At 34.7% G+C, this 72,089-nt stretch overlaps 2 protein-coding genes across 9 annotated transcripts in view; both read right to left on the bottom strand.

The window, feature by feature from the left end:
* The window catches only part of LOC110451651 (transcriptional regulatory protein GAT1-like), a 51,187-nt gene extending 30,991 nt beyond the window's left edge, over positions 1-20,196 (bottom strand). The window contains exons 1-2 of one of the 7 annotated variants that reach the window (XM_021499773.1): positions 19,729-20,196; positions 13,430-14,887 (exon numbers count right to left, since the gene is read on the bottom strand). In XM_021499773.1, coding sequence (XP_021355448.1) covers positions 13,430-14,711 — 1,282 coding nt within the window. In that variant the 5' untranslated portion in view covers positions 14,712-14,887; positions 19,729-20,196. Of the gene's footprint in view, positions 1-13,429; positions 14,888-18,117; positions 18,359-18,385; positions 19,235-19,266; positions 19,347-19,582; positions 19,634-19,728 lie in introns of those variants that run through there. The other 6 variants (XM_021499775.1, XM_021499777.1, XM_021499779.1 and 3 more) reach the window with 6 other exon arrangements.
* Positions 20,197-29,610: 9,414 nt separating this feature from the next.
* LOC110451673 (cadherin-23-like) lies at positions 29,611-54,010 on the bottom strand. 2 transcript variants are annotated; one of them, XM_021499814.1, is made up of 14 exons: positions 53,889-54,010; positions 52,755-52,913; positions 48,348-48,463; positions 46,910-47,090; positions 46,177-46,329; positions 45,312-45,449; positions 44,092-44,214; positions 41,609-41,791; positions 39,164-39,354; positions 37,135-37,492; positions 35,270-35,660; positions 33,431-33,498; positions 31,855-31,930; positions 29,611-30,627 (listed from the first exon to the last, which is right to left on the bottom strand). In XM_021499814.1, exons 1-14 carry the CDS (start codon positions 53,950-53,952, stop codon positions 30,618-30,620), a joined length of 2,211 nt encoding a protein of 736 aa, XP_021355489.1. In that variant the 5' UTR covers positions 53,953-54,010; the 3' UTR covers positions 29,611-30,617. The 2 variants fall into 2 exon arrangements, with proteins under 2 accessions (XP_021355489.1, XP_021355490.1); XM_021499815.1 differs by having other exon boundaries at positions 48,348-48,460.
* Between the last annotated feature and the right edge of the window lie 18,079 nt (positions 54,011-72,089).

Here is a 72,089-nt window from a genome sequence, read left to right as displayed (position 1 = left end):
AAAGTGACAAAGTAACATCTGAACCGGTTTGGGAATTGGTCACGGAAAAACACCTAAAAACTCTCTCTGTTTTTTTTTTTAATTTTGAGACACGTTCAATAGGCATAAACCTTCATGTATATAAAACATGCAAGGCAAACAAAAATACATGTTAAATTATTAAGGTTGAAATAACTACAAGGTTTATAAAATAAAAGTTATAAGTAAATAGTTAAGTTTTATTCGCATTTCACTCCATGTTTTTTTTAATTTATGGTTATTGTGTATACACAATGTTGTCAATAAATTTTATCAGAGACATATACAGCCAGTATATCTGTTTCATGTTTACTATATTGCCGATTGATCGCCTTTGACCTAATTCCGAGTTACGTCTTCGTTGTTTGTTTTCTAATTATCTTGAACCCAGGTATAGTTATGGTTTCTGCCGCAGGTGGTGTTAGTTGGACATTGTATTAACCCCCTCCGTGATAACCGGCGGATGATACCTGTTGTTATCTTACCTGGGGCAGGTGTTTTTACGAGTATGTGCCGTAGGGGTTCACAGGAAACCACGTGCACTGTACACCCATATTTCCCCATAGACATAGGTTTCAGATTAACAATGTCAACATAATGAGAAAAATAGGAAATAAAGTAGGTAATATAAAAAAAATAAGTTTTTTTTTATAGAAAAAAAGAATAATATCCTTTATATAACATTTGCAAAACGAATTGCTGAGGTCGTGTGAAATTTCACCGATTTTAAATTGTGAGGCCTGGGGTGGGAATAATACAACCTATACTACGAGATAAACTATTGTGTGTCATCCAGCCTAAAGTGTACTTTGGATCGCATCTCATAATCATTTATTTATTTATAATTTTATTTATTTTTTATTTTATTTACTTATAAATTTATATATTTATTTATTTATAATTTCATTTATTTATAATTTTATTTATTTATAATTTTATTTATTAATTTTTACTAATGCCGATGATAGACATTGCAGAGACTTTAATTGTTATTAATTATAAAAGTGTGAAAGTAGCATCAGATTACTAGGTCCGACCTTACTTCATAAACGAACTACAAGTAGATTAATCTACATAAGTAATTACTATATTTAGTTATATAAGGCTACCGTCTGACTTTTGAAAGCCGGAAGATTAAGATTATCATCATCATCATCATCATCATCATCATCAACATCATCATATCATCATCATCAGCAGCATCAATCATCATCATCATCATTTTCATTTCACATGTCAAATACTACAAAAAGTATTTAGAAAATTAAAAACATTTTCAATAGTATTTCACATAGTCTTAAATATCGTTTTCACCTATTTATAAATGGCTCTGAATCATCTCACAAAAGTCCATAATAATGTCTAAACAACATCACAATTACTAGTCACAAAAAGTTGCACTGATATCAAAGAACAGAACAGGTTTTTGCTGAAGTAAATACATGACTAAAACAATTGTTTTATCCGTTAAGTTCGACGTAGCACTCCGGAAAGAATTTTGATGATAGCCACTCTAATTGTAAATAAAGGACTTAGTTAAGTCAGTGACGTACCGTTGTCTTAAATCCTTGAATAAGCTGTGACATATCCCCGTATGACCAATTTATATAACGCACTTACATTGAAATTTATATCATAACACTCGTTATCACAACAACTTTATATAGCACTCCGGAAAGGTGACTTAAAGACTTGGTTAAATTAGTGACGTACTATGCTTAAATCCTTGATTTAGTTGTGAAATTTCCTGTAGGACCTATCTATACAATATGTTTATATTGAAACTGATATCACAATACTGGTCATATCACAACGGGTCAATTTAGCCGCTACTAAACGGAAGTAGTATCTCATACCACTGAACGCGTTTTAGTACTAATGTACCGTAAACCGGGCGACATATTTACGACACCCTTCTCACGTCCTTAAAGGGCCATTGGTATCTATTGTCGAGTCTTAATCAGAAATTATATGATGATATCGGTACTCCAGATTGGATCCATTGAAAATCTGGCTCGCACATTCTTTAATGGACGGAAACTTGGGAGAGGATAAAGTGTCATTTCACATTGAAAAATAGCAACATTGTCAATAGCTGAGACAAACGTGAAAAATATCGTTCTAAACATCTTGTTCTTTTAGTAGTTTTTCTGACGAGGAAATTAATTTCTCACAACTACAGGTAACCTTCTTTCGGATATAATCATTTTTGTTGTTTTTACCTCGCCATTTATAGGTAAACCGCAAATTCGTTGTTTTATTTGATTTGTTATTTTTCAACAACAACAAAAAATACGGAATTGATAATATATGGTGGGTATTGTTTGACTATCATCTCGCGATCCGTGAGCAGGAATATCGCGTCTCCATCATTATTAGGTGCCAGACTGGTTTTAACGAACTTCTTTTTTTATTGAGGTACCATAATGGACTTCTATAATGGTCCATGACTGTACACTCGATCTTAAATACTATTTTTTATGAAAATTTTAGATAAATTTTATGTTATCAGTTTCGCATGACCAATAAAAAAAATCCTGCAATTGTGACGTAAGATAAACTTAATACAGCTTTTCACTCAAGTGCATGAATGATTTTTTTCTTTGCGGAGAAAGAAAGCCCTGTTTCCGTAACACCCATGATATTCAGTTACAAACAGAAACGGATTCTGTACTTAAATAAGTATACACTTGTAACTGTAAAGACGATTTTAACAAAAGAAGTCCAATATTTTGAACACATGTACGAAATGATCATATCTACAATGGTGACAGTGCATATGCACTAACCAAGTTACTTGTATTTAAATTCGGTGCCTCTTATCTTAACACGCCAAGCGTTACTTCACAAAGAAAGTGAATTAACTGGGAAGCATTTTCGAATCGTTAGAATCAGAAAGCGTTAAATGTTAAAAAATACACTTTTCCATAGAGTCAAAGTTAAATTTGTAGCTATTCCCGCTGACAAGACGTGTTTAATTCTTCAACAGGAACAAATTATAGAATATATAAACATGGGTTAGTTTAAAAAGATTTATTAGGACTCTGCTATATAAGTTGTTTATTCATGCTAGTTTAGGGCACAGTTAAGGAGATGGAATTATATACCCAAGAGAGATAAATTATGTAATATGTATACAAGACATTGACAAGGAGATGAATAGTATTTTCCCCATCTCTGCGTATGAAAGAAACACGTGTCCCAAATGGAAAATCCATATAGGATACGTGTTTTTCCCCATATGTGACAGAGATATTCCCACTTCCGGTCAGGAAAAAATATTTCTTTCTCCCCCATAAGACGGATATGTCTACACTTTCGGCCAAGGAAAGATGATTCTCTTTCCTCCTACCCTTCACAGGTGTCTCTCGGTTTCGCCGGGGAATATTAGCTTGTCAACCCCTAGTGGGAGATAGTTTCATGCCGATTAGCACGTGTTCAATTGTAACGTCATAAAATGTGTCACCGGTACTTGTGACGTCATCAACAGTGAATAATGATATTCATACCCCACATGTGTTTTTGTTTACAAACAAACTACACGTTCACAATGCACTGACGTTACGTCAACAATGTAATGACATCACGTCATCATAAGCAGATCATGCAAGACAACTCCGATTTGCTGGAAGTAATGAAATTAACTTTTGAATTTCATAAAATCATGTATTTGATGTTCGAGAAAAAATCATCATACCCCACCTCAGGAGTAAGACAGAAAAATCTCAACTCTCGGAGTAAGCTTATGAAAGACTGGTCCTCGGCAAAGCCTCGGACAAGACATTTAAGAATCTAACCATTTTTCTGTCTTATCTCCAAGGGGGTAAAGATAACTGTATATCCCCATTTCGACAGAGATATCCAAACTTCCGGTAAAGGTAAGATCGGGGAATTCCCCTTTCCTAACAATTGCATCACGTCACGTCAACAATGCATTGGCGTTACATTACAATGCAATGACGTCACGTCAACAATAGCAAATCACGGCAGATCACTCAAACCAGCTGAAATTTATGAATTAAACATATGCGTTTCATGAAATTACCATTTGTATTTGACGTGGGAGAAAAAATAACCATTCCTAACTTTAGGAGTAAGACAGAAAAAAATCAACCTTCGGGTTACGAGTTTTTCTCTGGTATCCCCAAAGTGATAAAATATTATATTAATCCCACTTGGGTGCACTCAGTGACCTTTATTATTATGACGTCATAATCAGATGATGGCGTTTATTATGACGTCACAATTGAAAACACGTCAAAAGGCGTTTGACCTACTGTGGCAATATTGCCATTAGCAGGTAACGCCACCTCAAAAACGTAGAAAAGGTTGTACAGGCTTGCCCTGAAAGTCTTGCATGTATCTCTAAATTTGATGCATACCTAAGATATACCATTTTTTTGCTCCTTCCACATATGGCCTTAGTTTCAATTTTTTTTTCTAGAAATTTGCTTTTTTTAGTGATACGTTTGCATTGCCTTTGTCTATTTTTTTGGTCTAAACGTCGGTTAAAAGGTGGATGAAAAAGAGTCAATCAATATTTAGGTATGTTCTACCCTCGGGTGCTTAATTTGGTGTAAGAACCTCGACAAAACCCCAAACCAAAATTCTACGCCCTCGAATAGGTCTCCCGCTCAATATTTATCCCTTGGGTTTGAATTACCTTATCCAACTCACATCAAGGATGGATTCTGTTAATCTGAGATACCTACATATGATAAACCGTATTAGTCTATTTGAACGGAAGAACCGTATAAACGTGAACACAAAAGTAAACACGTGTCTCTATTTTTATATCGGAGAACAAGCACGTGAGAATTCCGTCGGTTATTTAATTTTGTAGCAGAAAAGTGTATTAATGCGGTTGTTTAAATTATCACTTGAAAAGGTCAGGATATAAACATGCAAAGTAATTGTCCTTACTTTATATTTATGTATACTGTAATTATACTGTGATATGTTATTTCCTGAAACATTATTGTTGAAAATCTGTGCTTGAAAGTGTTCGATCGAGTACTATTATCTTTGCTAGCCACGAGTTACATTAAGATTCGTTAGCCACTTATTACGACCCAGATTATTTATATTCGTCAGCCATGTATTGTAACCCACAGCATTTAGAATCGTAAGCCATGTATTGTAACCCAGTCTCTGGTAGCCAAATAAAACAACCCATTTTCTGCTGCACCAGCAGGCCCAAACTAATAATAACAATAACAATTCGAGGTTCTTATATACCGCTTCATCACAAGCAAAGCGGTTCACAAATTATTATCCGTGGTTATAGGGCCTTTGCAACCAGCCAATACCTTTCTCAACTCCTTGGGAGCATACAACCGATGCTGCCATTTCGGCGCTCACAGCTAGCATACAACAGTTCTTACAGCTGAGTAGACTTGAACAAGCGGAGTAAAGTATCTTTCTCAAAGATACAACACAGTGCCGTGACTCGAACTCGCGACCCTTCGGTCACGAGCCCGGCGTCCTACCACTAGACTACCGTGCCTCCCATTAGCAAAAATGAATTGCTTTGCTAGTAAATACCTGTTGTAGCAACGTGACGGAGCGCCGTTGACACATGGCCAGTTGCCAGTTTTGTTTTTGTATAAAACCATGCAAGATTGAGTTTAGAATCGTCCTCAAACCGTCGCGTTTGTAGATAACGTTTAACATTGTTTAATTTCCTGATCATATCTTTGCAATGTCAGATATTAGTTTAAATGAAACTTCCTATATACATAGCCAGATCGAGATAACCCCATCAAAGTCAAGTGGTTGCACAGACGTCAAAAATAATTTTCATAAACAGCTCCAAACTACGTATTTATTTCCCTAACATGTGTCTGTTGTTAAATAGAATGAACGAAAAAAGTGAAAAACGGGTATATCGGTACAATGTAACAATCTTGTCAAATAACGGCGCTCGGACCATCATTCAATATGAATACCATAGGTTAATCGTGTTCTGTAGATTAAGACTGAAAGACATCATTTTTGTTGAGCAGTGTTATGGTATAAGTCGAGGTAAACACATGTGAAATTTGTTTTTGGTTACCCTACCTACCCTAAACCGTTTTGCAATTTTCAAGGAAGCACGGTACACGTCAAGATTTCTCTCCTACTTATTGTTATTCTTGTTCTAGTCTGTGTGTTTTATTTGTATGTTTTTACTTTGAAATTAACCACGTTCCTGTTTTGGAATAGTCAATCTTCCTTATTGACATACGTTTATTTATTGTTTGATATAATCAATACATTGTTTGTTTAGCGTAGCAAGTATGTTTTGTTCAGAATTAGCATTTTAATTGTTTTATTAAACTAATATATTCATTGCTTAGCAAATCTAAGCGTGCGCCCTAACTTTGCCAGACAGGGAGTCTAACAAAGTTAGTGTGTTCGTTATTTGGCATATTACGTTACATGTTTATGTTTTTTTATTTCGCTTTATTTATTTTAGTTTCATAAACTGTATTTAGGTTAATTACCAACTTATAATTCTTCCTGAAATAAAGTGAATAATGTGTATTTGAAAAAGAATGCATTATTATTAAATAGATTATGTTTTATGTGTTTTACTTATACCCGTAGTCTATTACACAGTTTTATTGCTTAATGTTTATACTTTTATATACAATGTGTTTTCTTTCTATGTTTATAGTGTAATAAACACTTTCGATTGCTGACTATTTATCTTGACCTGATTTATTATTTATCATTTCCAAAAATAGATATCATCGTTACAGTGTATCGTTTACTACGTCATATTTCAATAAATTTTAATATAAAGCAATAAAGTTAAAAAGTTAAAAAAAAAATGAAAAAAAATGAAAAAAATAATAATAAGTATAATGTATACGCAATTAGTTTAAACTTTATTTTATTGATTTTAAATTACAATAGTACATGGTTATAAATACGGAAAAGGATCCAGAAACCAGTACATAGTACTTATGTAAATCCGTCTCCTTGACAGTTAACACCAAACAATAAACATAGTATAATTTATGATACATATCAGTCAATCAACAAAGTGGTTTAATAACTGATAACAATTTCTAAACATTTTCCTCAGGTTGGTAAGTATGGATTATGAGAAGTTCTTTTTACACAACCAATAAAAAATTCTATGTGACGTTTCGATAACAGCTATTGTACTCCAGCGAAGCCGAAATCGACATCGATTTTATTGACAACTCGTACACATTTTACACATTTGTGAGCATACGCTTTATTGGTCATTTGTCTGATGAAGGTGACAGTGTACATATCGTACTAGTCATCGAAACGTCACATAGAAATTTGTATTGGTTATGTAAAAATAACTTCTCATAAAACTGATAACAATGCTAATGAATATTATATTTGTTCTTTAATGTCTTTTTATTATTGCACTCTTTTTATTCTTCAATATCTACCGTGTATTATCATTGTACACGTATATTTTTAGTTGATTTTATCGCTTATATTATTAACATTTAATGGTGTTATTATTCATTTTATGCTTGTTTTTATCACTTTTATTGCTATCATTTAATGTTATTAATATGTATTTCATGCTTGTTTTTATTAGTTATATTACTTGCATTTTATGGTATTATGAACAATTTCATGTTTAAATTTTATCGCTTATATTACTTGCATTTAATGGTATTATTATATATTTCAAGCTAGTTTTAATCGGTATATATTCCTTACATTTTATGGTATTATTATCAATTTCATGTTTGTTTTTATCATTTCTATTACTTTTATTTAATGGTATTATAATATATTTCATGTTTGTTTTTATTCGTATATATTCCTTACATTTTATGGTATTATTATATATTTTTATTCCTTACATTTTATGATATTATTATCAATTTCATGTTTGTTTTTATCATTTCTATTACTTTTATTTAATGGTATTATAATATATTTCATGTTTGTTTTTATTGGTATATATTCCTTACATTTTATGGTATTATTATATATTTTATGCTTGTTTTTATCGCTTATGTTACCTGCACTTAATGTTATTATTATGTATTTCATATTTGTTTTTATTGGTATGTATTCCTTACATTTTATGGTATTATTATATATTTTATGTTTGTTTTTATCGCTTATGTTACTTGCACTTAATGTTATTATTGTATATTTCATGTTGGTTTTTATTGGTATATATTCCTTACATTTTATGGTATTATTATATATTTTATGCTTGTTTTTATCGCTTATATTACTTGCACTTAATGTTATTATTATGTATTTCATATTTGTTTTTATTGGTATGTATTCCTTACATTTTATGGTATTATTATCAATTTCATGTTTGATTTTATCGCTTAATTACTTGTATTTTATGGTATTATTATGTATTTTATGTTTGTTTTTATCAGTTATATAACTAGCATTTAATTGTATTATCATTTATGGCAAATTTCATTTCATCGCTTATATTACTAAAATTTAATGTTCTTAGATATTGAAACACTGAAATGTATGGTGCTTATGCTTAATTATATTATGTTTATTGTTTAGTGTTGATTGTTAATATATCATATTTATTGTTTCTTTTTGTATCGTTGATATACCATATGTTTTACTTTATATTAAAACAAATTGAGTGTTTAAGGTTATGTATGGTTAAACTTTATGATGAATTTATCATTTGTCGTTTTAAATTATTCATTAACATTGAATGTTTCATGTTAAACATAATCTATTTATTGCTATTTCATATCAACTGTTTAACATTTTAACATTTTATCAGCATTATTTTGTTTATCATTATATGTTGATTATTAATATTTTATTTGGATGTTCAATTAGTTGAACTTGATACTTTTAAAAGTTTTATGTATATTTTGACATTATGTATTTATTTGTAACATTGTACACATTTTTCAAAATTGTATTTTTAAAGTTAACTTTCTATTAATACTGTTTAATATTGTACTGTTTAACATTAAATATATTTACATGCATTGATAAATATTTGATATACAAGTATATATATCTTGTTTAATATTGTATATTTATTGATAACACTATACATTTACTGTTTGACATGGTATATGTATTTACATTAATGTTGACACTTCTTATTTATTATTAAATGTTTGAAAGATATCGTTTGAAAATATATATTTTATCTTTTATTCATAATATTGGGACACCTGATCGACCCACTGGCTTTCTGCAAGTACTCGAGTTTCTTACCACAGTAAAATCCTCTGTGCACTTGCATCCGGGACAAGAAGCGTAATTTAAACATCGTTTCAGAAAACACTTGTTTTCCTTTTGATTCCCCGATTGTACATGAAGTTATTTGGGTCACTTGCCCCGCAACATGGTTGATCCGGGTACAGTTTCCTCTTACATTAGGACACCGTGTGGGCTTCCCTCCGGGCCAACAGGAGTATTCAATATAAAATGATAAATTTTGTTCACTATTGTCGTAAAATGAAATAAAGTTATTTATGAAAACAAAATAATATAAAAACATATTTTATATTTATTGTTAAGCAATCTATATAATTGCTTTACGTTTTAGTTTTATTTCTTGAAATTACTATAATATTTAGCACTTTATGTTATTTCTTACCATTTAATTTTGTTATGTTAAGTAATGTGCATAATTGTTTGACAATGTATATCTATTATTAATTAGTTTATTTTATTGTTCATCTTTCTGATGTTATCGTTTATCGTTTTAAACCATTGTTTTGCGAAAGTGAACTGTTTTTTTCAACATCGTTTGTATAACTAACATTTTTACAAGTTTTATATATATATTATGCATGTAAAGCGTTGTGTTTGTGTGTACCTGGCGTGAAACAATAATTTGTTCCCTATTGAAGTTACAAATCGAAACGATATTTAGCAATAATTTCCGTCTTGATGTCTTTTTTATAATTCTTCCCTGATTATAACATTTTAAACGTTTTTCATTGTATAATTATTGATTTACCTGATAAACATTTTTTATTTAACATTTTTACATAATTGTTCAACATTTTATAATTTTGTTCAATTATTAATTTTTTGTTGATCATTGTATATTTTTTGTTAAACATATTATATTTATGTATTAACACGTTACATTTGTTTTCTCTGTATGTTAATTGTTTTTTTTTATTTAACATTGTTTATTGTTTAATTCTTGATTTTTAATATATAACATATATACATACTACATTCAACATGCCATATTCATTTATTTTCAAACATTTTATATTTTCTTACATTTCATTAATACATTGTTAGATTGTTGGAATTTTTAAGTTTGTTTAAGCATTGACTATATTGTGTTTTCAGTAATATATTAAGCAAAATTATAACAAAAAATGAATTATATTCATACAAGCCAGAAACAAATGTCGGAGCACATATCCTTAATCGGTCACCGTAAAGATGTTGACAAATACAGCATAGCTTTTTAATATCAGCAGAACAAACAAAGGATAAAAAAGGAAAAACAAAGAAAATGCAAAGTATACATGAATGTATAAAATACAATTTTCTTGGTCAATAAAGTGAGTGTGGGAAAACAAAAGCGAACAGTCAATTCGTGCGAACAAAACTCAATTTTAGGCTCATTAAAATATAGTGATGTATATTAGAAAGGCAGTTACCTGATCTACTATTACATGTATTTTACGTTAAAGTTTAACTTGATTCATATTTATTGTGTAATACTCATGCTATTCTTATAACTATTTATGTTATTTTTAGCATTTTATGTGTTTATTGTTCATATTTTTAATATATTTTTTATCGCATAATGTACCGTGTTGTCCAGTGAATATAATAATTTAATATTTTTTTGACGTATAAACCCCTGTAATATGACCTATCATCCACATGATTGGTTATAAATTTTAGATGTTTCAATTGTGACGTCACGCCTAGGACAAGTAAATGACGTCACAGACTGGAGTCAAAATGGCGGCTTTTACATTTCAAGGCTGTATGAAAATTGTATTAATATAATTGTATAAAATGCAATTTATACTAATTTTTATAAATTGTAAAGTTTCTCATAGTTTATATTCATTATTTTATATGCAAATGAGTATATACATCGTATATGTATGAGTTTTAATATGTATCATAATGTGTATGTGAGTGTATACATTGAAATACGTGAATGAGTGAATAAGCAATGACGTGTAGATTATTACATTAATGTCTTATGGTGTACAAACAAACAAAATGTGTGAGGATTAAACATTTAAATGTGTGAGTATTAACATTTTAATGTGTGAGTATAAACATTTTAATGTGTTAGTATAAACATTTTAATGTGTGAGTATAAACAATATAATGTGTGAGTATAAAAATTATAATGTGTGAGTATACACATTATGATATGCGAGTATAAACATTATAATGTGTGAGTATAAACATGATAATGTGTGAGTAAAAAAAATGTGTGAGAGAGTATATACATTTTAATGTGTGAGATTGTATACACATTATGATGTGTGAGAATGTATACACATTATAATGTGTGAGAGAGTATATACATTATAATGTGTGAGAGAGTATATACATTTTAATGTGTGAGAGAGTATATACATTTTAATGTGTGAGAGAGTATATACATTTTAATGTGTGAGAGAGTATATACATTTTAATTTGTGAGAGAGTATATACATTTTAATTTGTGAGATAGTATATACATTATAACGTGTGAGAGAGTATATACATTATAACATGTGAGAGAGTATATACATTTTAATGTGTGAGTATAAACATTTTAATGTGTGAGTATAAACATTTTAATGTGTTAGTATAAATATTTTAATGTGTGAGTATAAACAATGTAATGTGTGAGTATAAAAATTATAATGTGTGAGTATACACATTATGATATATGTGAGTATAAACATTATAATGTGTGAGTATAAACATGATAATGTGTGAGAAGAAAAAAATGTGTGAGAGAGTATATACATTATAATGTGTGAGATTGTATACACATTATGATGTTTGAGAATGTATACACATTATAATGTGTGAGAGAGTATATACATTATAATGTGTGAGAGAGTATATACATTTTAATATGTGAGAGAGTATATACATTTTAATGTGTGAGAGAGTATTTACATTTTAATGTGTGAGATAGTATTTGCATTATAACGTGTGAGAGAGTATATACATTATAACATGTGAGAGAGTATATACATTTTAACGTGTGAGTATATAACTGTTAAGTGCAAGTAAATATATTTGGGGGAAGTTCTCATTGAGTACATACCTAATAATTGTAATGTGTGAGTGAGTGTTTACACTAAAATGTAGGACTGAGTATATGCATTGTAATATATCATCAGTTCGAATCTCTCTATTTTCCTTTTTATCTAATCTGTTGCAATGTATTTGAAATTATTTGATAGCTACTGGGAACACCATTTATCTTAATCTGATATGACAATTCTCAGTATAATTTGATAAAGTAATTGTATTTATTTTTATTTTCAACACGCATGTAACGTGTATTTATAGCACGTGATCACATTACAAACCTTACACGAGTAGAATTTCATCACTTGATTTGTAGCTCGATTAACTACTTTGTACATTTGTTGTTATCTTTAGGATTCATTTGTAAGATTACAGTAGAGATGATGACAACGGAGTTATGTTAGTAAAACAATGAAATGAAACTAATCTGATGGTTCTATGAGTAGGATAACCGACAACCATTGTGATTACGTCACAGTACCAAGTTATCACAAGGTCAAGGTGTCTCTAACGCGTCAATTTTGTCAGTAACCTGCTTCCATAAGAGAAAGCTTAATTCAAGTAAGAAAACATCACTGATATACGTAAGTAGGGAATACGACAATCACCACAAAATAATTAATTTCATATTTTTAATGTTTGGGTTATAGTTCAGGGGTTAAAAAGTATGTTATATTTAGGGATAGCATCTTAGCAAATAGGGTTGATACGCGGAATGTTATATTGAAAGAACATTTTCACAATAACCCTTTATTCGTATACGTTTTACGAAAACAACACGAATTTACCAATGCCAAATTCCAATCAAAGACTTGATAAGGAACACATAAAACCTTAATTTGTCCAGTCTACATCATACTACAGCGCAATGGCACCAGATCAAACCCATCACCATTGCCTTTGGCACAATGGCGCCTAATCAGACCAGGTACTGTTGCCATAAGGCGCAATGGCACCCTTTCAATCACCATTGCCCTTTGGTCAGTTATAATTACACAAAGAAGACTGATGCAATTACAAACCATTACATTGGGGGAATGATATGTTATCTGATTACACTTATTTTCATAGCATTAGGGTACAACCCTATTGTTCTGATCAGTAACAATTACCATAGGATTCAATAGCGGCGGAACTTGAAAGTTGCAAGAAATTGGTGAAAATATTGACTTACCTTGAGTTCTGGCTTCCTCTACCGCCATGTTAAAGGGGGAAATGCCAGTCTGTCCTGCGAGTTCATGACTCAAGTAACTCCCATATGAGGCCTCACTCGGGGGTTGTCCCCGAGCATACTGCAGCCCGGGGGAACCCTCGTTGCGGATGGAGGAGTGGGAAGGGGATCCACTGTCGTTAGTGAGAGGGTAAGAGTACTTTACAGGGGATGTCAGTCCAATGCTAGTATACGTTGCTTCCTGAGAAGGAATTGACCATTGAGAGGAGGGCGTAGACGACTGTGGCGGAGACGCCGACGATGAAAGTCCGTAATCATGTGGCCGACCGGGCGGCAAGTACAGTGAGGATAATGGTGAATGATATGAAGGATGATGAATGTCCGAGTAAGCCGAGTGGTGGGGTAAAGTCACCACACCACCAGATGAACCTAATAACCCTTGATAAATTGTTTGTGGCGTCATCGGCGCGTTGGTCAACGTTGTCAAGTGACCGTTTCCTCCAGTCGTATAGTGAGAATTGCCCAGAGATACGGAAGTAGCCATGGGACGCTCCATTTTGTCAAAGAATTCTTCAACGTCCACCTGGGGGAGCAGCACGTTATTTGTGTTGTCGAAAGTTGAATGCAGGTTCGAGGAACCGGATATATTAACTAGACCAACTGGTGCGTTCGTCAGATTTAATCCCGCGAACGACCCATGTCCTGCTGTCGACAGATTCGTTAAGTGCGTATGTCCTAGATCGTCGTCCTCCCCGACGCGATGTAAACTTCCGTTGTTGGGATATTTCACTATTTGCACGGTTTGTAACGGTGGTGGTGATCTGGAGACTTCCGGTGTCCCTACATCCTCGATATGGCTGATGCTTTCCACCGCCTGAGCTGTCTCGGCCGCGGACTCTGGTGTCTGGGTATGGTAAGAAAGGACCACTGTGTCGCTGTGTTGCTGTTGCGACTCTGTCACACAGTCGTCTACCCGTACACGCGTATCTGTACAAACAGATATTGACTCATCCAAATCGCTGGACCCTGTACCTTGATACTCATACACGGATTCGTCCTGAAGCTCGCACTCACCACCCACTTCTTCCTCGAAAACTTCTTCAACCACCTCGTCAATACTCTCCTCTACCTCCACAGTTTCCTGCGGTATTGGCACGTGTCTTTCCTCATGAATCGCCTTCTCTTCCTCCTCCTCTTCGGCATACACAGGCGGATTGAGTGGGCTTCGTGTGATCCCGGGTGGCGAGGGTCTTGGCCAGCTCTCGCGAGGCCTAATCTGTGCCATGGCTAGTCGCGTTGTTTGTATTTAGCTCACAGTACTGCTGAAGTATAGGGTGTACCCTAGTCTCGCTGATCTTTGGACGTCCGCCGAGCTGACTGGGAAAGGACAGTCTCGTGTCGGTACACACACAGCCTGGACGTTCTCCTACCTGTGTGGCCGTGCCTGGATAGGCTGCAAACCTGGAAAAACAAAATAAGAATGTTGATTAATATAAATATCAATAAATAAGAATAAATGACAGTAACAATTCAGTCGCAACATTCATAATTACGAACATTCAAATGAACACATGAAAATCAAAGTTTCATATGAATTAAGCTAGATCGATCGTATAACTAACAATTTGTAAATAATTCAAGAGAAAAACATGAACAAAAAAGCCATATACAAAACAACCTAAAACAATATTATATAATAAATAATATTATTAAATGAAAATGAAAGGAAACATAGGACATTCCATAAAATTGAAAATAATATTTTTTGTTCAATTACGTATAAATTTATAAAAACAAATTGGAAAACAAAAATAAACAATCTATTTTCTCCGAGATATTATAACAAGAAAACTCAATGTGTTAAAGAAACAAGACATCTTTAATTTTCATTATTTGTTATAGCCTGAAAATAGATTAACTAGCAAAAACAAAAACAAAAACCGTAAGAATATTTAGTGTTTAAAATAAATTTTTGATTCCTGATAAATAAACATAAATAAATGAAAATAAACTTTTGAAAACTTCCCAGCATATAAAAAGACAAGAAATAATTGACTTTGTAATTTATTAAACTCATTCAGAAAAACGATAATTATGATTGAACCAAATTCGGGTTGTTGAAAGTGGTTTAAACTTAACACAACTAATTCTAAGTAAATAAACAGAGCCTTCTTAAAAATTCCGAAATAACTTCAAATAAGTAATTGTTTGGATGTTTGGTCAAAGACATTTTTTGATACGGCTTAGATCCTTAAACCAGCTGACAAAGACCCAGAAAGCCGAATCGATCTTTAGATTTATTCAAATGAAAAAACACAAAAGATCGAAAAAAAATAAAAACATCTGGAGATAAAAAGAAGATCAAAATGAAATAAAAATAGCACAGATAAACTGTAAAAGCCTTACCCCAGCACATTGTTTTTGGGTATAAAATATAAAGAATATTTGGTGGAGTATTTATTAAACTCTAGTAAAAAATAATTACATAAATTAAAAAGCGATATGCTTATTGTATGTAAATTCAAATACAAGACATAGAATGAAAAAATATTTATGCATTGATGATTTTTATTCCAAGAAAATATATTTGAATAACTGATATATTTCTTTGTCTTAAGTGAAGCTTAGTTTCATCGTGTTATGCAGATAAGATGACATTTTTCAGTCATAATCTAAAAACAAAATATATTAGAAATATTTTAAACTTTGAACTTTGAATTTAAAAATCAATAAAGTTAAATAAGTGAATGAAAAAAAGTCTTCTTTGATGTAAAAAAAACTTTCCCAAAATCTTTTAAACGAAAGCAAAAATAAAAAGTAAATCCTGCAAATTTCGTTCTCTAGTTTCGTATAACACAAAGTTTTTACCTAACAAATTAGAAGTAGTAACATTTGACAGACAATATAAAATTTGAATTTCGCACTAGTAAATATAGTCTTAAGAAACGTGATGGATTTCTCAAAATATGATAAATCCATAAGCAGTTGAAATGAAAATCTATCTAGATCAATTTTAAATATTGCATTTTAGGCACTACCACCTCAATTCTGTTTATAAAAGTGATATATATTAAATTATACAAATACGGTTTTAAATTATTTTATTTTGTTATTGATTTGATAAATTCACTTGTTTAATAGTAGTATTTGTAGTTCCTTACTGAATTTAACGACGTGCTTAAACTATAAAAATAAGGAAAGGCAAATAAAGCCAATCTATGTCATATTCATAAAATAATGGAACGCACAGTATTACATATATTTTGTGTTATGCTTGAATCATTTTTACTTCAAGTATCTCATAATGTCAACGATGCAGAATGTCATTAAAAGAAATAACAGTAAAACCAAATACTTTGCGTTAGAACGTGGTTTATCGAAATGATGACGAAGGAGTGAAAAGGAATCGTTAACAAAAACAAAAAACTTATATCTTGGCAGACGTTGACGATACGCGATTTAGCGGATGGAATAATGGGCATTACATCACGTCTGGTACTTTGTTATTTTACACTGAAATGATAAAATAGGATCTTAGATATATTACATATATACAACAAGAGTAGACAAAAAATATTTTATATTTATCAATACTGTACAGTGAAAAACTGACGAAAACATGGCGAATGTGAAGAAGTGATTAGGATGATGCCCATGGCGACGGATTATATTAAATAGTCATACAGACAGAGATAAACTACCATGAATATCTTTGTATATGTGTTTTTCTAGACTATACCTATATTTTGAAGGTGAAAAAAAATCATCTGAATGGAATTAAAAAAGAATTGATTGACTGTTACGATCAAGTTTATATCAGAATAATATTATTTAAGAAAAGAATTTATGATCAAAACGAGAACTGAAGAGTGAAAAAACGAAACGAATATTTTATGAAAACTAATCTTTATACAGATTATATCGCATCAATAAAACTTGTTTATTTGTACAACACAAGAGAACAAAGCATTAATCTGTAAATATAAAACCCAATATCAACACCATGGATATGATTACAGTCTATCTGACACTTTAAGTACCCTTAAATAGACGACATATTTACAAATCAACTTTAACTGTGTATTTGATCGCTTTATTTCTGTACTATATCGTTCACTGAATGATATGAATTAAAATATGTGAAAATGGTTAAGATTTAATGAACAAAAATACGTTTAGCTAGGAAAATAAAAAAAACACAAGACTGAGATATTATTTTCCATTGTTTGAACATCTTCAACCATATTATCTTTGTAGATCATTGAAAAAAACCCAATTACTGTTAACCTTAAATAGTGTAATATCTACTGCTTTACCTAGCTGCGTTATTCCGAGAAATATCTTTCAACATATTGCATTTTATTAGCACACAATACCAAAAAAATCTTCAACAATGAAATGAACTCTTGATTTAAAAATAAGAATATAAAAACATAATACTTTTTAAAGCACCAAACTGGAAAATACTTTATAATAAGTAATAATGTTCTTGTTTAAAACATAGATTCATTAACATACAATTATGATAATTACGACATGGCGTTTCAGTAAAGCTGCCAACAGTTCTTAACATTAACTAAAGAACATACAATGGGGATTGGGATACTACAAGAATTGATTGACATAACGAGATGAAGGAGTTTGAAGACCTTTGTCAGGTGTTGAACCATTTCTATCGGTGTGCCACGTACCTGCTAGTGCAATTCCAACTGATCCTATTAATAGCATACACAATAGACGTTACATATCTCCAAAGCACACACAAAAGCTTGCAAAAACAGAAGCTGAAATAAAGGAGAAGGTAGCCACAGTAAAATTCTGCATGTATGCGTTTCTCTCGACCTAAATGTTCCCAGCAAGTAGCTAGAGTTGACCTCTAAATGTTGGACCTAGTCCTACCGAGGCATACGGTCCCTTATGGCTGTCACCATGCTCGTTTTTACCTGTATGAGTGCTTACCTGAGCCAATGCATAATGCTGAGAGGACGGTAGGTTAGGGGCTACAGTGTCGCAGCTCGCACAATGAACAAAGGTATACCGCGACAAAACACCTCCCAAAACGGTAACCAAACTCTCACAACGGTCTACACTTTGCGTGCTAACACACAAACAATGCCAATGCTTAAGATCAGAGCTCAGTAGTGCAGAGTTTCGGATACATATGCTTCTTTTACGATCAATTGTGATAGTCTTTTAGTTTTAATATAAGTTTTGAAAGTTTGAAGTCGTCTAAATCATTTAACATAGAAATAAGATTTTCAATAACACTTGAAGAATGCAATGCCAAAACTGTCTTTAAAACTTGGGAACAATCAACACGGACAACCGTCTTCACGAGTACTTGTCGGACTGTTTTAACTTTTGTATTTATAATTTAATGAAAACGAAAAGAAAATGATTTCAACTTTTTTCGGGAAAACCAAAACAAATTTCTTTGCGACCAAGTGTAGTTTCAAAGTATCTTTTGCGCTGTATCCTGCCAAGTTAATCCAGTCCAAAGTTTCAAAAGTATGAAGAATTATCACAGAAAATGAAAATTAAGATGTCCTCCAGATAAATTGATGAAGTTTCAAAACAAATCAAATGTGATCGTGTCAAGACCTGGAGAGATTGTGTTCACCAAGTGCCAGAGAGACAACTTAAACCTGGAACGATAAAGTTTTATCGCCGATAGCCTACATGCAGTTTGAGGACCGGAGCAAACCTTCCCGATAGCTCGGTATAGTCGGTGACTGGACGACATATTGACATGTTGGTTGTAAACTGCGATAAATCAGAGAAGGCCACAAGCACTCTGGAGAATGTTCATTACCATGGCTCGAACCCTGATAAAGACTCACCAAATATTATTATCAGTGATAACAACGGAACTGGCAAACGGTCTACCCCACGCCTTACCTTCACCGCACACACAGATAGCAAAGATACGTGGAAAGCTCTTCGAGAAAAAAGACGTACTGGAATAGGGTTATGTACAGATTTATGAATAAATTTACCGTTTAACCTTTGACCTGTCTGGGTTAAACTCATTTGCATAATATGGCCACTGAATATTATGGCGGTATCGTAAGCTTAAGTACCGTATCTCAGTTTTGCCGGACAACTCAAAATTGTCATTATGGCGGCAATAAAATGTAGTAGAGATACAATGTTTACCTGTATTTAGTCGCGTTCGGCCGATAACGGGGTCTTAAAACGTCCCATGACTGATAATGTACGGTTACATATCGCAGACTGATTGTGATCTAGAACTGCAAGTTCAGATAAAGCAGGTTGTACTATATATATGCCCTTATACCTACCTCTTCGCTCTTCCAGGCCTGGGACATTCGAATGGCGGTCTACCTGTAATTTTCAAGCCAGTTTATGTCGTTCTTACCTGTATTTCCTACAGGTGAGAGAAGGTTCGTCGTATTGAACTGCTCTCGGATCTATCGTGTCGGCCTTGTTTTGTTGAACTTAGATCCAAAGGTTTCTGACAGGAAGTTGGGAACCCATTTTACGTCGGAGTATTATTTCTGTGCCATAAGTAGTCATTGTTAAGCGAACTTTGCCTTCTGTTGCGTGGCCACACCATAAGGTCTGGGAACCTAACGTATGGAGCCTACCTGTACGATTGGTCGTTTGTCACCTTCACGTAAAATGTCATTCTGGCTTTTCTAAAGACATGCGTCATTTAAATTGTAAAGAGGCAGACGTCGACTAGCTCCAGAATATGTATGCTTATTTATTTTCCTAGAATTATTACATTGATTACGTTTCCATAAATAAAAAAAATGCAATTCATTGTTTAACCGTAATGTGTATTTAAAATTTCCAGTAATATTAATAAAAACAAGTTATATTTGTGATAATCAAATGCTATAAAATATGTATTATTGTTATTTTTAAGATATCAAATTTATATTAACACATTCCGATTTCCGTTTTTGTACATCAATCAAGTTGCAGTAAATCATAATGAAAACGGAATGAAAAAAATGACCTCATCGTTCAAATATTTCAATTATGCAAAAGTAGGGTATTTAAATATATTGAAGTAATACTTTTATTTGTTTATCAAATAAAACGTCAAGTTGAATACACTTGACCACAAGTACGGGGTGATTCATAAGATTAATCCATCATATCGGTTACAGGAAATTTTAAATGTCCGTGTTTTGGTTTGCCATAGTTTTATATTGAAGATGACAAAGTATAAAAACAAAGACAAACGTATATACCACTGTGTCAACACACAAAGACAAAATATACCACAGCGAAAACTAACAAGGACAAATGTACCACAGTGTCAACTCAAAGGGAAAATATGTACAACGGCCTCAACGCATAGGGACAATCTATGCAAACGCATCAAAACACAGGGGAAAATATACCACAATGTCAACACAGACTGACGAATTTACCACAGCGTCAACACACGAGGACAAAATATACCACAGCGAAAACTAACAAGGACAAATGTACCACAGTGTCAACTCAAAGGGAAAATATTTACAACGGCCTCAACGCATAGGGACAATCTATGCAAACGCATCAAAACACAGGGGAAAATATACCACAATGTCAACACAGACTGACGAATTTACCACAGCGTCAACACACGAGGACAATACGTACAACGGCCTGAACGCACAGGGACAATCGATACTAAAACATCAACACCCATCAACTCACAAGGAAAATATGTACTACAGCGTCAACTATCAAAGACAAAATGTACTACAGCGTCAACTCACAGAAACAAAATATACCATAGCGTCAACACTGCAAGACAAAATGTATTAAAGCGTCAGCACAAAAGGAAAAACACACAACGGCGTCAACTAATACGGACAAAAATACCACAGCGTCGACACACAAACACAAAATATACCACAGCGTCAACACACAAACACAAAATATACCACAGCGTCAACACACAAACACAAAATATACCACAGCGTCAACACACAAAATATACCATCGCGTCAACACACAAACACAAAATATACCATAGCGTCAACACAGTAGGAAAAATATACAACAGCGTCAGCACACGAGGACAATATGTACTACAGCGTCAACAAACAAAGACAATATGTACTACAGAGTCAACACACAGTTACAAAGTATATCACAGCGTCAACACACAAACACAAAATATACCACAGCGTCACCATACAAGGACAACATATACCACAGCGTCAACTCACAAGGACATCATATACCACAGCGTCAACACCCATGGACATCATATACCACAGCGTCAACACACAAGGACATCATGTACCACAGCGTCAACACACAAGGACAACATATACCACAGCGTCAACACACAAGGACATCATATACCACAGCGTCAACACACAAGGACATCATATACCACAGCGTCAACACACAAGGACATCATATACCACAGCGTCAACACACAAGGACAACATATACCACAGCGTCAACACACAAGGACAACATATACCACAGCGTCACCACACAAGGACAACATATACCACAGCGTCACCACACAAGGACAACATATACCACAGCGTCAACACACATGGACATCATATACCACAGCGTCAACACACAAGGACAACATACACCACAGCGTCAACACACAAGAATAATATGTACTTCAGCGCCAACTCACAAGGACAATATATACTACAGTCAGCAAACAATGACAAATTTACCACAATGTCAACACACAAAGACAAAATATACCACAGTGTCAACACCCATGGACGATATATACTACAGTCAATAAACAATGACAAATTTACCAGAGTGTCAACACACAAAGACAAAATATACGACTGTGTCAACACATGGACGATATATACTACAGTCAATAAACAATGACAAATTTCCCAGAGTGTCAACACACAAAGACAAAATATACGACTGTGTGAACACATGGACGATATATACTACAGTCAATAAACAATGACAAATTTCCCAGAGTGTCAACACACAAAGACAAAATATACCACAGTAAACGTATATACCACTGTGTCAACACACAAAGACATCCCACTGTGTCAACACACAAAGACAAAATATGCCACTGTGTCAACACACAAAGACATACCACTGTGTCAACACACAAAGACAAAATATGCCACTGTGTCAACACACAAAGACATACCACTGTGTCAACACACAAAGACAAAATATACCAATGTGTCAACACACATGGACGATATATACGAAAGTCAACAGACAATGACAAATTTACCACAGTGTCAACACACAAAGACAAAATAGACCACTGTGTCAACACACAAAGACGATATATACTACAGTCAACAAACAATGACAGATTTACCACTGTGTCAACACACAAAGACAAAATATACGACTGTGTGAACACATGGACGATATATACTACAGTCAACAGACAATGACAAATTTACCACAGTGTCAACACACAAAGACAAAAGATACCACTGTGTCAACACACAACGACAAAATATACCACAGTGTCAACACCCATGGACGATATATACTACAGTCAATAAACAATGACAAATTTACCAGAGTGTCAACACAAAAAGACAAAATATACCACGGTGTCAACACACAAAGAAGATATATACTACAGTCAACAAACAATGACAAATTTTCCATAGTGTCAACACACAAAGACAAAATATACCAATGTGTCAACACACATGGACGATATATACGAAAGTCAACAGACAATGACAAATTTACCACAGTGTCAACACACAAACCCAAAATATACCACGGTGTCAACACACAAAGACAAAATATGCCACTGTGTCGATATATACTACAGTCAACACACAAAGACAAAATATACCACTATGTCAACACACATGGACGATATATACTACAGTCAATAAACAATGACAAATTTACCAGAGTGTCAACACAAAAAGACAAAATATACCACGGTGTCAACACACATGGACGATATACACTACAGTCAACAAACAATGACAAATTTAGCACTGTGTCAACACACAAAGACAAAATATACCACGGTGTCAACACACAAAGACAAAATATACCACTGTGTCGATATATACTACAGTCAACAAACAATGACAAATTTACCACTGTGTCAACACACAAAGACAAAATATACCACTGTGTCAACACACATGGACGATATATACTACAGTCAACAAACAATGACAAATTTACCACTGTGTCAACACACAAAGACAAAATATACCACTGTGTCAACACACAACGACAAAATATACCACTGTGTCAAGACAAAGACAAAATATACCACTGTGGCAACACACAAAGACAAAATATACCACTGTTTCAACACACAAAGACAAAATATACCACAGCATTGACTATAACAAAAACAAAATACATATAAAAACGTGAACACAAAAAGGCAAAATCCAAAGTCAAAATACGAAGGAAAAACCAACGATAGCAAATGAGGAGACATCAAAACACGGAAATAAATATTCTCTACAATATTTCAAATTATAAAGTCACATCAAATGTGCAATGGAAAAATCAAGTTTCTGTCCTAATTATGATATATTTTTGTTGTATTGATAGTCGAGCGGACAATGTATGGATGATATTTAAATATTGAATCCGGTTTTGTTGAAGTAAATGGGGTATAAACCGTAATGGGTCCTGAGACAAATTTTATAAACTACTGCTTCGCAGTTCATCTACTGAATATACATAATACTGAATCATGTTGATAAACTTATCAGATAATGAAGGTCCTAGTATTGCTTTGTCATTGCACATCATATTACTTATTACAAGGAGTTATATGACAAGGATGGCAAGTACATCATTTTACTGCAATAAAAGATGCAAGACCAACATTAAGTGTTCAAAATTGACACGAACAGAACAGACAAATCAGAAAACACCAAAACAAGTGTAACAAAAACACGATTAATTCAAACAACAACATACTTGAGTTGAAAATGGAAGTTTACAAAAGAAACGGGTCTCCGTGTTTCCTCAATGTTTTCATATTCAAATGTATAACAGAAACGAGTAAGAGAAATTAAATATGGTTTTACTAGATATATATGAAAACAATTGTTTTTTAACATTATCAAATTCATAAATGCATGTTGTCCTTTTGGTACACAAAGATATACAATTTACAAAATAAAAAGACCAGATATGGTTTTAATATATTTATATGAAAAAAACAATGTTTTTGATCATTTCCCTACTATTGAATTCATATATGCCTGCCGTCCTTTTGGTTCAAAACAAAAAGATAACATATGATTTAACCAGATACACATGAACAAATTATTGCTTTTTATACATTTGCCTTCTCATCTATATATATATATATATATATATAATAAAAAGTGATTAAATGTCCATGTGAAGGAAGTAAATATATATTTTTTCTATATATATATATATATATATATATATATATACACAATGTACCCGCCCTCTTGGTTATATTTAACAAACAGCTTGGTCATGGTTGTAGAATGTACTTGTGTTTTGAACAAAACAAACAATTAATGATGTATTAGATTGCCCCAAATCGTTTCTTTGTCTGTCAGTACCCGCATTAGTCGATTAAATAAAACACTTGTTTGATATGCATTCGAGACTAAACATAGGTGCACTTACACGTTCCGTGAATTCAAAATTTGTTTGATAATAAACAATTCGAGTTTGTGATCGCTTAGGCGCCATTTTTATTTCCTTATACCTGAAAGGTTAACGACTGCGGTTGGCCTGTGTGCAAACATAGAGGAGATTTTTAGGGTCCTGGATGGTGTAATCTAAGTGTGCATACCATAAATTGAAGCCCACTCGCCGTATATAGTAGCAAAGCTTTAGTATATGAGGCCATAAGATCCATCGTACACTCATACTTAGGGGAAACTTACACGCCCAGATGTCAAACGAGTAGCATTGGTGCTTGGATAGTTGGCAAATATGTAAAAACAAATAAAGTAACACGTATGTGAAATGAAGTTAATAGGAATGAAAATAGCACATTCCTGCACAAAAATATAGTGACAAGTGTTTGATATTTTGATCTACATGTAGAAAAAGTAAATAGAAAATCGTAAATCGTAAAACAGATAATGTGTTGAGTATATCATGTACTGGGTATATAATGTAAGGAGTATATAATGTACTGAGTATATAATGTACTGAGTATATAATATACGGAATATATAATATACGGAATATACAATGTACTGAGTACATAATGTACTAAGTATATAATGTACTGAGTATATAATAAAATGAATATATAATGTACGGAATATATAATGTAAGGAGTATATAATGTACTGAGTATATAATGTGCTGAGTATATAATATACGGAATATATAATATACGGAATATATAATGTACTGAGTATATAATGTACTGAGTATATAATGTACTGAGTATATAATGTACTGAGTATATAATATATGGAATATATAATATACGGAATATATAATACACGGAGTATATAATGTACTGAGTATATAATGTACTGAATATATAATGTACGGAATATATAATGAAAGGAGTATATAATGTACTGAGTATATAATACACGGAGTATATAATGTACTGAGTATATAATCTAAGGAGTATATAATGTACTGAGTATATAATATATGGAATATATAATATACGGAATATATAATGTACTGAATATATAATGTACTGAGTATATAATGTACTGAGTATATAATGTACGGATTATATAATGTATGAATATATAATAAAATGAATATATGATATACGGAATATATAATGTACGGAGTATATAATGTACTGAGTATATAATATACGGAATATATAATAAAATGAATACATAATGTACGGAATATATAATGAACGGAATGTATAATATACGGAATATAAAATGTACGGAGTATATAATATAATGGGTATATAATGTACGGAATATGTAATGTACGGAAAATGTAATGTACGGAATATATAATAAAAATGAATATATAATGTACGGAATATATAATAAAATGAGTATATAATGTACTGAGTATATAATGCACTGAGTATATAATAAAATGAATATATAATGTACGGAATATATAATATACGGAATATATATTGTACTGAGTATATAATGTACTGAGTATACAATGTACTGAGTATATAATATACGGAATATATAATGTACTGAGTATATAATGTACAAAGTATATAACGTACTGAGTATATAATAAAATGAATATATAATGTACGGAATATATAATATACGGAATATATAATGTACTGAGTATATAATGTACTGAATATATAATGTACTGAGTATATAATACACGGAGTATATAATGTACTGAGTATATAATGTACGGAATATATAATGTAAGGAGTATATAATGTACTAAGTATATAATGTACTGAGTATATAATGTACTGAGTATATAATACACGGAGTATAAAATGTACTGAGTATATAACATACTGAGTATATAATGTACTGAGTATATAATGTACTGAATATATAATGTACTGAATATATAATGTACTGAGTATATAATACACGGAGTATATAATGTACTGAGTATATAATGTACGGAATATATAATGTAAGGAGCTATCGAGTATATAATGTACTGAGTATATAATGTACGGAATATATAATGTAAGGAGTATATAATGTACTAAGTATATAATGTACTGAGTATATAATGTACTGAGTATATAATACACGGAGTATAAAATGTACTGATTATATAATGTACGGAATATAAAATGTATATAATGTACTGAGTATATAATGTACTGAGTATATAATGTACGGAGTATATAATGTACGGAATATATAATAAAATGAATATATAATATACGGAATATATAATGTACGGAGTATATAATGTACTGAGTATATAATATACGGAATATATAATAAAATGAATATATAATGTACGGAATATATAATGTACGGAATGTATAATATACGGAATATATAATGTAAGGAGTATATAATATACTGGGTATATAATGTACGGAATATATAATGTACGGAATATATAATAAAATGAGTATATAATGTACTGAGTATATAATGCACTGAGTATATAATGTACGGAGTATGTAGTATACTGAGTGTATAATATACTGAGCATATAATATACTGGGTTTATAATGTACGGAATATGTAATATACTGGGTTATAAATGTACGGAGTATATACTATACTGGGTATATAATGTACGGAATAAATAATATACTGAATTTATAATGTACGGAATATATAATATACTGAGTTTATAATGTACGGAATATATAATATACTGAGTATATAATGTACTGAGTATATAATATACTGGGTATATATTGTACGGAATATATAATAAAATGAGTATGTAATGTATGGAGCATGCAATATACTGAAAGAATAACCCTTCTTGATTTTGAAATTTGCGGCAGTATATCGTGGTTAACCAATCAAATGTCGTGTTACATCTCAAATGAATTAGAATGAGTGTATGCTATACCGGGTATATAATGCACTGTGTATATAAGCCATTGAGTATAAGATGTACTGATTTTATAATATACTGAATATTTAATTTACTAAGTATTCAATTGACTGAGTATAAAATTAACTGTACTCAATATATAAAGTACTAAGTATAAATTTACTTAGTATATAATTGTATTGAGTATATAATGTGCTGAGTATATATTGTACTGAGTATATGCAATATATAATATATAACGTTATGAGTATATACTATACTGAGTATATAATGTACGGAATATATAATGTAATGAGTATACACATGTGCACATTGTTAGATCTTCATTTGTTCTTTAAATGCATATTAATATATTCTGCGAAAGATTGTCCGCCATAAACTTAATAATGTTAAATCTGCATCCTGAAAACCTGAAAAGTAAAAAAGCTACAAATATTTACTGAGAACAGAATAACCATTTAACATTACCATAATGTAAAATAGGGCTAAAACGTTCGGATCCAATTTCTGTTTCGTTCCGATTAATTATATCAGTTGATAACGACCGATGAATTCCAGTTAAATATGAGTTCTGTCTACTAGAGTATAGTCTCGTATAACCCGACTTGCTTTATATCTTTCATATATCTGTGATCCTTTTGTTAAGAACAGTTTTTCCCCACACATGCGTAGGCAAGATACACGTGTCCCAAATGGAACATGATAGAGAAATGTATGCCACATATGTGCACCATGTGGCTTTGGTTTTGGATTTATTTTCTAAATCATGAAAACGAATGTCTGCGTCCATACATCTTGTTAAGAGGTAAATATAGGAGTAGGAAAGTACAAATTCTTTATACAACCGAGAAAGAAGCAACGTCATCTATTTTTTGACATTTGTTTATTAAATTCAAACTCAAACTTGCTTTTTTTAAATAGGCACTTAACTCAACAAGTATTCCTTAAAGCATATTGGTATCTGATATCCTTCTTGGTACACATACTTTTATTCAGAACCACTACAAAGACGCTTATACCTCCGGAACACCTGGTCTTAATTTCCTTGTACTTTTTCAAGGATATCCATATAAATAATTCATGTGTTTGTACCTTGTCATGGTTTTATTGATTATAAGAGATCGAACTTCGACTTTGTTGATACCTTATATTTTTTGTTTTGAAAAAGTTCGCAGTTGCACGATATTGGAGTCTTTAAATAAGGTAAAGGTTGATGATAGATAAGATACACGTGTATTAACAATGAAACATTTTATTGTTGCCGATGAATTCATCATTTATAACGATAATGCAAACAAATGTTACAGATCTTGTCGTAGACAACTTGATATAGAATTAGCCTATCACAACACATGGAGTAAACTACGTGGGACTTTTACATAATGGCCAATATAATATTGTTGTATAAAGTTGTTTTAAGTTTTTATTTATTCACTCCGACACACTTACGTGTGTAACAAGAGGTCACATACATATAGTAAGTATGATACATGGCGTGTGATGTACACAATTACAACATTGTACATAGCATAGATACATATAGAAGTACACAAATAGTACAGAAATTAAGTTAATATTTTTTCAAGCTTTTCTATGAATTTACAAAGTTTTGTGTAAATTTTTACATTAAATATATTAAACAATCCTTGCATTTTTAATTGACTTGGATAAGTGAAATAATATTTTGGTATATATTTCTCTCTTAGACATTTAACTAAAACACTTTCACATATAAATAAGTAATNAATATCAAGTCAACGACTATTATGTCACACATTTCTAACAATCACAAACAGATAGCCTCGTGCCGATTAACACGTGTTCAATTGTGACGTCATTAAATGCGTCATCGGTAATTGTGACGTCATCAAAAGGGAATGACGATATGCATACCCCACATGTATTTTTGTTTACAAACATGGCATACTACTGTCGGTGGCGCTGTGACTGAAACAATAGGATGAGAAAATAATAATCATCCCCTACCTTGAGGGTGTAACAGAGAAATCTCCAAACCTCGGGGTGATTTTTTGTTGTTGTCTAACCATCGGCAGAGCCTCGGATTAGACAATCAAAAAACAACAGCTTTCTATTGGATATTTCTCTGTCACACCATCAAGGTAGGGAAATGTTCTATGAGTCATTTATGCGTGATGTTGCAACCATAGATTGATGACGTCATACTCATTTATCTAAACCAAGTAGATAAACAAAACGCTGAACGGTTGCGGTTTTAAACCTCTGTGATCCAAGTTAAATACATTTCATTTGTTCGGACGGAGGTAAAACGTTGTTGCTAAATTGTATTATATGAAAGAATGGTGAGCAGTTGATAAAAGATGTATTTAAATATAACCCGACCTGCATTCAGTTTCTTGAATATTTCCTCAATTTAAACTTTACCACGAGAAAACATTGCTGAAGAGAAGAAATGTTCTTTAGATTATTTTAACATTGAACATGAGCAAACACGAAAAATGATATGTATAAGAAATAAGGAATGAAAAAAAATAATAAAAAAAATGACCTTCAATAAAATCTCTATAACGGTTCTCATATGGATGAAATTGAGAAGATAAAAAAACAAAACATAAGAGTACCTTCTGAGAAAAACAACACACAAAATGTCGAAGGAAATATTTCGTTTCCTTCCCGTCACATCGTTCATTAAGAATGTTTAGCGTAGGTTTGTTGTAGCAATGCATAACAAATAGAAAGCACGTCCATTTAACAACTCTTTTAGGTGATCGTCTTCGTACTAATAGGCACTGAAAACAAAGAAAACAAAATTATAAAAGGAAATTTTCGCTGAAAAGAGAAAGAAGTGCCATATATTATAATATTCTCATTACTGGATGTCGGAATACTCAGGGGTCGGCATGGACAGTTTTCATCATATACAATTAACTTGTTATGTGTTGATAGACCTCAGTGACAAGTAAAGACCTCGACATGTGTCCATATCAAAAATACACTCCAACCAGTTATTCCTCCCACAATGCAGTAGACTTACTCCGCTATATATTTTACCCTCAATAATATTTTCTTTAAAACCCTTTTACACTTCTTTTCCTCCTTCCTCCCCCATCCTCTTCTCTTCCACATACTTATATATATATGTGTGTAATATTGGTCAGTGCCGTCCAATCGCCGTTTTATAAAAATGGAGACGGATTAATATAAGTACTTACTTTGTACTTGTTTTCGAATCCTATATGTATATCATGTTTGTATTACTGGAATGTTATACCGACAATAAAATAAAGTTTAAACTAATATTCTCAAAAGCAAAATAATGTTCTGGCATTGCAAACGACTCCGTACGTGAAACATTTTTGGGAAAGAACATGATGATAATGATATTATCTATGATAAGTACAATAAACTTCAGGATATGTTTGCACTGTCTTAACGCATTTGACTTCTACACTCTTAAAAAGTGGGTCAAGGTTAAGTATCAGGACAAACTTTGAAAGCTCTCAACACTAGAAAGTTACATGCCATATACTTTTTAAGTACATATTTTAGCGGTATTCTAATTTTCGCGCTTTAAATATTCCGCTAAATTATAATGACGCAAAATGAAGTTTCAGTATATATTTTTTCTATAACACATATCGCTAGTGTGTCAGTTAATTAATGCGATAAACTGTATAAATTTCATAAAACACTAGGATTTATTTCCGTTAAAATAAACAAACACTTTTGCAGAATACTTTCTCCAGATATTTTGAATCTTCCGAAGATATTAGCACTATTGGCATTGATGAACATTAACATGAATCAAGGTAATTTATTCAACCAAGGTTCCAGCAAGCTTTGATTCAAAATGAAATAATATAAAGAACGCAGAGTGGAAAGCCAATTTCACACGATGATGGACGAAGGCAGATGATCAATTGGTCATGTATAGGTGCATTTGGCTCAGGTGACCTACCAACAATAAAGGGTAAATGCGTTAGAGTTAAAGATATGTAACGAAATGGGGAACTTACTTGTCCTGTTTCCATGGATTCCAGCCGTATTCCCCTATAGTTGCCACTTGCTGTTGACGTGGTGGTGGAGTGTAGGCTGAATTAGAAATAAAATGACTTTATCAAGAACAAACGGGAACGTGGAGTCATAGTGTAAGATCTACAATTACTATTCATAATTTTTTTTGCCTTTCATTTATCTCTTATGAATGCAAAACGAATTCAAAATGATTTTTATTGAATTATCTTGGAAGTTTGCATAAAACAAAAATGTCATAATATGATGAATGAATATTCGTTCTGACGTCATACACACTTTTATTACATGAGGTACATCAATATAATTGGTTAAAATGTTCTATGAATGTATTCTATGTATAGCAAGGTAGTAATGGTTTCTCACATGCACATCTTTACCCAACATCACTGTTACAAACCACAGGGTTTTGTGCGGACGAATACATCATATGTGCGTACAACGCACAATCGATGTATACGTCCGCGCGCAACAAACGAGGACTATCTGCAACATCAGATAAATATACATCGATACATGGGTGGTATTTCCTCTTATGCATTTTATATTTTCTGCAAAATACTTCTAATTCCGTCTTTACGTATTGCAGAGTTATCTTCTCTTGGGAGCAGGTATTGATTGTTACGTCACTTGTTTGTTAGAGTAACGTCATCAATTTTTGAGAAAACGAAGCAATTTTCTCACACAAACCAATGACGTAACAATCAATACGTGCTCCCAAGAGAAGATAACTCTGCAATACGCAAAGATCGAATTGTTATCCCGTAGATTATCGACAATGGCAGGTAAAATTCTGCCACATAATAATATTGTAAAATGGCGCCCAAAATTCGGAATCCATTTCTTTGATTTATAATACAGAGCTTATTTTTTAAGGAGTTGATAAAATGAGACTAACTGTAGGTCTACTGAATGTCTTGTAGCTCACAAATTGGACAAGCACAATTTGGGGCCATTTCACATGGAATGTAGAGGTTTATATTTGTGCTATTAAAAGCAGTGTATGCATTTGAGCCATTAAATAGAAGGGGGAAAAAAAGCATTTACTGGAATGTATGCGTTTAATATGTATGCTTTGTTGGAGAGTAAATGCGGGAGGATGTATAGATAGACGAACTAATGTAAAGACGGGCGAAGAGAAGGATCTATACGAGGAAGAATGTCTGGAGACATGGAAAGATATATGGAATGAATGAAAGATTAGAAAAGAGATTCTGAGAAGGACAAAGTTTGGAAGGATGGATTTAAGGTTACAATGATCGATGAAAGATTGAAATGATGTATGGATCGACGAAAGAATACAAGACTTGACGGAAGGATGAACAGACAGAAAAATGCAAGAAAGATCCGCAAGATGTTTGTTTGTATGGAAAGATAAAAAAAAAAAAAAAAAAAAAAAAGGAGGAATAGCTGCATCAGAAAGGATGCAGAGATGGACGGAAGGATATATACAGTGCTATACTTCGTTGTTCTTGTAGTTACATTTTACATTAACTGATAAATGCAAATAAATTTTAAGAGGCTACATTTTTACAACACATACGCTGTTGCTGTGCTTACCATATTCCTCCTCTTCCTCTTCACTCTCCTCCTCATACTCTTCCTCTTCGGGGAGGTCCCAGCTCTTCCTACAAGACGCCACACACAAGAGGATTACAATGTAAACCAGCAAAGAACAGGTATCAGATTATATTTCCCTCCAATCAGACTCACAACCATCCTCGATGTTACGCTCACTTTCGTTCTCTGCGCCTCTGGATATGTCATGACAACATCTAAGGGAAGCAGTTAGCTATTTTTATTGGTTTCAGGGGAATAAAACTTACTAATAGCTAGACTGATATATGTACCAAGCCTTTGAAGACTTCAGCGCAGCAACACCCGATTTCAAAATCAGTCAATCTTTTGATGTAAATCAAAAAATCTGACGTACATCAAAAAATCTGACTTGTCTATTTTAGCATCATACAAGATGGCGCCTACAGAGCCTTCGATTTCTTTATAACATATTCCAGGTACAGGGATCGAAAGAGAACATAACCCCTGGACTCTGGAGGATGACTTCGCAGCTAGATACTACGACAGTAGGAAGGAACTTATGATAAAAGGTTAGAGCTTTCTCTTAAAGACGATGATAAAGTTGCTCCATGCAAGGTGACAGTCATGTATCCGAATGAAGGTGAAATTTCTACTTCAAGCTCTACATTTTCTAAAGTCTCATATCAAAACAAAAAAACAAACAAAAACGTTACTAATATTCTAGATTTGTACACAAAATATTATGATACAGTTCACCTTAATTTAGAAAACGCAGAAAAGGTTGTAAACCATATATACACATACGATGCTAGCAGTTTGTATTATTTTACAATAAACTGATTTTGTAATCATTTTTGTGCGAGGAGTGATATCATTTATCGACCTGGAGGCCTCTATTTGGTCAACGGTCATTAGTAAAAGACGCCTTTGCAATGACCTTCTCGCGCGAACCGGAAGTGGTCATTGGACGCTGTTTTAATAAATAACCCCTCATACCGTTTGAACAGGATATAAAAGGAAGTTTTGCTCGAATCGGACGTGGTAATTGTGGTAATTGGAAGTTGTTTTATTATATAAACCCCCAATAAACCGTTTCAATAAACTGTATAGCATATAGCAATTCGCGAACCGGAGGTGGCAATTTGAAGTTGTTTTCATAAATGACCCATTCGAGTGTTTTAACAATGTGTAACAGAAACATTTTATGTTTAATGTAATATATTTTATATCAATATATTTGTCATCGTATGGCATTGTCACTATATAACCCAACCACAGTTAGTTGCGAGTTGTCCAGCTCATGAACTACCATGGACTGATTGTTGACGTCATAATTGTTACGTTGGATACCACTGACCCTCCCTGGGCGATGGTTGTTACTAAATGTTGAATAATAGTAAATGTAATTGAGTTTTCTAGGAGATGAACAGATTCCAAAAATGGTAAATACAAGTATTGAACTGCTTTCAGTTGGCATTCATAGGAAAACTGAATTCCAACTGGACAAAGGCAAATCAAAAATGAAGCGCTACCGCACTTTATTGAATTTGCCTTTTTCCAGTTGATATTCATATTGCCTATGAATGCCAACCGAAAGCAGTTCAATGCTTAAATAATGCCCATACAAAAAATAAGTCATTGTTTTGTGTTTTGAGTAAGAGAGAGAGAGAGAGAGAGAGAGAGAGAGAGAGAGAGAGAGAGAGAGAGAGAGAGAGAGAGAGAGAGAGAGAGAGACATATCTTGGAACAAACGTTATGGTTTCATTTTTATCTAGTGGGTGCGGTTGCGGAGTTGTTAAGGCATCTGACCGTCTGAGAGTATAGAGGCAGAGAAAAAAATAACATGAAAAAAGAAAATTACTTCCGTCTGCAGAGCTCGCACATTCTGTCTAAGGCATCTACAATCCAGGTGAAGAAACCATTTTTGTATGCCATAAACACCAGTAAACCGGCCAGTAGCAAGCCCACTCCACAAAACGTTGTAAGCCATGCCACATTACTTGCGCTTTCGTCAAATGACATGTGGCGATCTGTCGTGGTTGTTGTGGATGTGGTAGTAGTAGCGGGGATGATGATCTGCACAGCCGCGTTCCCAGCTAGACTGCCAGTGTCGGTTGCCGTGACAATGAACGCCAATGTACTTCCACCAGTGCCAAGAGATTCAATACTGCTTTTGACGTACACTACGCCCTGGTTAGTAACCCCTAAATAGGCAGCGTCAGCCGAGTTATCCAGCGAGTAAGAAATGGTCCCTGAATAAAAATAGAATATTAATTATTATTGATCTTCAATTTAACATTTAAGGATCCCCTTACCACTACCGAAAACTGTAACTACCCATTGGAAACCTGCTAGACTCTAGCTTTGGTAAATCATTCTGGAAAGAAAAACATACCTTGCGGGGTTTTTTTGAAATATTATCAAAAAGGAAATTAACACAATATCATCAACAGCAGTGTCCTGAGTGTAACCGAATTCGAACCCTTGATTTCAGATTGTTATACAAGTACTACCGCTCTAACCGAGTGAGCTACCTGGTCAACGAAAGTATTAAGGCTCAGCTGTTTACTACAGTATAATCAAAAACGAAATAGAGGGGAGTTAACTATGTATACACAAAAAAACACAGATCAGTGGGATAAGGTTCCTAACTCAACAAAAATTACAATAACAGAATGGTTTGGTTTGGTTTAGTATTGTCTAACGTCCTATTAACAGCTATTTTCATTTAGTGATGGCCTCCCCTGTGTGAAAGATGCATGCGTGTATTGTATGCGTGTGTGTTTTGGGAGGATGCGATATGTTCGTGTTTGTCTCCTTGTGATAGCGCCGAACTGATGCCGACTTTATAGTGCTACCTCACTGAAACATACTGCCGAAGACACCCAGCAGGACACCCAACCCGGTCACATTATACTGACAACGGGCGAACCAGTCGACCATTTCCTAAGTTGCTGAGCGTTCAGCAGGAGTAGAAGCTATAATTTTTACAGACTTTGGTATGTCTCGGCCAGGGGGCAGAACCCAACGCCTTCCTCCGAGGGGCGAACGCTCAACTAAAGGTCAAACGTGAGGCATTGTCAAGGGAATCATTAGGAGGAAGAGAGTTGTTTAGAAAGAAGAGAACATATAATATCCCAGATTTAGTCGCCTCATACGATCATGCAATGGGGGCAACAGGTACAATTCTTACACCCTACATGCAGGGACTACAATAACAGAAAAGCTTATGTCCGTTGTATATAACATTGTACCACATAAGATCATAATTGTATAATGATTTCTTAGACCACTTAACGCCATATAGCTTCATTTCGCGGTGATTCATATATTTAAACCTATCAACCAAAAGTGTTCTTATAATCCATTAAGAGCGAGAACCATTACACGTAAATGTTCCAGAATCGGAAGCTGTTTTCTGTTTTTGTCAAATATTAAGAGTAATCGGGGACCAATAATCACGTGACGTCAAGTGCAAATCATGACGGAAATTCCCAAATGGTTTGTGATGGACGTTCACCACCTGAAGAAACTGGTAACCATAGAAAACACCATCCCGTTCCCGCAAAAAAATGGTTGTTCCGTCATTTGTTTAAAATATTTATTGAAACGAAGGGGACCACAGTGAACGAATAAAATAATGTTAAAGTTTGGAAAAAAATGCTTTTCAAACTTTCATGTCCCTGACCTTTAAATACTGTTATTGATAAGAAGACAAATGCATACCGAAATCTCCAATGTCACCATCTGTAGCTGTGACAGTACCGACTGAAGTACCAATTGTGCTGGTGCTGTCTGTATACCAGGTGTACACTGACGGATTAAACGTTGGTGTATTGTCATTTATATTATTGATAGTAACTGTTAACGTTGATGTATCGGTTAGCAGTGAATCCGTCACTGTGACTGTGCACGTGACTGTTGTTCCACTTCCGGTATCGACGTCATAGGGCGCAGTGAGGGTCAAGGCGCCAGAGGTAGGATTCATTGTAAATGTGGATGCGCAATCAATACTCGTTGTGAGAGAATCTGACGTATCCTCGTCATTTATCACAAAGTTGGGATTACTAAAGCTCGAACCAGCCTGAAAAACACAAACAGAAATTTTATTGATCAATATCCAAAGTTGGACATTTCTTCGCTCTGTGTGCATGGTCTGTCGTCCGTCCTTAAACGGTTTGTTTTATCGCTATTTTTCAAAAATTAAAGGACAGAAGTTAAATACGTAGGCTCTCTTGGTTTTAAGTTGTAATTTTTGTATTTTGAAGCTGATCCGGCAGCCATCTTTGGTTGTGAAAAACAAGATAAACTCCAGGCAGCCATCTTTAATTGTGAAAATACAAGTTAGTTATTTCTTTCTAAGAAAGTACTTTACAGATCTTTACTTATTTCCGTATAAATATTACTCCTGGTCATTTTTGTGCATATCTAATGTTGAGGCTGATCAGGTTGCTATCATTATTTCTAAGAAAGTACAGGACAAATCCATTGGAATTTCTAGGTCTTTGTTCTTAGTTACAAATGTCTTAGTTTTAGCTTCATTTAAAAACAGATGGCCACCAAGCAGACATCTTGAATTTTACAGTTAAAGTTTATTTTCGTTGTTTCCCAGCAAGCAAATAACAGATCTTTTTCAGATTTCATGAGTAGGTTATTCATGGTCTTCAATTTTGTCAGTTTTAAATTCGAGCTTCAAATTGCTTTAACAGAAGAAGAAGAGATATAGGATAGCCTTCAATCAGAAATCTGTTTTGGTCTTTTTAACACATTAGCAAAACGACAGGAAAGAGAACTGTCAAACACGGCGGCATGAAGTTTGGATCAAAAGTTACCACCAGATGGATTTACTGTTCACATGACTAAATCCAACAGATGACCCAAAAAGAGGATCATTATCAAACTTACAGAGGACAAATGCCGATATTACGATAGAGGATGTCACGATCCATCTTGGAATTCTCATGTTTAAAACAAGTAATTATCAAAAAAAGGAAACCCGTGCCGAATTCAAAAGATAGTTTAAAAAAATAGGCAAATATCGAGATGATTTCAGGAGGGGGGAGTGGCCGGGTAGTGCCGTCTAACTGAAACCACGACATGGATCCTAACGATCCCCGTACCACTGATATAAACTGGAACTACACTTGTACAATGTATGCGGTGGAAACTGACTTTCCCGGCATGATTACAAATTTGATAAAATATTTCTGAAAAGAAAACCATACCTAACGAAACTGAGTGTAAAAAGGGATTATGGCTAGACCAGGACTCGAACCATTGACTTAAGATTATTATGACTTAGCTCCCTGGTCAAAGGAACTCCAAAACGAAAATAAAGGGAAGTTACTTTCTATACCAAAAGCCAGAGTTTAGTGGGACAGGGATCCTTAAGGATCTCCGGTGCAACTGCCAACAAAACTGTAACTACGCATGGGAAACAGTTTTCCGGCATGAGTATAACTTGGATAAATAATTTCTAAAAAGAAACTATGCAAAGCGGGACTTTCATAAATAATAATAACAAAAGTGTTCCGAGTGTAAAATTCTGCTCGGCTAGACTGGGGTTCGAACTCTGGACCACAAATTGCTATGTACTTTCGCTCTAACCGACTGAGCTATATGGCCAGTGGAAATTACATACAAACGGAAGTAGACGGGAGCTCACTGTTTATAGGGAAAACCAGAGTGCAGTGGGGCAAGTATCCTTAAGTCCATAAGGGCATATTTTCTATGACGTAGTGGTGCTATGACGTACCAGTCCTTCGCTGCCGCTCGAAGTGTACTGACTCTTCTGAAACGACGGCGCCTCGTTGACGTCGGTAATGGTCAGAGCGAGGTCGGACGTTACTGTCGCCGTCCCGTCGCTCACGATAACAGACACAGTCACAGTCGTCACCCCCACCGTCTCAAAATTTATATTGGTTGATGACGTTGACAGGAGGCCAGCTATAAATAAAACAGACTTAATTAGACAAAATAATTTAAGAGTTTTGTGCATGTATGGCGTACCTATCATCTTAAATGCACGTGGAACTTCATATCAATATTTGTCACCCTTCTAATTTGTAAACACTCTTTCTGATTGGATATCTTGCCGGGGTCTATATTTCTATAGACCCCGCTCTGCCGGGGTTTATAAAAGCACGTGCGAGGGGAGATAACTCAAACTAGAAACTCTCTTCATACCAACAAAGATGGTGTCCGACACACACACAAGCGTTCGAGGTGTGCAAATTCTTGTCAGGATGAAATAGCCTACTTAATTGACAGCAAATTCAACGAAACAGGCAATGAGGGGGTCTCTAGTGTGATTATTACAAAGATGATAGTGTATTGTCCGAAATATTGCCGGTAGGGGCTATTTTGGTAGCAGTCAAGGACAACTCAAATTCACAAAGTGACTTATAACTTTGCAGGAAAAAAAGTAATAAAAGATTGCTAGGGTGACAAAGTCGTTATCTCTGGGTTAGGAGGGGTCTACGGGCTCATAGACCCCTTTGGTTTTCACAGACCACTTGCCTTCGGCTCGGGGTCTATAAAAACCAGACGGGGTCTTTGAGCCCGTAGACCATTCCTAACCTAGAGATAACTTATAGTATACTGCAATGATATTTTTACTATTTTTACGGGAAATAAGGAGTTCTAGGTAGAGGCGCCAAACGAGTTCACCTCCGGGCCGATTCCTGTTTCTCCTGGCAACAGTGTCATACTCTCTAAATCCGTCTAAGCGTTGACAATTTAATTGTCCGATCATGTTTTCTGTTATTGAAATTACGGCTGTTCTTGAACTGTTGGATCAATTTTTTGAGTTCGTGCAGTTTGGTTAGTAAGGATATGGCATTGAAATTGAGAAAATCACATAGGCGATTATCGACTCGGTACTAATTGTTCCTGTTAGAGTGACTAATCCTTGCTCTGAATCTTTGTTCACCAGCGGGATATCGTGCTTCTTTTTCATCGTGTCATTGCTGTTTATATCTTCTGTTTCGAAAGTTGATTAATTAAAGGGTCAACATTTGGCCCCCACTTTGATTTCTTTTATTCAATTCCCATATGTACATTCATAATTACAACTGATAACCGTAGTGGACCTTCTTGCATAACACCAGGTTGAGTGACGGGGGTATCCTAACAAAATGCCATATAAATGGCACAGGCTAATGTTACATCTCCATAGGCGTTGACCCTATACCTTTGGATCTTCTTCTTTTGGTCCCTAGTGTCACCGCCGAGCTCTAAAAGGACGGTTAGCTGACTGGTAGAGGGTAATTCATGCTTGGCATGCTGTATCTATTATCAAAGTTGTATTGATGCAAACACATATATGTGACTAACGTTCATCGTTAGAGACACTGAATAGTCTATACTACGCATGTGTTCAAATGTCACAGGGACCTGAGAATTGATTACATCTATATTTTGCCATAAATCGGGGGGTTCCAAGAAATTTTACACGTTTTATGGGTTTCGATCAATTTTAAGTAAAATGCCATCATTTGGCTGGAATTTCTTTTTGTTCGACTGGGATGCATTGTTCCGGAAAAGATCAAAACACCTTATCTGTCATATCTAAAGTTTATCCGTGAGTCCTTACTAAAACTCTTTGAAAAGTTGGATTGTTGGCCAAGAGTAAAGCACTATGTTTTCGCCTACAAACTGTCCTCGTGTTGCAATGTATTTGTTAGGACACTGAACCACAACTGCAGTAATTGCTGTATTACAAAACACACACAAGCAACTCAAAATGTCAGACACATAAAGAAACATAGTTTTCATACACATTAACAATCTAAGTTGTCTTATACATAAACAACCACAGTTGTCATCCAAATAAACAACCACAGTTGTCATATAAATAAACGACCTTAGGTGTTATACAAATAAACAACTTAAGTTATCATACACATACATAACATCGGTTGTCAAACAAATAAACAACCACAGTTGTCATATAAATAATATACACAACCTAAGATGCCATTCACATACACAACCTAAGTTGTCATACGCATAAACAACTGAAGTTGTCATACAATTAACAACTGAAGTTGTCATACAATTAACAACTGGAGTTGTCATACAATTAACAACTGGAGTTGTCATAATAAACAACATAATGTGATACATGTAGCTATAAAGAGAACGCCGCATCAAATACGAAGTTCAGTAAAATAGAGAGAAATACGAAGAAGATACTGACTGGCGCTATTCAAGCTGAGGTAAGACATTACTGATCCGGGGGTGCTGAACGCGGTGTAAGTTAACGTTTGTCCAGCGTCCGGTTCCGTGGTGGAGACCTGGAAAATTGACGTCGCCGCCGCCGTGTTCTCGGCAACGCTCGCTGTACCTGGCAAGTTGTCGATTGTGGGGGCGTTGTTGATGCCTGGGGAAAGGAGTGAAATAGCGTAAAATAAACCATTTTAAGAGTTTCTACATAATGTTATTATATTAATTATGTAAGTATCAAAAATATCGACGTTATATAATGCAACGTAAGTTTTTTTCATACTCTATCTATTATCACGTTTCAAAGTGCAGTCACTTGTGTTTGTGTTTGTTTTACATTATTATTTTTTGTTTATCATGTTTAATTACTTCATAGATTGTGGTGGCTTTATGAATGATGTAATCCACCCTACCTTGACCAATATAGACACGGTGTCATTATCATATTAAATAACATAACGCCATGCATGGTACTTTGACAATTATAGTTGAGATGTAACAGGGTATTTTGACAATTATAGTTGAGATGTAACAGGGTATTTTGACAATAATAGTTGAGATGTAATACATGGTATTTTGATAATTATAGTTGAGATGTTACAGGGTATTTTGACAATTATAGTTGAGATGTTACAGGGTATTTTGATAATTATAGTTGAGATGTAATACAGGGTATTTTGACAATTATAGTTGAGATATTACAGGGTATTTTGACCATTATAGTTGAGATGTTATACAGGGTATTAGGACAATTATAGTTGAGATGTTATACAGGGTATTTTGACAATTATAGTTGAGATGTTACAAGGTATTTTGACAATTATAGTTGAGATGTAATACAGGGTATTTTGACAATTATAGTTGAGATGTTATACAGGGTATTTTGACAATTATAGTTGAGATGTTACAGGGTATTTTGACAATAATATTTTAGATGTAGTACAGGGTATTTTGACAATCATATTTGAGATGTAATACAGGGTGTTTTGACGGTTTCATTTGAGATGTAATACAGAGTATTTTGACAATTATAGTTGAGATGTAACAGGGTATTTTGACGGCTTTATTTGAGATGTAATACAGGGTATTTTGACGGTTATATTTGAGATGTTATACAGGGTATTTTGACAATTATAGTTGAGATGTTACAGGATATTTTGACAATTATAGTTGAGATGTTACAGGGTATTTTGACAATTATAGTTGAGATGTAACAGGGTATTTTGACAATAATAGTTGAGATGTAATACAGGGTATTTTGATAATTATAGTTGAGATGTTACAGGGTATTTTGACAATTATAGTTGAGATGTTATACAGGATATTTTGATAATTATAGTTGAGATGTTACAGGGTATTTTGACAATAATAGTTGAGATGTTATACAGGGTATTTTGATAATTATAGTTGAGATGTTACAGGGTATTTTGACAATTATAGTTGAGATGTTATACAGGATATTTTGATAATTATAGTTGAGATGTTACAGGGTATTTTGACAATAATAGTTGAGATGTTATACAGGGTATTTTGATAATTATAGTTGAGATGTTACAGGGTATTTTGACAATAATAGTTGAGATGTTATACAGGGTATTTTGATAATTATAGTTGAGATGTTACAGGGTATTTTGACAATTATAGTTGGGATGTTACAGGGTATTTTGACAATTATAGTTGATATGTAACAGGGTATTTTGACAATCATATTTGAGATGTAGTACAGGGTATTTTGACAATCATATTTGAGATGTAATACAGGGTGTTTTGACGGTTTCATTTGAGATGTAATACAGAGTATTTTGACAATTATAGTTGAGATGTAACAGGGTATTTTGACGGCTTTATTTGAGATGTAATACAGGGTATTTTGACGGTTATATTTGAAATGTAATACAGGGTATTTTGACAACTATAATTGAGAAATGATTCATGGTATTTTACAATATTCGCGGTCTCATTAACGCTAAAATCACATGCACATTTACGTTTGCAATGTCTTTCATTGTATAGGAAAACGTATATTTGCGATGGCATTCATGACAATATGACGGCTACATTTAATACTACAGGAGAATACTGTCTTAGTCTTTTATAATCAAGGTCAATCATACGTATCGTGATATTCAGAAAAAACTCTGGAGTACCGAATCATCTGTCGAGTGTTAACACCATAGATACATGTAGGGGAAGCTGAGATGTTACTTTAAAGAAGCGTACAGTTAATTATCGGAATATCAAATAGACGCGATTGTCCTACATTTTATTAGTTAGCCGTCCCTGAAGATCGTAATAGATGTACCTATACAGTGTTTGATTTCAAATGTATTGTGGTGGACCTTTTTAATGAATTTCTTGTTATTTGAAGACAGCAGACGTCGATTAATATCAGGTTCTGACATTTGTATAATTACATTAGAAAATCTCTATCAACAAGAGAGACTGATATATACCTACCCGAGACTGAAATAGTGACGGTGTCCGGTCCCACCAGATTGTAACCATCATAAACGAAGACGTGTAAGGTGTAAGTGGCGATGGTCAGGCCGAGTATGGACTGGGTCAAGAGTATATCGCCCGCTGAAGACAAAGCATAACATTGATAAAATTTACCCGAATGATCTTTGTGTGTATACTTTCGCTAAACGTTCCATTGCGATGTCTTACCAGGAATCATCTTGATACACCGTACGTCAAGCCGATATGGCTTCGGTGCATATAAATCCCCTTTTGGGCCCCTTGATTCAGTGGTGTTTTGTTATATGACTTTTAGTCTCGTTCAACCAGATTCTTGTTGTCTGCGCAAGCTACGCCGAACAGAGAATTACAAATGATCAAGCGTCTGGTTGAACGAGACCATATAACTTTCAAACCATATAGCGCAAGCGCTTGATTTATACGGAATTATGGAGGGGTTCCAATGGGTTATATTTTATAATTAAAAAACGCATTTATTTTTAGATGAGTAAACACATGGGACTATTTTACAAAATTCCAAACTGCACAAAACTGCGTGTAAAGAAATGGAAAAGAAATCTTTGTTTCAGCGACAGGGGATATGTTCCACTAGGCCATTTTAAATCCGAAAGTATTGTTTATAAGTTTGCTTTCACATTGAAATGAATCCATCGATCCCACAGCCTTGTCGTTATCCGTGATTTTAAATTCAATATCTATCGTAACGAGACAAAGCTTAATGATCAATTTCATAGTTTATGCATAGTTTTCGCGTTTCAAATCGAACGTGATCAATATTTTTTTCTACTGTTTACCTTATTTTAAAACAAAACACATTTATAATCAATTTTTTTACTCCTATCACATCGAGCCCCCTCCCCAAGAAAAGACTATTTTATCTATTTTATCAAGTATTTGAATAAGGTTTAGGCAAGGAGTGCAACAAGCACCAATTGAGGAAGAGAAAATGTGGAAATCAAAAGGATCAAAAACAGTCCTTAGACACAAATCTGTAAAATCTGATATTTTGATAGTATTTTTGCTTTATTTGTTTAAATACATGTATATATACACAAAAACTAAATTGTCCTTTAAAATTTACCTTTGCCATTGGCAATCTAAAAGAATCAAAAGAGTTAGGCATCTTATAGGCTGTGATATACTTTTCAATCATACGAGTTGTCTACCTTTGGTCATGAATAAAAACTAGTTTGTCTTACAGTGTTGTATTTGGAATGGCGCCCCACCCGGATTGGTGGTCATGTTATAGAAGAGCTGTTGGCTATCGGTGTCTGTAGCGGTCACGGTGTGTACTGTGGTCCCGATCGACGTGGACGAGCTGGCGATGGTTACCGTACCTGAAACAATAAAAATTTAAGTTGGACTCCTGAAGATTATCTACAATTGGAAAGACATAAACGTACGTTTTGGTATTTTTGTGTTTTACGTCCTATTAACAGCTATGGTCATTTAAGAACGTGACAGGTTTTGGTGGTGGAGGAAAGCCGTAGTTCCCGGAAAAAAAACTACCGACATACTGCTAGTAACTAGCGACTGCCCCACGTAGGTCTCGAACCCGCGACGAAGTGTAGGAGGAATAGTGGTATATATGTAGCAGAATGTCAGACGCCTTAACCACCGCGGCCCCTCAAACTTGAGGATCCCTGTATCATTCCCTAAAACTGCAACTAGGCTTTGGAAAGTGATTTTTTAATAGCCATATTTTTGGTAAAACATTTCCGAAATGAAAAACATTCTTTAACGAAGTCGAACAAACCAAAGTCGTTAATGATGCTAAATGAAGTCACTATATACTGTTCGTAACAGCATAATATACCGTCATGTCATTTGAGCGAAATCCGTCAACATTTGAATTTCGACCAATCAGAAACGCAGCAGCCATGTCGGATGACCGATCGGAAAACGAACACTCATTAAAGGTTCATTAAGTTCCGAAAGTTTTTTTTATTTAAAGAGGCGGAAACCCCGCCTGCAGGCGAAAAGTGGACGGTCCTTGACCTACGGGGACATTTGTTGACAGGACATTTACTTCAGCCTCGTTCTGAGTAATCAAGTTTTACCTACCTCCAGGATTTTGAAAGACTGGAGCCGCGTTCTGCACGACGGTAACGATGAGTGTCCCGGTGTCGGACGCTGAGCTGAGGTCAGTGCAGACAATAACCAATGAATAAGATGCTGCCGTAAGGGTTGGATTCTGCTGGGCGTATACCGCGTACTCTAAACACAGAAAGGTGATTGAAATAAGGCATAAATGTCATGTGGAGCTATATTAAGGAGCTTCTGAGACGTGCAATGTTTTGGATTTTGATGTTTTCCTTAATATAACTGTAACAATAAGGTCATCCTTTAAAAAAAAACATTTGCAGTTTCCCCACCGACTTCGTAAAATTACCATCTACTCAAACCATTTTGTGAACATTTGATATACCTTTTTAAACCTACTGAAAAGTGTTGATACATGTATGTAGAAATATAGGATTTCTGGAAAAAAAGACTTTTCTATCCACCAACTGAAAAAAATATGAGTAGGAAAAAACTGCAAACAAACATTTTTGAAGATTGCCTTGCCAATGTCAATTTTCCATTTTTTTAATTCATTTAAAAACAAAATTCACTGAGAAAAATATTGAACACATGCTTTTTATGAAAAGAACTGGTGTCAAATTATAATTTATATTCCAATCAAAAGGAAAACTAGTTTTGCATTTTGCGTGGCAATGCCCTTCAACATCCTTTCAACGAGGAATGTCATTTATGAGGGCACAACCGCCACTGCAATTCGTGATCTTGTACTTACTACTGTTCACAGAGTCGTAGCGGACGAAAAAGTCGCTGGAAATTGGTGTGGATGACTGGACAACACAGTCGACGTAATCAGCGGCCGAAGCGTCCGTATATTCTATGAGAAACAGCTGGGTTTCATCTGTTTCAGACTCGGCTGCAGACGCTGTCCACACAGTGTTTGTCAACGTCGGCGCCTGGTTAGAGGACGAACTTCCATGATTAAAAATTATTATTTGTTGTACAAATGAATATCCCCTCCCCACCTCACCACACAAAACGGTAATATATTTGCTGCCACCAAAGCGTGATTTATAGAAATTAGATTTCAATATTATTCTTTCAAATCATACAGATAATCCCCATCACACTCGCAAAAATATTCGTTGCGTAGCTAGCATATAGCTGGTCCTTATAATAAGACAGCATTTGCATATGTCAGGATTGAACGCCATTGTTTCGGTGTTCACGCCTGTATGATCGCATATAGGTACATATTTATCATAAAACCCTGGCGGGTTTCATGGTAAATATCATTTAAATCCTACATTTACATCCTAAATCTTTAGTTGTTATTAACCTAGATAGAGATACTCCCTGATTTTTCCGATATCTAAGTGTCTGTGTCGTCAGTGCAAACGAGATTCGTGGAACAGCCTTACGTCACCAAAATGTTTTGTTTCTAACGGTCGTCTCATGTAATTCAAGGCAGGAGGAGAGGCTTCAAAATGAGGCGGCTTGAATTGACATTTTGACGCTTTTTTATTTGAAACGTCAAAATTAAATGCCGTCATCTGATGGTATAGTTTAAACTCTTTCCTACGCAGTGGCAGGAGAAAAAGTTATTTATAGCAAGAGTGTAAATGATAACATATGTACAGGAACTACAATTATAGCCCTCCTCTTTATAAATAACATGTAAGTAATAACTAAACGTAAGGATGAGAAAAAGATTGATTTGTTTTGGTTTTATTTTGTTTAACGTCCTATTTACAGTTAGTTTCATTTAAGGACGTGTCTCTATGTGTACTTAAGGCAGGTTATGTTGACTGATTTGCCCCCTTGCGATAGCGCATATCTAATGCCTAACTGAAATATCATGACATATGCCATATATGACCATAAGAGAAAAACGTGACAACATGGATCGGTAGAGCTAAATGTAGCTGTGAGCACCGAAATGGTAGCACCGGCTGTGTGCTTCCAAGGGATTTAAGAAATATATTGTCTGGTTTCAATGGCCCAATAAACAGGGAAAATAATTTGTGAACCGCTTTGAGAGGACCTTTAAACTAGGTTGTGATAAAGTGGTATATAAGAACTTCAAAATATCATTATTATTAAATATCATAAGCTCGAATACATATTTATACATATATATAAGTCGATGCTCAATCAGATGAAATTAGTCAGATTGATAATAAAGTTTTAATAAATGCGTTGCTATCACTTACGGAGTTTGTCACCGTGACGGTGAGAGTCCCGGTAGCTATCCCTCCTGACGTATCGATTACCCGGAACGTCAAGGCATAAGCATCTGCCGGAACAGCCCCGGTGGCTCTTACATCTTCTGTTAAAATTAAAATAATTAAAGTTTGAACAGTAGAGGCGCTTGTTAATATGGAATACTCAATATCCCTCCTTTATTGTCTGTTTACACACAAATACAAATAACGATACGTTAATGATTCTTGTTCCACTGCAATGCGTATTTGACTACATGGAGTAACCTCCCTCTAACTTCCGCTTGGCTGTAACTGTAGCTTAGTCTCGTTCAACCAGACTCATTACGGTGTCTGCACAAGCTACGCCGAACACAGATAAAGCGTCTGGTTGAACGAGACCAACTGTAGCTCAGTTAGGTCAGGCCACTTCCGTCGACCAGGTAGCTCAATCGGATAGTATAATAATCTGAAGTCCAGGGTTCGAAACCGGGTCTAGGCCTGCAGAATCGTCACACTCAGAACACTCTAGTTGATTATATTTAATTTAATTGGTCTTTATTATTTCTCATAAAGTACCGCGAGGCATGGTTTCTTTTCAGAACTGATTTATCAAAGCTCTAGTTGTGCTACCGTTATATCTAAACGGAAGTTGAGGGGAGGTAACTGTATATATACGAAAAACCACTTTGCAGTGGGACAGGAATCCTTAAGTTAGGATTTCTACCCATAGTCAACTAGAGTGTCCAACTGTTGTGTTTGACTCACAAATAATGCATGTGCCAAGCTTTTGAAAGGTTCTTCATTCAGGGGGTAACATATAGATAACTTACATTGAGTTTCATTAGGATTGGAGAGGTTATTCAACACGAGCCAGAACGATGAACCAGGAATTTGAATAACATCTTTTTTTTTCTGATAATTGTTTTCTCAGTAGAATTTATTCAAATTATGTAGATATATTGCTTTGCTTTTCTGCCACAAAAAAAATATACCTTGAATATTTCACTACAATTTCTTAGCTGTTATAAGGATGTTACACCAAAAACAAACAGAAAGATGGACAGACAGTATTAATACAAAAAAGTATAAATGCATGATTCATTAAAGACCAACAAACAGACAGATGGACAGACAGTATTTATATAAAAAAAAGAGGTATACGTGATTCATTAAAGACCAACAAACAGACAGATGGACAGACAGTATTTATATAAAAAAAAGAGGTATACGTGATTCATTAAAGACCAACAAACAGACAGATGGACAGGCTGTATTAATACAAAAAGTATGTGGACGTGATTCATTAAAGACCAACAAAGAGACAGATGGTCAGATTGTATTAATAGTATGTGTACGTGATTCATTAAAGACCAACAAATAGACAGATGGACAGACTGTATTAATACAAAAAGTATGTGGACGTGATTCATTAAAGACCAACAAACAGACAGATGAGCAGACAGTATTAATAGTATGTATACATGATTCATTAAAGACCAACAAACAGACAGATGAACAGTCAGTATTAATAGTATGTATACATGATTCATTAAAGACCAACAAACAGACAGATCAACAGACAGTATTAATAGTATGTATACCTGATTCATTAAAGACCAACAAACAGACAGATAGACAGACTGTATTAATTCAAAAAGTATGTGTACGTAATTCATTAAAGACCAACAAACAGACAGATGGACGGACAGTATTAATACAAAAACTTTGTTTACATGATTCATTAAAGACCAACAAACAGACAGATGGACGGACAGTATTAATACAAAAACTTTGTTTACATGATTCATTAAAGACCAACAAACAGACAGATAGACAGACAGTATTAATACAAAAAGCATGTGTACGTGATTCATTAAAGACCAACAAACAGACAGATAGACAGACAGTATTAATAGTATGTGTACGTGATTCATTAAAGGCCAACAAACAGACAGATGGACAGACTGTATTTATAGTATGTGTACGTGATTCATTAAAGACCAACAAATAGACAGATGGACAGACTGTAGTAATACAAAAAGTATGTGGACGTGATTCATTAAAGACCAACAAACAGACAGATAGACAGACAGTATTAATACAAAAAGCATGTGTACGTGATTCATTAAAGACCAACAAACACACAGATGGACAGACTGTATTAATAGTATGTGTACGTGAATTATTAAAGACCAACAAACAGACAGATGGACAGAAATAGTCTGTGAACGTGATTTATCGTAGACCAACAAACAGACAGATAGATGGACTGTATATATATAGTATGTGTACATGATTCATTAAAGACCAACAATCAGACAGATGGACAGAAATAGGCTGTGAACGTGATTTATCGTAGACCAACAAACAGACAGATAGATGGACTGTATATATATAGTATGTGTACATGATTCATTAAAGACCAACAAACAGACAGATAGACAGACAGTATTAATAGTATGTGTACGTGATTCTTTAAAGACCAACAAACAGACAGATGGACAGACAGTATTAATACAAAAAGAATGTGGACGTGATTCATTAAAGACCAACAAAGAGACAGATGGTCAGATTGTATTAATAGTATGTGTTCGTGATTCATTAAAGACCAACAAACAGACAGATAGACAGACAGTATTAATAGTATGTGTACGTGATTCATTAAAGGCCAACAAACAGACAGATGGACAGACTGTATTTATAGTATGTGTACGTGATTCATTAAAGACCAACAAATAGACAGATGGACAGACTGTATTAATACAAAAAGTATGTGGACGTGATTCATTAAAGACCAACAAACAGACAGATAGACAGACAGTATTAATAGTATGTGTACGTGATTCATTAAAGGCCAACAAACAGACAGATGGACAGACTGTATTAATAGTATGTATACGTGATTCATTAAAGACCAACAAATAGACAGATGGACAGACTGTATTAATACAAAAAGTATGTGGACGTGATTCATTAAAGACCAACAAAGAGACAGATGGTCAGATTGTATTAATAGTATGTATACGTGATTCATTAAAGACCAACAAATAGACAGATGGACAGACTGTAGTAATACAAAAAGTATGTGGACGTGATTCATTAAAGACCAACAAAGAGACAGATGGTCAGATTGTATTAATAGTATGTATACGTGATTCATTAAAGACCAACAAATAGACAGATGGACAGACTGTAGTAATACAAAAAGTATGTGGACGTGATTCATTAAAGACCAACAAAGAGACAGATGGTCAGATTGTATTAATAGTATGTGTTCGTGATTCATTAAAGACCAACAAACAGACAGATGGACGGACAGTATTAATACAAAAACTTTGTTTACATGATTCATTAAAGACCAACAAACAGACAGATCAACAGACAGTATTAATAGTATGTATACCTGATTCATTAAAGACCAACAAACAGACAGATAGACAGACAGTATATATATAGTATGTGTACATGATTCATTAAAGACCAACAAACAGACAGATCAACAGACAGTATTAATAGTATGTATACCTGATTCATTAAAGACCAACAAACAGACAGATAGACAGACTGTATTAATAGTATGTGAACGTGATTCATTAAAGACCAACAAACAGACAGATAGACAGACTGTATTAATAGTATGTGAACGTGATTCATTAAAGACCAACAAACAGACAGATGGACAGACAGTATTAATATAAAAAAGAGGTATACGTGATTCATTAAAGACCAAAAAACAGACAGATGGACAGACAGTATTAATACAAAAACTTTGTTTACATTATTCATTAAAGACCAACAAACAGACAGATGAACAGACAGTATTAATAGTATGTATACATGATTCATTAAAGACCAACAAACAGACAGATGGACAGTCTGTATTAATAGTATGTGTACATGATTCACTAAAGACCAACAGACAGACAGATGGACAAATTGTATCAATAGTATGTATACATGATCCATTAAAGACCAACAAACAGAAAGATTAACAGACAATATATCTATAGTATGTGTACATGATTCATTAAAGACCAACAAACAGACAGATGGACAGAAATAGTCTGTGAACGTGATTTATCGTAGACCAACAAACAGACAGATAGACAGACAGTATATATATAGTATGTGTACATGATTCATTAAAGACCAACAAACAGACAGATGGACAGACAGTATTAATAGTATGTATACATGATTCATTGAAGACCAACAAACAGACAGATGGACAGAAATAGTCTGTGAACGTGATTTATCGTAGACCAACAAACAGACAGATAGACAGACAGTATATATATAGTATGTGTACATGATTCATTGAAGATCAACAACCAGACAGATAGACAGACAGTATTATTAGTATGTGTTCATGATTTATTGAAAATCAACAACCAGACAGATAGACACAATACGTACGTCCGCTGAGGTCAAAGTAAGCTGACGACACGGTCATCGAGTAGGTAAGGGCATCACCGTCCGCGTCTGTAGCCGTCAGGGCGTATATGCTCGTTGTGACGGAGAAAGTGTCCGCTATGGTATGGGTATTATCAAGGTTGGAGAAAACGGGCACGGCAGCTTGAAAAATAGACGTTATGGATTATCATCTACAGGTCTCAGATTTCGATTTGCTTGAAACATTGTGAAATACCATAATTTTAGAAAGAACAAAACCAATTTCGAGAAATAATTTACGCAGTAAAACTAGCGTCCTGTGTGGCGTTTTACCTACTTAACAATAAAAGCTTACGTCTGTTGTGTCGCCATATGTAACTAACAAAATAATTAAACGTCTGTTGTGATACTCCATCTACATCACAAAATAATAAAACGTCTGTTGTGATACTCTATCTACCTCACAAAATATTCTTACGTCTGTTGTGATACTCTATCTACATCAGGAAATCATCTAACGTCTGTTGTGATACTCTATCTACTTCACAAAATAATCTTACGTCTGTTGTGATACTCTATCTACATCACATAATAATCTAACGTCTGTTGTGATACTCTATCTACATCACATAATAATCTAACGTCTGTTGTGATACTCTATCTACATCACATAATAATCTAAAGTCTGTTGTGATACTCTATCTACATCACATAATAATCTAAAGTCTGTTGTGATACTCTATCTACCTCACATAATAATCTAAAGTATGTTGTGATACTCTATCTACTTCACATAATAATCTAACGTCTGTTGTATTACCCTATCTGCCTCACAATATAATCTAACGTCTGTTGTGATACTCTTTCTACCTCACAAAATAATCTAGCATATGTTATGACGCACTTTTTACCTTAGAATATAATCTAACGTCTGTTGCGTCGCCCTGTTAACTTCACAAAATAATGTAACGTCTATTGTGACAATGTTGCTAACTTAGAGGTCAGGATTAACAGTTCTAGTTTTACTAGTAGGAAAGTAGAAACATAGTCGATCGGTGAAAAAACTCCTTAAAATAAAGCATATAACATTCACATACACATATCATAGTTTAAAACAGTTCATAACGATGATATAAAACAATAAAAAGTAAACATTACCATTTGAGAAACCTATAAACGAATTCGTCCAGATTAAAAGAAGGAAGGTTCCGTCTATCGACATTGTGTATTACAATCCTTTCGTCCTATCTTACAACAACCAAAATCAAATATGTGCGAATGTCAAAATCGAACGTTTTGTGTTTTTGCCAATATCGATGACGTATCTCGATCTAACGAGTTTCAATAGGGCCACTGTGTAAGGGTAAAGAGAGTCTGTATAGATTAATGATTGGTGTTTTACTGTGTTTTGAAATCGGTCTTTAAGTTATTTGAATGCTTATTGAAATCACAGGAAAATTAATATTTGTGCTTTTATGGAGACCTGTAGGTGTCATACAATTCCTCGATCTCTTTATCTGTACATGTTGTTGCAATTGTGCTGATGGGTATCAATAATGGACTTTTGGTTAGATGAATATGTGGTTATATGGACCTAAACAAGTGATATTGACCGAGACGAAGTCGGAGTCAATAGCATGTGGTTTTATAGATCTCTCCGACAGGGGTGGAGTTGTGGTTTTAGATAGGGTGGGGAAAGGTGTTAGCCGAGGGATATTTTGCAAGAATATACAAAGAAGAAAAAAACAATTTTGTGTTAAAAAAAAAATGACAGTTTATTTTTTTATTATATTTTCCAAAATGTTATGACATACACATAAATATATACATACAATGTACATTGGCGTCTCGACTCGCCTTTAAATAATGTACATACTGTTCAAAATATTCGATCACGTATCAGTATTCGTCACACATATATATTAACAAATAAATATACATCAACATTTTTGATATAAAAATAAACTTCCGGATATTCTTGTCCGTACTCTATTCTAATTATTATTAGTTAATTAATTTTTGTGTTAAATTAATGTATTATGCTATATGTGATTGACTTTTTTCTAATTACCCATTATATTTATGTTTGAGAGTAGTATAGTTTCAACTTAACAGTTAGATAATTGTCGGAGTTACTCAAAATCTTACGAAATAAACGAATCATATATATAATATAACACATTGCGTTTTAGTGTGTTCTTTCCAGGATGTGAAACTATCTAGTTTTAAAGAAAAATATTTAAATTGTCAATTTACTATACACATTTATAAATATTAGAAATAGCACTATCCTGATCAGCGGATCGATAATGTAGCAAAGGGTTATAGGCATATACTGTCTACCGTGAAACTTTCACCTAGTAACAACCTTCAACTTTCACTGGTAAAATCTATATTCGCCGACCCTTAATTTCGACCTTCACATTTAAAAAAATATGTTTGATATTTTGCGTATTTTCATTTGCCGTCAAGATAAATTCACTATCGTTTCGGATGACGAAAAAGATGGTTGTTATCCCTTTCACCCGTATGTAACTTGAATGACCTCTGCCATAAATTGATCTGAATGAGTCCATTATGATCTACAGTGGTTAAAGGGTAATACTACGCCGACAATATCCCGGTATACGTTTGTTTGTGTTCTACGTCCTATTAACAGCTATGGTCATTTAAGGACGTGTCATGTTTTGGTGATGGAGGAAAACAAGAGTTCTCGGAGAAAAACCACAATTTAAGCAAAAACACCATTTAATGACGTGCCAGGTTTAGGTGGCGGAGAAAATTCGGAGTTCCCGGCGAAAACCACCGACCTACGGCCAATACCTGGCGACCGCCCCACGTAGGTCTCCAACCCGCGACCCAGTGGTGGAGGGCCAGTGGTAGCAGAATGTCAGACGCCTTAACCACCTCGTCACTGCGGTCCCGTTACGGGCTACCGTAGAACGTTACACCTGTACAGGTGTCTGTAAACACTGACAGGAAATATCTTACGATGACCTCACAATTTTAACAAACTTTGTGAGTTAGGTCGCTTTATACTCAAACACTTCTTTTATCCTTGTGATGGGCCGCTTATATACCCGAGAATACAATATGCTATACAATCCCTACACCTCCAGATCTTTAAAAGGCTAGCAAGCCCTCTCTTCTTTTTACCTTCAATGGTTATACCGCCGGAGTCATTTCTCGTTTGAATAAACCCCATTGTCCTCTAACTGTACATCAGAGACTTAAGTGGGTGAAAGTTTACAGTTTGAGAAGACTGAATAGTTGGGTGTTTATAATTAGATATTAGGTCACAATACACTGATCGATATTTTAGGTTGAATGGACAACTATTATCGAAAGAATAATAATTCGAGGTTCTTATATACCGCTTTATCACAACCTATAGTTCGTAGGTAGTCTCAAAGCGGTTCACAAATTATTATCTGTTGTTATAGGGCCTTTGCAACAAACAAATATATTTCTCAACTCCCTTGGGAGCATACAGCCGGTGCTGCCATTTCGGCACTCACAGCTAGCATTCCAATATTCTAGCACTGTCCAACCCCGTACTCCTTTACAGCTGAGTAGACTGGAACAAGCGGAGTAAAGTATCTTTCTCAAAGATACAACACAGTGCCGTGACTCGAACCCGCAACCCTTCCGCCACGAGCCCGGTGTTCTGCCACTAGATTATCTTGCCTCCAAATGCTTACATGTATAAATAAACTGGACACATGACAACTATTTGTCCTCTGTGTGTCGTGGCACTACGGGTGGGTGCAGATATATTAAGGATTTGTTGATTTTGATGTGCAAATATGAAACTTGGCAAAATGTTATATCTTTTAAGCACCAGGCGCCATTTTCAAAACAAGCCTTTAAAACAAAGTGTGAAGCACACAAAAAGTGCAATTTTACAAAACATTTTAATTGTTGTCTTGTAGTATTCTTGTCATGAGTGTCAATGAAATCAACTCCAAGTATTTGATTCATTCTAAAAAACAATATTGTTGAATGACAATATTTTAGAGTCAGCATATTTGATCTCACAAATGATTCATTTCAATGAATGTAAATTAAATGGTATTATATATATTCTACTATGTCATCATCCAATACATTTGTATTTGATAATAATGCTGTTCCATATATTGTAATATTCCTCAAGTATTTAAACGAAAATATTTACATTCTGTATGCTTGGACTCATAGGAGAAATGCATACCACAGGTAACCACAGGTAAAATGACGTAGCACATGACGTACTTGGTGGAACAGCCTTCGATGTAGTTTTGTTATGCTAATATGAATTAGTAATAAACATGATATACATTTTATTATTATAGTGTCACATGTTAATGCATACATAAAACGGATACATTTCACACATTCAGGTAAAACCATATTAACACCCAGTCATTACTGACTTATGAGACACTTAAAACAATTTTACATTAGTCATCTCACTTAATTTACAGTACAATGCAATAAAAACTATAAGTAAAATACATGCATAAACATATATATATATATATATAACGATTCAGAGGTTAGATATAAACTTATGTCTCCTTCTTAAAATATTAAAACAGCTTTTGGAAGCATTTTTACGTATATCATTGTTTGATAAAATATAGCACATTTTGTCAGCAGAGTCATTCATGTTTCGGAGATTTTCAATTTAAAGCTACTGCTTTCCCAAAACGTTTAAGCTGTAGGTCACTGTATAGTGGACACTGACACAGCACGTGATTGACTTTGTTGTCGTGTTGTTGCTAGGACCACCAACCGAAGTTTTTCATTTTCCCGCGAAAACAAGCTGTTCTCTCTACTGCGTTGTCCCTATGTATAAATAGAAAACAATACCTGTATTTGTTTTATTTATGCTTGCATTGGAATATATGGTATACAATTATTTGTTTCAACACTCATGAGGTTATAACAGCATTGGCTTTCTGGGATATGTCCAGAAAGCCAATGTTGTTATAACCTCATGAATGTTGAAAACTAAATTTCATTCCTTAAGTAGTTTGAGATGTATTTGGTATGCACATTTCATAGAGGAATTTAACACTTCTTGCCTTATATTTTATGTTAAACAAGAACTTTATGACGAATTTGTCAATCAGAATCGGGAGAATGATGTATTTTAAAACTGAGTCAAATATCACAATATAGTCCATTGTTAGTCCAATAATGAAAATCAGTCCACCGATCTATACCTAAAAATATAAACATGCAAAGCAGAATTTTCTTTTTTAATTATTCCTGCGTTTAAATAGTCCAACATCGGAATTTAACGACTAGTGCCGAATAAAAGGCGAATGGTAAGAGAGGTAAGACCAGACACCAATATTACCGATAACGTTTTCTGTCTCCAAACCGTCACTAGAACAGATCACGTGATGTTTTGCCCTGACGCAGATTTAGTCCGCAATGATACATGTAATGTGAGCGATATCGATTGTATATAATACATCAACACCATCAGTGTATAGCTGTAAGACTTGGGAATTGTTTTCTTAATAGAATCAACTCTTACAAGATTATACTAACAAGATTTTGATTGAAACTGATTATTGATTTCGCCAACTCCTCTCCGAGTTCTTGTTTGCGCCATCTCCTCTACGAATTCTTATGTTTGTGTCAATATTTTACTTATTACGTATTTGCAAAAAAATGTCGACGAAACGCTAAAGGTACGTGTAATTGGATTTTTGAGATATTTTTAATGAAATTGGAATGTTGCATTGCTCCGAATTCAATAAAGGGAACAGTAGAACACATTACACGAAATAGATTGCTTAAACGAAAAATATACTTAATTTCCCTTTTAATAGAAATTTAAAGGTTTATTTTTACTCTTTTAGCTGGCTTTGTTGGTTTTATTGCACTTTAGGATGGTACGCCATAAAAAGGGTTGCGGGTTCGAGTCACGTCACGGCAATGTGTTGCATCTTTAAACAAGATCCTCTGCTCCGCTCGTTCCAGTCTGCTTAGCTGTAAGTGAGTACGTGGTTGGGCAGTGCTAGAATTGTTGAATGCTAGCTGTGAGCGCCAAAATGGCAGCACCGACTGTATGCTCCCTGGGGAGTTGAGAAAGATATTGGCTGATTGCAAAGGCCCTTTAACCACGGATAATAATTTGTGAACCGCTTGGAGACGACCTACGAACTAGGTTGTGATAAAGCGGCATCTTAGAATTTCGAACTATAATTATTATAATAATCTGTGATGGCAGACGTTATTCTACAGTAACCTAGATACTTGCAAATGTTAATGAATTATGACGTAAACTTTTTTTATCCATTTATCCTTAAAGCTTGCTAAGGATAAACAACAAGAACAATGTCGCATTGATTGTATCGCAAAAACAGTAAAAGTAGAGGGACCTTTTAGTAAAGAAAATTGTATTTGATTGCTAAGTACATTTCTATTACGGATAACCCAAAAACATATGGAGGCCTATACGTTCTTTTGTTATGAGAGCTTTCTTTCCAAAGAAAGACGTACGGTGATATAAACACATGGTTGTAAATTATTTTGTAAAAAAGAAAATACAACAGAGGCCAAAATTAAATTTAGTGAGAACATTTTTGTGAAAATGATTGAGTTCCTGGTTGAAAATATCTTGGTTGGGGTTGGTCGTAGGAAACAAACTATGCCCCTAATCTGGCCGACTTGTTTCTGTTTTCATATGCAGCTGGATTTATCGATACGCTTGTCAGGACTGGTAACAAAAACCTTGCCAAGTCCTTCAATTTCATATAAAGATATAAGAACAATGTGCTGTTTTTGAATAACAAAATATGTTTGACCTCATCAATTGAAGAGAACACAACAGACTCTTCAGCTTCAGCCGCCTCCCCGATCTTTACTTACAACATGACCAACAGGAACGGCTTACTACTAAGCTGTATGATAAGCGAGACGATTTCGAGTTTTTGGTCATGATCTTTCCCTTTCTTTATAGCAATATATCTGGTTGCACTACCTACGGTGTTTTCATGTCGCAGTTGATTCGGTATTCAAGAGCATGCTCCGGATATCCTGACTTCTGTGATAGATGTCGACTAATATCAAATGGACAAACTTCCAATGGTGCAGGTTCATGAAGACATGAAGACTATGGAGAAGTGTTGAGGTCGCTATCAGGATATCACAGGGGAATATGCTATAGTTATTTGTGTGATTTGAATATCGATGTTTTGCTTTTGGTCATTAGAGTCCCTTCCGGAACACTTGGTCTTGCTATCATTTTACATTTTCATGTGTCTCTATGTAAGCTCACATGTACCACTGTTCATATTTTACCCAAGTTTACACTTCGGTACTGTCTCTGGTTTTTGTTTCTGTTGGGGACATTTAATTGTCGTCATCTACAAACGAACTAGACTGGCTACGAGCCAATACGATTTTACAAAAATATAAATTCCCAGCTGCATTTTACTGCTAGCGTATCTCACCCTTAGTTTGAGAACTATCGAAACGAACCATCGATCTTAAAGCTATAATCAGAAACGTATATATACACGTAAAGTCTAACAAGTACATGTAGTATTTCCTGAAAACATTGATTTTCAGTTTAAAGAAATTTTATCTTATAGAACGGTGACTAAGTCTTATTCTGACGGAATTCTAACTTACAGGACGGTTATTTTCTCCTGTTCTAAGATAATTCGACTGTTAGGCACTTACACCTCGTATGAGATCATTTATAAGTTATTTACGCTTGTTTACCGTGATGTAGTGTTGTCGTAAGACCCAGAAACTCTGTGCCATTGTATGATAATTTAAACTATTGTCTTAAAAGTTACTCAGTGTTACCGGGAACAGGACTCGGATGTGTGGCAAGGTATCCCAGTATAATATCAGAGTGGAATGGAATAATAATTGCAATACTCATTAACATTGGGAAGGCACTCTAACGCATCAATTGTACAATAAAAAGACTATGTTTTGTTTGTGTGTATATCTAGTGAGGTGGAGTTATGGGGATGGGGAGGGAATCAATTACATTATCAGGAAATATGTGCTCTTATGGTATATTGTAAACAATAGGACTACTCTTTCCTCCGACATCCGAAATGCAAAAAAATATGGAAATTGGAACATCACCCAATATGATTACGTGACTGACTGTTTATGGTCGACATCAAAGGCGGCCTACGTCACAACGGCAGATCAAATGATATAGTAAGTGATACGGTCTCGACAGAGGAACCCCAAAACAGTAATAAACCTTATAATGATTAATACTAGGAGATACCCATCGCCACATTCATTTGTTACAACCAATGCTTGTGCCCAAATACAATATATATAAGCAAATAAGTAAAAACAATAGTGAAGACAACTTTTCAAGGCAACCCGCCTGTTTTCCTAGACAGATACAAAAACAATTACATTACGCTGGATACATTTGTAACAGCGATAAGCAGTTATCATGAAACCATACTACAACATAAACTATATAAAAATCAGTTATCTATCAATGGAGGCACGGTAGTCTAGTGGTAGCACGCATGGATCGTGACCGAAGGGTTGCGGGTTCGTGTCACGACACGGACCTATGTTGTATCTTTGAGCAAGATACTTTACTCCGCTTCTTCCAGTCTACTCAGCTGTAAATGAATACGTGGTTGGGCAGTTCTAGAATTGTTGAATGCTAGCTGTGAGCGCAGAAATGGCAGCACCAGCTGTATGCTCCCCAGGGAGTTGAGAAAGATATCGGCTGGTTGCAAAGGCCCTATAACCACGGATAATAATTTGTGAACTGCTTAGATATAGCCACGAACTAGGTTGTGATAAAGCGGTATATAAGAACCTCGAATTATTATTATTATGTAATATGCTGCTGTTATTGCATTGGTAAGTATTTATAATAGAAATTGGTTTCGTAAGAGAAACCTCAAATCCCTTCGGTTAGCTATTCTAAAGAAATCATCTTGAAAACGTGAGTTCAAATAAATTGATAGAAAAGTATGAATATTTTCAAATTTATAAAGACATGAGGTTAACGAGTGCCTTATGCAATTTTAAAATTAACTAACGGGAATAAGATAAACATGATAATCAACCATTCTGAGTAAGGGGTCCTACTCCTCCCACAACGGTCATATGTTTTGTCCTTAAAAATGTGTCTCTTGGGAATATATTCTTCCTGCTTCCTATCTGCGAAACAATTACCATGAACTATGAAGTCACAGTTGAAGATGACGTCGCAAAGCGTTATTACGTGACGTCATCATTAGAAGATTTGCCCAATGTGTTACCCACGCCTAGTGTGTTACCCACTTGTGGGTTACCAAGCATGTTTACCAACTCCTAGCATGTTTATCCAGTGAGAGGAACTGAGGAAACCTATAGCGGTTGTGGGAGAAAGTAATCTCCTAAGAAGTGTATATGTATAGTGAATAGTACCTAACGCTACCATTATGACGTTATAGTAATGATGACGTCAGCGATAGCGTCATAACATGCATAACTGATGTGCAGATCAGGAAAGCTATCTAAATTTGGTAGGCCGGCTTTTTGATGACATTACAATGCAACTGTAACGTCTTTAATCACTGGTTACAGCTCATATGGCTGTTGTTCGATAGCAACATGGAACTCTACTAACAAATTCTGATATTAGCAAGTGCAATTATTTTCTTTTTCCTTTTTTCTGTTACAACAATATAAAGCCACATGCGAAGTCGGAAGCAAATATTGAACACACTTTAGTACAAGGCAGCCAGTGTAGTAACATGCCATACGAACTGTGTAAAGAACGACGTACGTAATAAAATGACGCATTTTCAATAATTCATACCAGTCCATTGAAACTGTCGTTGTAATTATAAATTCATGTATACACCCAGGCTTTACAGCAATAGTAGACACAGAGTTAAAAAAAAAAGTGATATTGTCAGGAGTGAAATCAATCCAGTTCACCTATAAGGGGACGCTGTGCGCACATCAATGGATACAATAAACAAATGTAAGCCAGGTTATCGACCAATTCGGTCGGAGCGTTAGATTTACGCTTCCTATTACGGAGTGGGCGTGATGTTAAAATATTGATAATATGTCAAGTGAAAAAATACACTATTTTCATTTTTATTTTTATAAGTTATCTTGTTTTGGTTTTTTTATGAAGAAATGCGAGGCCATCCGAGAACGTCAACTAGTTCCGAGTAATTAACCTTTAAATGTAACTCAGTGCAAGGAAGACTCGTAACTTGACACCAAAACGACACGTGCCTTTAAGAAACAATCATTATGGTCAAACGAATCTTTATGACATTTACAACAATGTTTTACCGAAAGCTTTATATGTACTTGGAAAACCGGTAACACTTGAATTACAAGCTTAATGTTTTGCTTATAAAGTGTAAGAACAACGACGGATGTACATTCCCATCTCGTCAAACGAGAGGATAGGTAAGTACGCGAAATCTCGTGACTACTTTCTCGGCTCGGAGACGACTACTGCAGTGTTCTGCTGATGCGTCTCCAAATGTACCAAACTACACGAACTTTCAGGGACGCGCAGTGTCGAGGTCGTTTTTTATTTCCCCGGAAGACCAGAACCAATTGACGATACGTTACATTGATTTCATTGTGATTGGTTCCTAAATGAGCTGATGCGAGGTGACAAGGATTACTCGGACTCTCTCTAGACTTATCTTCCTGTACTATTTATCGGAGCCGTATTAACCGGTGCTGACTCTGTTTTGACATGGATCTATGAAGGAGTGGTCGTTACTTCCTTTTGTCTCTTTCATCTGTAATTGAAGTGCAAGTTGGGAAATAGTTCTTATGGTATCCAAGCAGTTACATGGGAAGATCAGTGAAATCCGCTTTGGAAGCTTAGGAGGTAAGTACTTGGCGTGTGTCATATAAGTTTATGATGTTCTCATCATCAAATGGAGTTAAATAAGCCAGATTAAGACAAGTTTACACAACATTCAGTAAATTATCACACCGTTTCGGATTATATTTGATAATACTCCAGCTGTCTGTGACCATTACATGAACATTAATTGTCAGTTATGTTGCTTTTTCTCCAAATTCACATAAAAAAAAATGTTGCTTCTATATTTGTGTACAGTCAAATATGTTAAACAAAATTCAAGGAAGAAAACACAATACTGTGTAGGGTTCAACACGTCAGTACTTCGTGCTGTTTTTAAGAAATATTAGTTTGTTTGAGTGTCGTGAGCGACCATTTCAATTATTAAAATCCTGGATAAAGACGACTGAAATATTGAACTTTTCAGCATTAAACTGCAGTTGACAATCATAATGCATATAAACCGCATCTGAAAGCAGGTTAATGCTTACATTACATTTTCATGACTTTCTGTCTTTAAAAAAAAATTGTAACGATATTAAACAAGATTAAATTCCCGTAATGATTCATTTGAGTGTTCGACTGGTGGAGCAGCAAAACTCACGTGCATGTTCCTTTGACTGAAGTTTTCAAATGTGGACACAACAATCGAAAAAATTAATATGAGTTTGTACTAACTTTTTGACCTACTCTGTATTGTAACAATCACATAAAACATATGAAACGTAACACTATTGTTTATCAGTAGGGTTATTGACGTCGTATGTTAATGATGTCGCACCGCGGAGGCGTATCCGTAAAAATCAAAAATTGAGTAATGCGGTCGCCGTGGACAGTATGTCGCCGTCATGTTATTGCTGATATTGAAGAAATATTTTGAATGTTGAGGTCGGAAAGGAACTCATTGTAGACGTGGTATTGATGGTCGAGTTCATTGTGAAAGCTGGAAAGATAGAATTTGGTTTGTGGACGTGTTACTTGAGTGACACTGATAGCGACATTTTATTTCAAACGAAGTGCGAAACGGACCTGCTGGACAGTGAGCTAGTGTACTCTTGCTTCTTACATAACAGCATTGACGATCGGCATAGTTAAAGACAATTCTTCACAAAAAGGATGTCATTTCATTTCCGCCTAAAAAAATTAGAGTATGGTAATTTCAATGTAATTAAATATTATTACTCTGGTTTCAAGCTGAAACAGTCAACTTCTCGCCCAAAAATTTCAAACAAGAGTCAAACGTATGTGACTTCCATCTCGTTTGTTCACGTCTTGGTCACGTTCGTATCACTACAAATTTCGGATCACAGTTTAATGACCCGTAACAAACTTCACTTGGCTTACATAGTGACATAGCAGCGCAAATATAAATGTAAAGGGGTTAAAACGTCAGAATGAAGATATAACACCTACATGTTTTGAACTTTCAAATGTAGATATAAAGGTTAAGAAAGTAGAGACAAATCACATTACTGCTGTAAAATGCACAAAAAGATATAACACACACTTTTATTAACTTTAAAAGTAGACATATCGCTTTAGAAAGTGGATATAACATACAAATATGTTATACAAAGTAGATATATTGCTCCAGAGAGTAGATATTACAGGCAAATGTTATGAACTTTAAAATATAGATATAACGCTTCAGAAAGTGGATATAACATACGGATATGTTAAAAACATAACAATGTAGATATGACGCTCTAGAAAGTAGATTGGACCAGAGCTGTCTGTCTTGGGACCATCGTTGTACTTGTACGTCCATCTTGCTTCCTTCAGTTCCTTCTTGCTCGACCGCCTCCAGGTTTTCCTGGGTCTTCCTCTCTCCATCTTGCTTGATGGTGTCCATCTCATCGCTAACCCTTGTGATGGAATCCGGGTGCATCCGGCAGACGTGCCCAATCCACCGCCATCTTCTTCCCTTTATTTCCTGTGACAGCGGTACGGTGTTTGTCCTCCTGTACAATTCGACATTGTAGATGGTCTGAGGCCAGAAGATTCGCAAGATTCTTCGTAGACATCTTGTCTGGAAGACATACAGCTTGTTGATGATGCTGTTTGTTATCTTCCATGGCTCTGCACCATAAAGAAGGACCCCGAGGACGTTGCTTTTGAATATCTTAAGCTTGGTGGTGGTGCTGATCTTGGTCGATCTCCAGATGTTGCTCAATGATGCAAACGCTCCTCTGGCCTTTGCTATGCGGGCTTGCACCTCTACCTCGGAATTCCCATCTGATGTTATCTTGCTTCCAAGATGCTTGCTATATACGTAACACAGCAGATATAAAGCTCCAGAAAGGAGATATAACACATAAATTATATGAACATATATAGATAAAAAGCTTCAGAGGGGAGATATAACTAACCAATGTTATAATGTTCAACAAGTAGGTAAATATTACTATTATTACCATCAAAAGATGACATAATAAATCAATTAGTATGGATATAACACCAAAATCCGATAGCTTCGGCAGGTAGATATAGCATTAAGATTATAACCTTCAACAAGTAGATATGAAATAAATGGCACAGCTTTATGCAAGTAAATAAAACCCATATATCTCATAACCTTTAACAAGTTGGAAGGGTTGTTTAATAGAGTTAAACGTCCTATCAACAGCCAAGGTAATTGAAAGACGTGCCCCGGTACTCTATGTATGTATGTGTGCCGGAGACAGGGTATATGGATATATTTGCCTCCTTGTGATAGCGCGGTTGGTGGGTTGGTTGGTTGACGGGTTTATCGCCTACATGACTCCACCCATGCGGGTTTCGTCTCACTGACGGCGGTCGGTGTTCTGTCGGCGTGAGGGAAGTATAACTTTCCCGTGATAGCGCAGATCTGATGATCTATCTCACTGAAATACCATGTAAAAGGCACCAAGCACAGCTTTTCGCCCGGTCACATTATACTGACTACGGGTGAACCAGGTAGTGCTGTAACTGCTGAACGTAAGTAAAGCATAACATATACAAGACATTATGACATTGATATGTCCTGGTCAGGACACATAACCCATCACCTTCCTCATTTGGGCGAACGTTCAACAATAAAGCTAAAGGTGAGGTATTATGAAGCAAGGCGCCAGGAAACAAAAGGTAGTTAGGAGCAGAGAGAAACAGAGATTAGTGCTGGTCACTTTTGTGTCCCCAAGTACAGGACACAAACACAAATACTCTGAACAAGTACATGTGGGTATGATACAGTTGAATGCAAATGTGATATTCACTGATCTCGCTATAAACCTTTCTTTACATGAGATACGCTTTTTATCTTGACTTCTGCAGTCGCCTGCTTTAATGGTCATTTAAAACCAACACACGTCACAGCTTATACTTTGTCCAATAACCCTACTGTTTACGACCCCTGAATTGAAATACACATCTCGTAGTGCTTTAACTTCAGCTTTATTGCAAATATATTTAATTCTTAAAAATTACTCCGCATATTAACCGTGTGTGCAATGTTGTTCGTACTATCTACTGAACTCAGTATAACAAATTATTAAAAGTGATACCCCTCAAATGAATAACACATTTTACTGACCTTCACTGAACAATAAATAAATAAAACTCCATTTTCTGATTTCCACTAGACAAATAACACCATTTACTCAAGAGAAGTCGTGTAACGTTCTCTATTAACATAAAAAAAAACGTACTTACCTCCATCAGACAAGTAGCACCATTTACTGGTCTTCGCAAAACAAATTACACCAATTCTCATCTTCACCAAACAAATAGCACCATCTACTGATTTGAATCAAACAAGAGAAATCATGTACCGATCTCTATCAAAAATTATATGATATACTTGCCTCCATTAGACAAATAACAACGAAACAAATATAAATATTTACTAACCCGAATCAAACAAAGGCATCGTTTACGAATGCAAATGAAACAAAAAATATAATTTCCTGATCTCCACTAAATAAATAAAATTACACTCTGATTTGCATCAAAATATTACTGATTTGAATCAAACAAGTGACATCTTGTACCGATTCGCTGCAAAATAGATCTATAAGTTAGACCTACTTGGACTTCAAACTTGTTTGGGCCCTAGCATCACCGACAAGACCTAGAAATATGAAACAGCATTATAATGCATTGTCATTCATTTTTGATATACAGTGTATTTTACATGTACCAAATTGTTAAACGTGCACTTATATGTGTGTGTGTGTATGGGGGTGGGGGTGCGAGTGTGTGTGTGATACGTTATATCCTTATGAGAGTTCTTATAGTTAATTGTTTAAACCCGAGACTTTGATATGAGACATTCTCTTATTACAGTTTTTCATTAAATTAATGACGCCATTTACTCATCTTACATAAAAGGACATTTTTGAAAGTTTAGATTAAAATTAAATGAGACCTGATACAATTTAGTTGTCATTGGCTGATCATGCAGTTATAATATCATTCCCCTATAAGGCACAGACTGTCCCGATTTTCTCATTAGCACCCTCACGCGATCGACTCTCCTTCCAGTATATAACTGTACTTCTGTCCGTTTTGTTTTGGTGGCGGTCAAATCCATTATTTATAACATACTATTCCCTTGCAGATGTATTTTTAACAGAGTAGCATTTGAAATAATTATTTTCCAATCTCTCCTCCTAATGATTATGCTACCTAGACATTTTCACAGTGCGTCACGATCCTGTCAGCAACATGTTGCCAACAAGTCATGTTAAGTATTAATTGAGTTAATGTTTTTCCTACCTCCCGCAAAGAGTTGAGCTGTAAAGTCGATTGCCTTGCTCGGGCATTCGTTTGTTTGTGTTTTACGTCCTATTTACAGCTATGGTCATTTAAGGACGTGCCAGGTTTTGGTGGTGGAGGAAAATAGGAGTGCCCAGAGAATAAACACAATATATATATTTATAACAAAGTAGAATATATTTTATGGTCGGCCGTATTTCACAGGGGTGACAGAAAATCATTACTTTCACGAGTGTGACGCACAATGCATGGTATTCAAAATCTCGTTCCTTTTGTAATATAAATACTAAAACTAAACAAGCCTCGTCTCCATAAATCAATAGTTCCTTGAAATGTAGAGATAGTTAAATTGGCGATCACTTACAGCAGTACTGGGAGGTCGTGATTGACATACAAAATGTCGGCCGACTGTAAGTCAGACTTTCATATCTGTCCAAAATATCAATAAATGTTCCCCGGTAGTAAGTTAATATATCATCTTTATCTAACTTGTGTAAGTTGATTTTCAAATAAAATTTGCGATATGATTTTCTTATAAAAAAAGTTGTTTTCCCAGGGGAAAGCCAATCAGAGTCACTGTAACAGATGTCTTTTACATGCTCAATTGGTGGGAGTCCCATGTTTCTACTACTAGCTGATGTCCTCCTCGTTTGAAAATCAAGTGATGAAAAAAAAATTCATAAGAGTCAAATTTTTTCTGAATTTTTCAATGTTTTAGAGACGGAGCCAGTCTAACCTAGAACCTATACAAAGTTTTATCTATATTCAAAAGTCAAAAGTCAAGTGTGTCAGCACAAAAAAGATGGTTCACATGTGAAATCTTGAAACCTTGGTGACCGGTTGACGCAGGGGTTGATCATATCTGTGACATATCGATTGAGACATAGAGAAAAACTGTTGCCGAAAAGGAAATGGGAGGGGGGGATTGAAAGACGTTGGTGATAGGCAAAGATTACAAATGAAACGGAAGACATTAAAGTTTCACTTCAGCATTGAACTGTTTTTGTATGGTTTTCATGATCTTTTTTAATGACACAGCTTTGCAAACAAACATCATAATGCACGCTAGACTCATACATATCAGACTTTGGTCCTTTTTTGGTTTTTGTAATAAAAGGTGTTTTTTTTTAATATTTTATCAATTTGTTTTACACATTTACAATAATATTGTCAAAACTCACAATGCCCAGCGATATTTCAGCAGCCGTCATGTTTGTTTACATTGGATAAATACGCCAAGAATAATGTCTCGTGGTGCATGGTATTTAACGTCCAATCAACGACACAGCTTTCAATTAGACTTTATAGTGACAATGCCATGCAAATGTAAATATTGCGCAGTGATCATCAGCGAGCATTGGCATTGACATATCATGATCAGGGTTTAATTGTATACACAACAGGGGAATAAGATCGAAGTTTTCAGGGTTATAAACAAATGACATGTCTGGGTGTTTTTTTATAAAGAGGGTATTGTATTATGAGAAGTTCTTTTTACACAACCAATAAACATTTCTATGTGACATTTCGATGACTAGTACGATATGTACACTGTCACCTTCATCAGACAAATGACCAATGAAGCTAATGTACACAAAGGTGTAAAATGTGTACGAGTTGTCCATAAAATCGATGTCGATTTCGGCTACGCTGGAAACGTATGTACAATAGTTGTTATATATGTACCGAAACGACTCAATTCAGCTACGCTTTGTTAACACTTGGTGTTGTGCGAGAGTCTTTGAGCCCCCTCGTCTTGATTTAGAACTGGCCCACTGTGACGTATCCAGACGGCTTCCTTTATCTTCCGTTTGAACAGACTGCTCTCTCCGTCCAAAACGTTGGAGTTATCCATGTCAATCATATGGTTTTCTGTGTGGCATGGTCTGTGATTGCCGATTTATTTATCTGGGACTCCGACTGTTTTCTTTCTGATCTGGTGAATTTCCAACCTTCTTGGGTTTCTGTGTCTTTCCGGGGTTTACCAAGGTGGACCCCAAATCGCCTTCCAGTCTCTCCAATATACGACGCTTCGCAGTTTTTGCATGCGATTTTGTATACGCGTTCTGCGACGTTTTCTTTAGGTGTTTTATCCTTAGGGTGTATTAGGATATTGCGAAGCGTCTTGTGGGGCTTCATGGATGTTGCTATGCCATGACCGCGATATATCCTCCGGATGGTTTTGGATATCCCCTTTATATACGGGATAACCACTTGACCTTTATTTTTGTTCTTATCCTTGATTAGCCTTTTCTTGCTCTTCTCCTTACTTCGACACTTGTCTTTCGGTAATCTTGCTCTCTTGTTTTAATTTTGATAGGAGGGCTATGAGACGCCTTTTAAACTTTTGGGTTGGATCGGTCTGCAGCTGTTCATGTCTTGTTGTCCTGTAGCATTGTTGTGACCTTGGTCTCATAGTCTTCGGTGTCCATGACAACTGTTGCCTTCCCCTTGTCAGCTGGTAGTATGGTAAAGGATTTGTCTCTGCCTAGTGTTTAAGATAAACATATGGTTTTACTGTTTATATACGAGGGACATTATATCGAGGTTTTACTGTTTATGTACGAGGGACATTATATCGAGGTTTTACTGTTTATGTACGAGGGACATTATATCGAGGTTTTACTGTTTATGTACGAGGGACATTATATCGAGGTTTTACTGTATATATACGAGGGACATTGTCTCGAGGTTTCACTGTTTATATACGAGGGACATGATATCGAGGTTTTACTGTTTATATTCGAGGGACATTATATCGAGGTTTTGCTGTTTATATACGAGGGACATCATATCGAGGTTTTACTGTTTATGTACGAGGGACATTATATCGAGGATTTACTGTTTATATACGAGGGTCATTATATCGAGGTTTTACTGTTTATGTACGAGGGACATTATATCGAGGTTTTGCTGTTTATATACGAGGGACACTATATCGAGGTTTTACTGTTTATATGCGAGGGACATTATATCGAGGTTTTACTGTTTATATGCGAGGGACATTATATCGAGGTTTTGCTGTTTATATACGAGGGACACTATATCGAGGTTTTACTGTTTATATGCGAGGGACATTATATCGAGGTTTTACGGTCTAGAAAGTTCATGTAGTCGCATCTGTCGTGGTTTTACTGTTTATGTACGAGGGACATTATATCGAGGGTTTACTGTTTATATACGAGGGACATGATATCGAGGTTTTACTGTTTATATATGAGGAACATTAAATCGATGTTTTACTGTATAGAAAGTTTATGTAGTCGCATCTGTCGAGGTTTTGCTGTTTATATACGAGGGACATCATATCGAGGTTTTACTGTTTATATATGAGGAACATTAAATCGATGTTTTACGGTATAGAAAGTTTATGTAGTCGCATCTGTCGAGGTTTTACTGTTTATATACGAGGGACATTATATCGAGGTTTTACTGTTTATGAACGAGGGACATTATATTGAGGTTTTACTGTTTATAAACGAGGGACATTATATGGAGGTTTTACTGTATATAAATTTCATATAGTAGTGTCATATTGAGGTTTTACTATGTATATACGAGGGACATTATATCGAGGGTTTACTGTTTATATACGAGGGACATTATATCGAGGTTTACGGTATAGAACGTTCATGTAGTCGCATCTGTTGAGCTTTTACTGTTTATATATGAGGAAAATTAAATCGATGTTTTACGGTATAGAAAGTTTATGTAGTCGCGTCATATCGAGGTTTTACTGTTTATAAACGAGGGACATTATATGGAGGTTTTACTGTATATAAAGTTCATATAGT

This window comes from Mizuhopecten yessoensis, unplaced genomic scaffold, assembly GCF_002113885.1.
Source record: "Mizuhopecten yessoensis strain PY_sf001 unplaced genomic scaffold, ASM211388v2 scaffold6163, whole genome shotgun sequence".
In the NCBI taxonomy this organism is placed as follows: Eukaryota; Metazoa; Mollusca; class Bivalvia; order Pectinida; family Pectinidae; genus Mizuhopecten; species Mizuhopecten yessoensis.
The sequence above is the reverse complement of the archived record's forward strand: the minus strand, read 5'-3'. Positions and strand labels throughout refer to the sequence as shown.

Bases quoted from the DNA above. Each gene is read 5' to 3' on its own strand.
- LOC110451673 (XM_021499814.1), bottom strand. From the start codon at position 53,952: ATGTCGATAGACGGAACCTTCCTTCTTTTAATCTGGACGAATTCGTTT. The intron at 39,355-41,608 runs GTCAGTATCTTC...TTTTATTTATAG, and splicing joins CCTCAGCTTGAATAGCGCCA to CTGGCCTCCTGTCAACGTCA. The intron at 33,499-35,269 runs GTAATTTTCTTT...GGCGTCTTGTAG, and splicing joins TGCGAGCTCTGCAGACGGAA to GAAGAGCTGGGACCTCCCCG.